This window comes from Sarcophilus harrisii, chromosome 1 (assembly GCF_902635505.1).
Source record: "Sarcophilus harrisii chromosome 1, mSarHar1.11, whole genome shotgun sequence".
Taxonomy (NCBI): Eukaryota; Metazoa; Chordata; class Mammalia; order Dasyuromorphia; family Dasyuridae; genus Sarcophilus; species Sarcophilus harrisii.
Genome location: NC_045426.1, coordinates 429,919,142 through 429,991,230, shown reverse-complemented (window position 1 = coordinate 429,991,230; position 72,089 = coordinate 429,919,142). Strand labels below are relative to the sequence as shown.

Below are 72,089 nucleotides of genomic sequence, written 5' to 3'. Positions count from 1 at the left end.
CTTCTCTAAAAGAAACAGCACACTTTGTCATACAACAAAATGATTCTAGTCCTTACAATTCATGCCTGTGGCTGTCTCACAAAGGGGTGGGAGTGGGGAGGAAGGACTGGTACTTGGGGGATGTTTTCATTAATTTCCAAAAGGGCCTTGTGGATTATTTTGGAGACAACCCAAGAACTCCTACAATAATACCTGACAAGTCAACCTCTGAGTGGTCAAAGACACTGATTCCCCAGCGTTGCCAGAACTGAGGTGAAATCTTCATATTTCACCCCTTCAAGTCTGAACTGGGATAGATACAAATCTATATGAGTGTCCTTTATGTTGCCTAGTCTTCTAACTTCTCATAAGTGATATCGTTTATAACCTATTAGGATAGACTTAAAGATAGATTTAGAAGACAAACTATACACATGGGTTTCATTTAATGACATAATAAAAAAACAATTCTAAAATATTCCAAGGAAACTAGACAAAAGGAGTGCATAACTAAAATAATTTCTCAGATTTTGTTTAGGGAAACATTGCAAAACTGTTCCAGATGCTATCATCTAAGTGAACAATTATTTGCTTAAACAGGGAGATACATTGTTCTGTTTTTTTTTTAAGACTGAATATTTTAATTAATAAGTATTTATTTTCTATCCCTCCCACGTCTGTCCTAATACATAAAAGAAAAAAAAGAAGAAAGTCCTTGTACTTAATATGAATAATCAAGCAAAACAAAATCCCACATTTGCTTTGCCAGAAATGTTTCTTATTTTGCATAGTTAGTCTATCAGTTATCTGGTGGTGGGTGGGTAACTCTGGTCCTCTGAATCCTAGTGAGTGATTGCACTGATCAAAATTCTTATATCTAAGTGGTTTATCTTAACAATGGTACTGTTAGTATAAACATTGTTCTAGTTTTCCAGGTTACTTCATTCAATAGAGTCTTCTTTAGTTTCTTTAAATTTGCTATCGTTTCCCCCATTTTGGTTTGATTTTTTTTTTTTTTGCACGACATGACAAATATGGAAATGTGTTTTAAAGGATTGTACATATGTAAACTATATCAGATTACTTGCTATCTTGGGGAGGGTCAGATAAGGAAGAGGAGAAAAATGTGGGGAGAATAAAATACTATTGAGAAAAAAATAAAATAAAATTTCATCCTTACCTTTTTTTTGTCAGAAAGAATTTATTAAGCATCTACTATGTGCTAAGCACTGTACTAAGCACCACAGATACAATAAACCCTCTTTCAGAGGACAATAATAGTGGTGATATCATGCAATCAACTATGTGCAAAGAAGATGTATATAAATTGAAAATCATAAGAGAGGAAGATTAATATTAAGGACAAGTAAAGTTTCTTTTTTTTTTCTTCCCTCCCCTTCTCCCACCTAGACATGTCTACCATTAGATACAAAAAGGTGTGTGTGTGTGTAAAATTATTCTGTACAAACTTCTATTTATCAGTTTTTTCTCTGGATACAGATTCATTATATGTCCTTTATAATTAATTTGGGTATTTATAATAGTCAAAATGACTTATTCAAAGTCATTCTTAAAACAATATTGCTGTTACTATATAGCATGTTCTCTTGGATTTGCACATATTATTATCATTTCATGCAACTCTTTCCATGTTCTTTTAAGATCATTGAACTCGTCATTTCTCATAGCACAGTAGTATTCCATCACAATCATATACCATAATTTGTTCAGCAATTTCCCAATTGAATGGCATCCCTGTAATTTCCAGTTCTTTCTATCATAAAGAGAACTGCTATTAATATTTTAGAACATGTAGGTTCTTTTTCTTTTTCACTCTTGTCATTTCTTATAGCCCCAGTAGTGATCCATTAAATGAGTATATCACAATTTGTTCTTTCCCCCAATTAATGGACATTTTCTTTCTTTCCAATTCCTTGCTATCAAAAAAAAAAAAAAAAAAAAAAAGAATTGCTACAAATATTTTGTAACATTAATCATTTTCCTCTTCTGTTGATTTTGGAGCATCAGTCTAATAGTGACACTATTAGGCCAAAGTATGAGCACAATTTTAGTGAATTTTGGAGCATAGTTCCAAATTTCTTTCTAGAATTGAAAAGGATGAAGAAAAGGAGAAGAAAAAAGAGAGGGAGAAGGAATAGAAGGAGGTTAAACAAAGTTACAAACACTTTACATAAAGTTAAATCTAAATCATTGAAAAATATTAATTGCTCAGGGTAAGCCAAACTAAAATGATAAAAATGACAAAGCTACCTAAAACAAGTATTTATTCAACATCATAATAAACTACCAAAAATATTTTATAAACCTAGGAAAAATAATAATAAATTCATCTGAAAGAATAAGAGGTCAAGAATGTCAAGGGAGTCAATGAAAAAATGCAAAGGAAGGTGGCCTAACTGTACCAGATCTCTAACTATATTATAAAGCAATAATTATCAAAACAATTTGATACTGACCAAGAAATAGATTGGTAGATCAGTGGAAGAGAATACACAATACACTATAGTAAATGACTGTAGTAATTTAGTATTTTACAAACCCAAAGATCCATACTTTTTTGGGAAAAAATAACCTCATTATTTGGCAAAAACTCAGGGGAAAATTGGAAAACAGTATGGCAGAATTTTATATAGACCAACATTTCATAGCTGTATACCAAAATAAGATCAAAATGTGTACATGATTTAGACGTAAAGAGTGATACTATAGACAAATTAGGAGAGCATAGAATCCTTTTCCTGTCACACCTATTATAAGGGAAGAATTTAGGACAAAACAAGATATAGACAGAAATGTAAAATGGATAATTCTGATTATATAAAATTTAAGAGTTTTTGTACAAATAAAACCAGTGCAACTAAGATTAGAAGGAAAGCAGAAAACTGGGGCAAAAGGGAATTCACAATAAATATCTCAGATAAATGCTTCATTTCTCACATTTATACAGATTGGAGTCAAATTTATATAAATACGAGTCATTCTCCAGTTGACAAGTGATCATAGGATATGAACAGGCAATTTTCAGATGAAAAAATCAAAACTTTCTATAGTCATATAAAAAAATGCTCTAAATCACTATTGATAGAAAAAACAAATTAAAACAACTGTGAGGTACTACCTTACACCTATAATATTAGCTAATATGATAAAAATAGAAAAATGATAAATATTTGAAGGTGTGTGGAAAAAGTGGAATGCTAATGAACTGTTGGTGGAGTTGTGAACTGATTCAACCATTTTGGAGAGCAAGTTGGAACCATGCCCAAAGGGCTCTAAAGTCCCTTTGCCTCAGCAATACCACTAGTAGATCTGATTGAAAAGAGAATAAAAAAGGGGGTGGGGGTAGAAAGAACCTATTTGAACAAAAATATGGCAGCTCTTTTTTGGGGGGGGGGCTAAGATTTAGAAATTTTAGGGATACTCATGAATTAAGAAATGGCTGAACAAATTGTGGCATATGATTATAATGGAATATTATTATGCTATAAGAAATGACAAACAGAATTATTTAAAAACAACTGAAAAGATTTACATGAACTGATGCTAAGTGAAGTGAGCAGAACCAAGAGAATATCGTACACAGTAACAGCAATATTATAAGATGATCAGTTGTGAATGACTTAACTATTCTTAACAATAAAATGATCAAAGACAATTCCAAAAGACTCATGATAAAAATGTTGCATCCAGAAAAAAGAGCTGATGTCATCTGAATACAGACTGAAGCATACTATTTTCTCTCTTTGTTTTTTTCTTCCTTTTTTCTTTCTTTCTTTTTTTTTGACTTTTTTGCTCAAAATGACTAATATGGAAATGTTTTACATGATTGCACATGTATAACCTATATCAGATTACTTACTGTCTCAGAGAATAGGCAGGAGAGGGAGGGAAAAATAGAATTTGGAATTCAAAACAAAACAAAACAAAAAACCCAACAAATGTTTTTAAAATGTTGTTACATGTAATTGGGAGGAAATAAAATATTATTTTAAACTAAAAAAAAAAAGAAAATCTTTCCATTAAGTATCTCTAATAAAAGGTTTCTGGTCAAAATTTATAGAGAATTGTTATAAAACCCAAGATTTAAGAACCATTCTCCAATAGCTAGGTAGTCAAAGAATTTGAACTGTTTTTTGAAATGAGAAATAATTCTCATAACTAATTATCAATAACTAATAATCAGAATTATGAAATGAAAACAATCCTGATACTTGTAAGTTTAGCCTCATTTTTGCTGTTGAATATTATCTGGGTTCTGGCTCATTTCCCATTCTCCATGATTTCAAAAAGATTACTACTCCTTTGGATCCTGTTGATTCATTGTAGGTGAATGTGTGGCCTCCATATACGTATATATCTATATATAGGCACACCCTTTTGGCTATGACCCTTTCAAGACTATATTTAATAATTTGGTCTTTGATTTCAATGCAAGTGATCTTTCAGTAATTTCCACAACTTTTTCCAGTCTCTCCTCCTCCCACACACATAATTTATCTATCTTCCAAACTTCTCTATCTCTGGTGAGGGCACTACCATCCTTCCATTCATTCAGATTTGATACTTGTGTGTCATCCTTGTCTCCTCACTTACTCCATATATCAAATCAGTTGCCAAACCCTGTTATTTCTCCCTTCATAGCATACTTTGCATCCATTCCTTTCTCTCCACCCACACAGTCACCTTCAGTTCAGGCCTTCATCACTTCTTGCCTGGAATATTGCAATAGTTCCTTTAATATCCTCCCTGCTTCAAGTCACTCCCAGCTTCAATTCATCATCCACATAGGGACTAGGTGATTTTCCTAAAGTATAAATCTAACCATGTTGTTCCCTTTCCCAATAAACTTCAATAGCTTCCTATTATATCTAGGAGTTCATATAAACATTTCTGCTAAGTATTTAAAGTCTCTCATAAACTGATCGTTACTTACCTGTATAGGTTTATTTTCTATTCCATCCACACATTCTACAATCTAGTCAAACTAGTCTTCTTACTTTTCCTTAAACATGGCACTGTATTTCCCATTCCTGAGACATTGTCCTAGTTGACTCCCAGCTCTGGAATGTACTTCCTCTTCATCTCTGACTGCAAAAATCCCTAATCTCCTCCAAGATTGAGTTCAAGCACCATTTTCTATATGAGACTTGAGGACCTTCCCTGACTAAATAATAACTTGTATTTTCTCCACCAAAATTGCCTTATATTTATTTTGTAAATAATTATTTTTGTATAGATTTCTCCCCTCATAGAATATAAGTTCTTTAAGGACAGAAACTATTTAACTTTATCTCTCTATCCTTAATACATAGCATAATACCTGGCACACAATGGGTGTTTAATAAGTGATTTTTGGTTGATTAATTGCCCTGGCAGTTTGAATTCATTTAAATTGGCTGGATATTATTATAATATCATTTTAGTTATACTGAGGTATAAGATGTCCAAGAATCTTCTGAAGTTTGCAGAAGAAATTTTGATGGTTTGCAGTGATATTAGAGATGAAAATTGAAAGGAAAAGAAAGCTGATCGTGAAACTAGCTATGTTTTTGAAGGAATAAAAGACAAAAATTGTATGTACACTGTATAAAGATGTAAATATAGCAGCTTGTCAAAGACCAGGTGGTTAAAAATAGCCTGGGTCAGAACCAAAAGGGTTATTTCAGAGGCAAAAGAGTGGGAAGTGTCCCAAACCCATAGTAAAAAAATTTGGCTCAGTAAAACTATACAGTGATCATAGGATCCTGTAAATTGGAAAAAGCTTCAATTTCCTTGTACTAGTTGTTATTTCTCCCTCTATCTTCCATTAAAGGATAGATGTTTAACTCTAATACCTTCTGCCCATTATTTCTGCCTCCTGAGTAGGAAACAGTTGCTTCTGGATAGTTCTAGACAAATAGCTTTTCTGTCTTGAGCTTCAATTTCCTCTAATTTTTATTTTTTTCCCTACCTTTTTAAATTTGATTTTTTTTCTACTTCTTAAACCTCAAAAAAAAAAAAAAAAAAAAAAAAACTGAAGTCTCTTCTAAGATATGTTACTATTGTACTATCTGCTTCAAATAACTATCACTTCATTATTTACTCCTCAAAAGTATTTTTTAAAAATAAATATTCATACATTCTGGAATTTTTCCCTCCTGACACTTTTCTTACAAAGGCATGATATTATTTGGCATTCATTCTTGGTTATGGACTCCTACTCTTACATTTGTATATTCTAACCCAATACATTGACTGTCTGGCCCTGTGTTAGTCATTTAGCTCAGTCCCCACCTTCATCAAATGGGGGCAGTAATAGACCCTACCACCCGGTGTTATTGTGAGTGTAAAATAAAATTTTAAAAGTGCTTCAAAATTTTAAAGTGGTTATATAAAGGCAAACTCTTTAGATTATGATGATGGGAGTGATAATATAATTTAAATTTTGAAGTTATTTGAGAGTTCTTTGTGCATTTGCTTTGGTTTTAGCTATCTTTAGATATTTATTCCCTTTCTGGAACCACTAAAATTTTTATAGTTGTTAGAATTATATTTTTAGATTTTAGAGCCTCATGTCTTTTGGAGGTCTAACAGTCAATCAAACAATCTTATAATAGGTGCAAAGAATAAGCTGGGCCTCTGTTAAGTCATGGGAAAACAAACATAAAAGTGAAATGGTCCCAGATCTCAAGAATTCTTGCTTACATTCTAAAAAGAGAGGCAACATGTACATATACAAGTACATGCAAGATATGAATAGAATAAATGCAATATAATTTTGGAAAGAAAATACTAGACAGCTAGATGGCACAATGGATAGAGCACCAGCCCTGAAGTCAGGAGGACCTGAGTTCAAATCTCGCCTTAGACACTTAACACTTCCTATCTGTGTGACCTTGAACAAATTACTTAACCTTAATTGCCTCAGGAAAAAAAATGCTATCAGCTTGACAGGGCTTTAGGGATAATAAAAATATCATGCGGAAGGTGGCATTTGAATTCAATATTGAAGGAAATTGGGGATTTTACAAGGTAAAATAAGGAGGCAAAGGAGTTAGGCACTGGGGATAGTCAGTGCAATAGTCCAGAGACAGCTATAACATCCTTCCAAATTTTTAATTAATTTTTGAAATCTGTTTTCCCAAAGTTTCAAGTATATGTCTTATTGTGCCTACTAATATCTATTCTTGGATATAATAAATTCTAGTATGCTATCTAAAAGAATTGTGTAAACTAAAATAACTCCATCTTATAAAACTGAGTCTATTTTGATCCCCAAGTTTTATTTTCTTTTAAATTCCACCTCCTTGCTAATCATAGGAACTGAATGAAATCTCATTTCACATCTGGGAAAGTCCATTTGTTTGCTCTTCTTTCTAATTCCCAAAACTCACTCATCCTTCTGGTAACTTGGAAAGTCCCTCATCTTTCCTCCAATTATAAATCAGATTGCCTAATCTTGTATCCTGGTTTATATTCTGTTAATTGTTTTATTTTAATGCCTAAAAATCTGGCTTACCCTGTATTTGGGGTCTTGTGTCAAACTGAGGAGACTTGATCCTGATAGGTTATGTATTGGCATGCGTTGCTTAATAATTGATAAGCTTAGAACCTCAAACCTTTATATTCTCAGTTACTTCAGATTTCACCTATCACTGTTGGAGGGGATGTGGGAAAACAGGGACACTGATACATTGTTGGTGGAATTGTGAACACATCCAGCCATTCTGGAGAGCAATTTGGAACTATGCTCAAAAAGTTATCAAACTGTACATACCCTTTGATCCAGCAGTGTTTCTACTAGGCTTATACCCCAAAGAGATACTAAAGAAGAGAAAGGGACCTGTATGTGCCAAAAAGTTTGTGGCAGCCCTGTTTGTAGTGGCTAAAAACTGGAAAATGAATGGATGCTGCCCATCAATTGGAGAATGGTTGAGAAAACTGTGGTATATGAATGTTATGGAATATTATTGCTCTGTAAGAAATGACCAGCAGGATGACTACAGAGAGGATTGGCGAGACTTACATGAATTAATGCTAAGTGAAATGAGCAGAACCAGGAGATCATTATATACTTCAACAATACTGTATGAGGATGTATTCTTATGAAAGTGGATTTCTTCGACAAAGAGACCTAACTCAGTTTCAATTGATCAAGGATGGACAGAAGCAGCTACATCCAAAGAAAGAACACTGGGAAATGAATGTAAACCGTTTGCATTTTTGTTTTTCTTCCCGGGTTATTTTTACCTTCTAAATCCAATTCTCCCTGTGCAACAAGAGAACTGTTCGGTTCTGCACACATATATTGTATCTAGGATACACTGTGACATATTTAACTTGTATAGGACTGCTTACCATCTGGGGGAGGGGGTGAAGAGAGGGAGGGGAAAAGTCAGAACAGAAGTGAGTGCAAGGGATAATGTTGTGAAAAAAATTACCCAGGTATGGGCTCTGTCAATAAAAAAGTTATAAAAAAAAAAAGATTTCACCTATCACATTAATTTTTTCAAGATTCTCATTGTTTCTTTTATTCAACTAATTTATAAAAATCACAGAATTTTAAAGTATATATAATCCATACCTGAATAAGGTATACATTCTGTAACATACCCAGAAAGTGAGGTCATCTACCCTTTTCTTAAAGACTTCCAGGGATGGTTTTCTTTGAGAAACAATGCAAAACTTAATTTAAGAGTTTTTCATCACTAGCTAGGCTTAAATTGGAAGTTAAAAGATTTCTGAGGAAGTCAGCCCAATCCCTTAAAGAATTGTTGGTTAGATCATTGATACATATAATATATTTTCAAATTGCTGGACGTCCTTTCATATCCATAAAAAACTGGATAATTCCCAATTGTCTTAAAGAATATCATATTAAAAATACACTACTTGATTTATTTCCAAAGATGATTCAGAAAAAGAGAAAAGACTCTACGTATTCCAAAATGATCTTTGTGGTGACAAAGAATTAGAAAATGCAGAGATGCCCACAAAATGGGGAATGGCTGAAGAACTTGTGGTATATGATTGTGATGAAATAATGTGTTTAGAAATGATGAGCTCAATGATCTTAGAAAAACATGGAAAGACTTGCATTAAATAATGAAGAATAAAATGAGGAGAACCAAGAGAAAAATGGTATATAGTATAAACAATATTATTTTTAAAATAATTTTGAGCATATCAGTCATTTTGTCTAGTATAAATATCTAAATTAACTACAAAGGACATATGAAGAAAGGCACTAAAGCATCCAGAGAAATAATTGATAAATATAAGTATGTAAAGAATAAATGCATATATACAAAAATAAACATATACATATGTATATGTGTGTGTGTCTAATGGTAGCCATGGAGGGGAAGGGGAAAAAAAAGGACATGTACATGATAGTTTTTTGGTATATTTGAAAGGAATAGCAAATTGTGTATAATAGATTTGCTGCTTGCTGTACATTTTTTTTATTGTACTATGTTATAGAAATGCTTTTTTAATTCCATTGAAAATAAAATTTTAAAATAAATTTAAAAAAATATCTTTGGATTTCTTGCCTTCCACATTCAGTCTCGACAACCACCTTTTCAAGTCTATATAAAAAAATCCAATTCATTTCTGTTTCTGCCCAAATTGGGCACACACTGCCATTCCACTACTTTCTTAGAATTTCACTCTTTCCTCTAGTGCAATTCTTCTACATTATCCATCCAATAGCTGCAGACTTCTTGGAATGCTCTGGTATTTTAAGTGTTGGTTTTCTATACTTCTCATCTCCTTCTGCATACAGTTGTACTTGCCCAGCTAAGCTCATTCCTCTTTATTCTTTGATGTTGCCCTAGCTTCTTTATCTTTGAAAAAAGAAATTTTTAATGCTTTGAATTTTGGTTATCTAGGAATGAGTTATAATTCCTTACATTGATTCTATGGAATTATCCAGTTTTTTATGGATATGAAAGGATGTCCAGCAATTTGAAAATATACTATATGTACCAATGATCTACCAAAAAGATATGTTCTACTGGCTTCTCTTTTTGGAGAAAAGATCCAGAAGAGTTCAGAAAAACATACAACATTTTTAAAAATCTTGATTCTGATACTTGTTATCAGTCTTTGGCAAGTCTTACTTAGTTCCACTGTCTTCACCGGTAAAATGAGAGTATTACACTAGATGATATCTATGATTCTTTGAAACCCTAGACTTCTTATAGCCATACTATTTTCCTTCTTCTAGGGCTCTATTTGACTTCTGCTCTTAGTTGATTTATTTCCTTTACCATATCATAAAAAGACTGATCTAAAGCTCTTCACCAGCATTGGCTATTAAATGGACTCTGCATACTGAAACTTGCTGACCTCATGCAACTCTGACAGAGATGTAAATGCTTAGGCACACATCCAGCACCAACAGCTATGACTGCTACCCACCCACTTCTATGGATCTGCTGCCTCACCTGTCCCCTGTGTTAATAGTTAAAATATCAAATTCACTTTCTATATTATCCAATCTGTGTACTGTCATATACTTGGTTATTTAACCAAGACCGAGTTTATTGTTTCCAACTCTCTGGTTCCCTCCAGAGAATTATTAGGCATGTAATTTTAAATGATTTTTTATCTGCCTTCATTGTTGCTCACCATCTAATTTCATACCTTTGTGTAGTCAGTTTCTCCTTCCCTTTCAAAAAAAGAAATCAATTCTTATAAAACAGATCAATTGGTCTCCTGCAAGTATTAACTTATTTCTCAGTCATGTTCTATATTCATGACTCCATTTGGGGTTTTCTTGTCAAAAATACTGAGGTGATTGGCCATATCCTTCTCTAGGTTCATTTTACAGATGGAGAAACTGAGACAGACTGGGTTAAGTGACTTGCCTAAGGTCACACAGCTAATAAATGTCTGAGGCCAAATCTGAACTCAGGGACATGAATATTCCTAGTTCTCAGCCTAGTGCTCTAGCTCTACACCACCTAGATGCCCTGTATACTTCCTAGTCTTTAAATTGATTTCACCTTTTTTCCAAAGCCATTGTTATATTTTGTAATGTCCAAAAAAATCAATTCTTATTATTCAGCCCCATTTATGTAAATATGTACATTATGTAAAATGTAAATTTAGTTTAAATTTAAAACTTTAAATCTATTTAAAACATTTTTCTCACTTTCATCATGAAATAAGTGCATGATTTTTAATTAAAGAACACTAGCATATGTACTCAGATGATTCATGAAATTTTTCAACATGACCTTTAGAAAAGCGGTAAATCCCTGCTTTCCATCATCATGATGATCTCATCTAATTAATAAGTGCAATTATAGAAAAAAGAATTTGGTGTATATGTAGCAAGGACAAATAAGATTATTTAGGGGGAAAATCCCCAAATATAGCTCATATCATACAAGATTCTTTAACTTTCCCTACACTACATCCTCCATGCTTGAAAGTCCCAGTTATTGTATGAATGTTAACCAATTTTTTTCTTTTTGACAGATGTTTAATTTCCAAGTGCCTCACTGGCACTCTTTCTAGAGTATACTTAGTAATATACAATTAATGCCACTATTTGTGTCTCAGCTATGTTTGAGCTTTTATTTCTATTAGAGATAGGCAGAAAAGAAATTAAAACCAAATCATTTATCTACCTTTATTTTGAAAAAAATTAGTAGCTCCTGTTGAAATGGAAAAGCTCCCCAAATGGGACCATGAGAAACATAATCTTGAATCTTTGTAGTTAGAAGTTTATTACTAGTTCTGCATGCCCTAATGCAGATGGTATTTTTGCATTCCCAGATGTGCTGTCCTGAAAAATCTAAGATCTTGACAACTTGATAAACTTAAAGAAATACTGTCTTATTGCTCTCTGGGAATGACTTCCTTAGAGTGATAACTTTTTCCTCCTATTTAGAAATTCCTTTTATTATGACAAATGTATCAAGAAACATTTTGATGTCTCTCTCTTCTTTCTATAAATATGTGGCCCTGAGACCACTCATTACTGATCCCTCCCATCTTGGTGTTGGGGGATCAGTCCTGGCCAGTAATAAATGCTCTTAAAACTTTATTATTTTGGCTGCCCTGTGTTTTCTCTTGCCTGGGTACTTCACTGTAAATTTGGTCGAGTGAAGCATCCCAAATGAAAAATAGAGTGTTGCATTGTAAAGTAGTTGACATTAATGTGACAGATAATAATTAATATACTTCTTATAGTGTGTATGCTAAGGGTTTTCCTGTTACAAATCACTGGATCAATAACTTATATGTACAGAATTCTTTAAAGTTTTTGTTAGATTGATTGCATAAGATTTTGACATGAAAGAGACCTTTGAGATCATCTTATCCAGGCCTCCTATTCCACAGATAAAAAAAACCTGAGATAGTGTATTATTTTTCTTATAATCTTTGTTCTATTTATCCCTTCTTTTATTTCAATAATTTATCTTTAAAGCAATACTTTCTTTTTCATTTTTATTCAACTTTTCTTTCTTAATGGGTTCATTTTTTTCCCAAAGAAGAAAGGTAAATTTGGAAAGTTTAAAATTTCACCAAGGATTAAGTATCTTAAGAAGAGGAGGCAAATTATACTGGTGCTGAGAGTACTTGGAAGGAGAAATTTTGTAAAATTGTCCTATTTCCTTTAGTCTCACAGATTTGGATAATAGTATGTGAATACATGAAATTAACATTTTAGAAACCATATTTATTGACACTATTACCAAAGAAATGTACATGTAAGAAAGAAGCAGAATGTAGGAACACTTTTGATGAGACTTTGATTGACTCCTTTATTGAAGAAACAATCTAGTAAATAGAACAGTTAGAATAGATGTTAGAATTTATCTAATCTAGTCCCTTAATCTTTTAGCTAAGAAAACTAGTAGGTGCTTAACAAATGCATGTCACCTTCAGAAAGTTTAAGTATCATACAAGTAGCAAGTGATCACAGCCAGGATTTAAATTCTGCTCCTCTAATTTTAAATCTTTTGCTCAAATGAGTAAAATTTGCTCATTCAAATTTTACAGAATTTACAACATTCTGTAAATGAAATGACAAATTATCTTTATCTCCTCTATGCTTTCATGAATATGAAAGAGAATTAATTCCTTAGGATCTTTCCAAGCTCAGGATCCTACAAGAAAGGAAGATTCATATCTATGACACTATTTCAACTTGCTCCTGGAACATCACCATGACCACCATGTTTTGAATATTACGTATTGATACTGTTCAAACAAAGAACAAAGGAAGATTGATTAATACTAATAAGTTAGATAAGGAAGTCACACATGAAAAACTGCAGGATTCAGGAACCCTCATCTCTTCCATTCTTTGCTGAATTTAAGAGTTTGTATTATTAAATAGTGTTTTAATAAGACTTATAATCAAGAATTACTTTTCCTGCAAAGCTAAGTATAATCCCATAATGGGGGGAAGTTAACCTTTATTGAAACAGGACTTTGAAACACTTTAGATGAAAAAAGACTGGAGCTGAGTAGGAATTCTGAAATGCACACAAGAGTCAAGAGGAACCTAACAGATAAATTTATTCAAGCGATTGTAAGACATTCAAAGATGATGTAGTATTAACATTCTAGTGGAGAAGAAAGAGCAAATGTTCTTTAAGAATCCTAAAAGCTTCAAATAAAGTTAAATAAGAAAAACAAAGGACCCAGGGACAGACTTTCTATTGTGAAGATTTATAATGTCCCTTCAGTGTAAGTCTTAGATCAACTACAAACTACTAGTTATAGAAGAGAGGATGCATAAGTATTTAGTGTGTCCTATGAGCCTAATTTAATAATATGAGTGATTTATATTAATCATTGACTTATTCTACAATAGGATTCTTAGCTATTCTCTCCTTTTCTATCCCAAAGCTCAGAACCATACTCTGTCAGAAATTTTGTACTTTTAAAATGGTAATAAACTTACCTATCTAATCATTACAAAATCTTTTTCTTTCCTAGAAGTAGGAAAAAGAATTAATATTGGCCAAGCTTTGTTTTACTTGGAAAATCATTTTAATATAAAGCAGAGAGTCAATTAAGTTAGATGAAGGCCCAATGTACTCAGGGGTACAGAGCACTTAAAGTCTTTTTAAAAAGACTTTTTTCATATTTCAATGAAAGGGGTACAAAAATCTGCATTTTAATAGGGATACTTGGAAGAAGAAAAGTTAGGAGAAAGAAAGGGTGTTGGCAATAATTAAAAAGACAGGACAATTTTTCTTGGTGAATCTGGAGGCATCTATGAATGGAATAAGGGATTTAATATTAGCAAAAGGCAAAGAAATTTTTAAAAAGGAACAGCATATCAAGTACATATATCTATATCTATATATCTCTACACACACACACACACACACAGAGAGAGAGATATTTATGGCAACTTTTTTTAGTAGTAAAGAATTAGAAACTAAGGAGACAGCTAGATAGTGCAGTGGATAGAATACCAGCCCTGAAGTCAGGAGGACCTGAGTCCAATCAGGCCTCAGACACTTAACACTACCTAGCTGGGTGACCCTGGGCAAGTCACTTAATACCAATTGCCTCAGCAAAAACAAAAAAAAAAAAAATTGGAAATTGAAAGGGTACTGTCAATTTGAACATGTCATGGTATATAAATGTGATGAAATGCTATTTTGCTGTAAGAAATGATGACATGTACAATTTCAGAGAAACTCAGGATGATTTCTATGAACTGATTTAGAATAATGAGAGCAAATGAGAAGATCAGTCTATATGATAACAATATTTAAAAACAGCCCCCCAAAAGTTAGGAATTGTGATCAACGCATCTGTAAACTCTTCTTAACATAGTGACCAAAAATGATTTCTGAGGATTCATGATAAAACATATTAAGCACCTCTGGATAGAGACATGATAGACTTGGACTCAAATTTTGGGGTTTTTTTGGACATATGCAATGTAGAATTTTGTTTTGTATGATGATACAAATTTGTGACGGGTTTTCAGTTCTGTTTTGTTTTATTTTTTCAATAGTGGGAGAGACAAAGGAGGTTGAAAAGAGAGAAGGTAGATTTTTGTTGACTAAAAAAATAAAATTTAAAGAAAAAAATTAACAAAAGTCTTTCTAGGGCACAGAACACAGAAAGTCCTTAATATATAATAAAAAGAAGTTAAAAGTTGAATTTGAAAGATGTTTACCTTCTCTTTATGGATAGTTAATGGTCAGCTGGATTAGTCCACCTCCTCATTCAGCAAAAATATAAAGCATTTAACCTTCTTATAATCCTCTAAAATATTATTTTTCTTTTGTATTGTGTTTGAAAGAAATTACACCAAGAGCTAAGGAATGAGTTATGAAATATACTGATATGGGTCAGCATTTCTATGAACCACATCATCAAAAGCTATGGTAAATATTTGAGTGCCTATTTAGTAATCTTGATTTTGTATCATAACTGTTATTTTATAAGTACAAAATTGTGCTGAATATTTAAACATGAAAAAAAACCAAAACTAAAATGTGTATGTGTATTAAGAAATAACCTGTCTCCACCTCTGCCCTGGCTATCCTGGAATAACATTTAGTCTCTAAAGTTCAATTAGAGCCACCCTGTATCACAGACTAAACATACAGGACTTTCTCTGATTTCCGGGATGGGTCCTGCTGGGTGAGAGGCCACTCTCTGGGAGTGGTAACCGAGAGTAGGGTGTCTCTTTTGAACAAGTATGTTGTGCACACCTTAAGGTGAAGAGGCAGCTTCCCAAACAGCATTAAGATGTGTTTATAATGCTAATTTTGTCTTATGGTTCCTGGCCATAGCTGGTACACACAATATGTTAAGAGCCGGTAAGGGTATAGAAACCATGTAATCCAACTCTCATTTTACCAATAAGGAAAATGTGGTTTGGAAATTGTCCAAAGCTATTTAATTTATGTCTAGCATCGTATTTTCTATTTTATGTCATCTGTGGTTAGTAACATGACCTCTTAGTATGAGAAGTCCATGTTTGTGTGTGTATATGTATATGTCATCATATACATTCAGCAGTGGGCAAAAATAATTTCATTTTTAATCACAATCTAACTTACTTCATTTGACATGAGGCAGCTGGACATGTGCTGGATCAAATGTTGTGCTTGAATTCAGGAAGAACTGAGTTCAAACATTCTCAGTCACTTAGATAGCTAAGTGACCCTCTGTCACTTACCCTTGTTTTCCTCATCTGTAAAATAAGCTGGAGAAGTAAATGGCCAAGAAAACACCAAATGGGATCATGAAGAATTGGACATGAATGAACAAAAACAATAAACTTATTGGAAGATTTTTGTTTGTATTGAATTAAGATCTACCTCTCTGCTAAACTAAAGAGATGTATTTTTAAAAATATGAACCCTTTAAATACTTGATAGTATCATGTCCTGCTAAATATTCTCTTTTTCAAATTAGAAAGGTCTTTAACCATTCTGATTTTCCATCTATGAATGTTTTCTAGTTTATATAAATAAATGAAAATATAAATTCTATAAATGGAGTGCTCAGAACATAAGACAATGGATCTGATGTGTTCTGACCATGATAGAGTACAGAACTTTCACCTCCCTCATGCTGGACCTTCTGCCTCTTTTAATCTAGCATAAAATTCCATTAGTTTTTTTTTTTTTTTTTGCTATAATATCACACAACATTAATAAACAACATTCTGGAGTACTAAAAGACCTGGTAGATAGAATTGCTGTAGTACTGAAAGTAATTTGAAAGATCATGTGCACTAATCAGAATTATGCACATTTGTTACAAGAGTTATATTTTCTCTTTTTTTTTTCTATGGTTAGGGGTATGGGAAGAAGGTAAACTGAAGAGAGAAAAATAAATATCGGTGAATTGGAATTATAGAAAATAGAAGTAACGCAAGAATAGAAATTTGCAGATCTTACTGTTTTCAAAACAGGGAAAGAGGGGAAAAAATGTGCAAACATGCCCGTGAATTTGACTTTGATTCTTAGGAAAATTCTAAAATGGATCATGAAAGGCATGGCCAGTAAGCATCCAGGGAAAAAAATTAAGCCACTCATCTTTCTCTGTACCTACTTCTATGAAAATCTGTCATTTATACCAGATCAAATATGGATCAAGAAGTATAATGAGAAATTATAGCAAGAAGAACTACAGAAATTCTACCAGTAGTCCATATGATATAAGGAAGAGGATCTTTCAGAAAAGCCAGCATCAGTACAACAAAGACTGAAGCCTATTAGCCTGCATATTTCTCTGGCTCTGTCTCTCTCTCTCTCTCTCTACATATACATATATATGCACTTATATATTTGTTTATTTATATCTGTGTATCTCTGTCTCTGTATGTCTCTGTTGCTCTATTTCTCTGTGTGTCTCTTACTCTCTCACAGAAAGTGAACTAAGCTCATAAAAAAGGTTCAGGGTAGTTCTAAATTCACAACAAAGCCCAGAAAAGCCAGAAAAACAACTGTCTGTCAATGAATAGTGCTCTCTCTCTCTCTCTGTTTCTCTGTCTCTCTCTGTGTGTATGTGTGTGTCTGTTTCTCTATCTGTCTCTCTCTCAGCAAGTGAACTAAGCTTATTGAAAAAGGTTCTAAATTCATAATAAAGTCGAAACTGTCTAGCAACAAGTAGTATGAGTGTAGCTCAAACTGGGAATTCCAGTGCTCCAGAGTCCTTACTATTCTTTCCTGAAATATTATAGAGATCTCTGAAGATCTTAAAAAATCAGGGGTTTCTAATTCCTAGAAGGAAAAGGTCAGCCTAGGAACCCAGTGACCAAGGATGAAAACAAGTATTGTAAACCATCTCATGCAATAGAAATCTCAAATTGACCCTAGAACAAAATCCTAATTCAAGAATTAAAGTTAGGGTTGAACAAACAAAAATATTCAGCAATATCAAATATTACTATGCATCTAGAAATTGTCAAAGAGAAATTATACCTCTAAAAGAAGTACATGCAGAAACTCAAAGATTTTCCAGTTAATCAATCAACAAGTATTTAGTAAGCCTTGGCCTGGGACCTATTATTGGACAACCAATGAGAGTCAGAGTAGTTTTGGTTTAAAGCATGGTCCTTATGAAAGAAAACCTGTCAGTAAACTCCAAGATATTTTTGGAAGGTTCAATATTCCCCCCAAAGAAAGTTTTTAAGAAATAAAGATATGATACTCCATGTGGACAGAGGGAAGAAAAGGAAGAAGAGGAGAGAAGGAAGGAAGGAAGGAAGGAAGGAAGGAAGGAAGGAAGGAAGGAAGGAAGGAAGGAAGGAAGGAAGGAAGGAAGGAAGGAAAGAAGAAGAGAGAGAGGGAGGGAGGGAAGAAAGAGAGAAAGAAAGAAAGATTAGATTGTTTCTTCTGTATATAGAGAAACAATAAATGTGTAGGACTCTACTAGGTTATCACTGTGTGAACAGTCTTCTAATTTCTGTAGAAAATACAAAATAATGATGGAAAGAAGGGTCTTGTTCTCATAGAGTTGAAAATCTAATGGAAAAAAGGAAACCACAGAAATGAGAACATTATTAAAAGAAACATAAAGCTTAGACCCAATCACTTATAGGCAGATAGAAACTGTTGCCACGTACCATGTTTCTGGTGATTGAAGCAATAAGAACTAGGTGAAATTGGAACTTTGGACTTGTGAATCTAGTTTCTCTTACCTCAGATCTCCAGAGAGAGAGAGATAGCACAGAGGATTATAGCCCCAGTGTGTGGGGGAAACTTGTCCTGTTTATTCTTGCTCTATCTCTAAAATAAGTATCCTTAAAAATGAAAGTTTATATAATGCTAAGTGTTTAACTGGAACTGGGGCATTATCAATGGGCCTGTAAAAAGTGGGCGATATAATCAGGGGAAATTTGAACCAATGAAAAAAGAGAGCCCATCTCAACCCCTTCAGGGTGCTGGAGAAGAGGGGATGTTACACAATTGGCCCTCAGGAGAAGGATGAAATAATATCTTATGGTATACAATAAAATGTGTAACAAATATAAATGCATAATTATGTTACATAACAAAATTGAGAAGGCAGAGATCATTTTCAGTTCAGGAAATCAAGGAAGGTTTCATGAAAGAAGTGTCATTGTATTTGTCCATAAAGAAAGAGAATTTTAACAGATACAAATATATAGGAATTGTATTTCTGACATATAGTTCAGCTTTTGTAAGTTCTTAGAGGTAGAAAAGAGAGGACAAGAACAAGAATCAAATCAGTTTGACCAGAACAAAATATGTCAAAGGGTATGGTTGAACATGGACGGGAAGACTGGAACTAATAGTATGTTGATTATATCCTATAAGTAATATGGGCCACTAAAGTTTTTTTTTTTTTTTTTTTTTTTTTTTTTTTTTTTTGCTATGAGGTTTTTCATGAGGTTATAGGATTTGTGAATCAAAGGGACCTCAGAAATCATTTGTTTAAGGAGCAGAGGAATATGTTGACTTCTAAATTCCACTCAGATAATAAATACCACAGTTGGGATTATAGCCTAGGCCAATCCTATGATTTTAATTCTACTGCCACATCACATGCACTAACTCTTGCTTATTAGAGAGATAATTTTAGCTATATTTGAGAAATGATTTAGAGCCAAAATTAGAAAGTTACTTTTTAAAATCCAGAGAAGTAACAAGGACTGGAAAGAACAAATATTAGAAAAATTATTGAGGGAAAATCAAGAGGATTTGGCTGGGGAGGAGAAAGAGAAAAGAAAAAGACAATGGTGGCAAGGAAAAGGAAAGACACAAAGCTACTCTGAAGTTTCCTTATTGGATAATGAACAACTATGATGACAACAGGAATAAAGAAGATGAAAAGAAGGGTAGATTTGGGGAATGAAAGTTATAAGTTTGGTTATTGTACATGTTCCATAAAAGGTCTTGAAAGACATCCTGGAGGAGATTCAAAGAGAAAATTAATAATCATAGGAGCATATTTTATCTGTATGAATTTAGATCTCACAAGGACATGAGAGACTATCTAATTCAATCTTCTAATTTAATAAATGAAGAAATGAAGTAATGACTAGGATCATTAAAAATATTTAGGATAAAACTTGAACTGAGGTCTTCTTAATTCTCAGTTCATACTCGACAGACATGGCCTTTCAGTGATGCATGCTTGGAATTGGGAGAGAGATTAGTACTGGGCATATAGGCTTGGGAGTTGTCTTCATAAAGGTAATAATTGAAATATTATATATTGAAATATTCCCTGCCAAGGGAAGCAGTACAGTAAGAGGAAAAAAAAGATGACCAAGAGCAATACTTTTAGGAACATCCACAAATAGGAATGGACAAAACCCATCTACCAAAGTGTTTAAAATTGAGGTGAGAGAAGTAGAAAGCTAAAACCTACTAATCTTAACACTATCAAAGTTTCTTTAAACTCAACAGAGGTCATGAAGAAATAGTATTAATGCCACAGGCCTCAATTCAATCCAAGAAATACCGGGGCAGGGCCAACCCAAGAAAAATTTGTGAGGTAAGAAATGTTTTCCTTAAATATTCATTCAATTTTTCTTTCGAAACTTCTTGCCCTTTTGGGCACCCATTCTCAAACCCCTGGTGCCTTCATACTTCTATTTGGCTAATCAGAGAAAGCAACATTGGGACCACCAGGATCATAGAAACACAAAGTTGGAAGGGATGTCCAGTCACCAAGTGCTCTTGCCATTGGATAAAGATTTACCTCTAAGAAACTTTATATGTAGTCTTCTAATATCTTCTAGACAGCATCTAGCAATTGAGAAACCTACGACCTCTTGAAACAATCCATCTATTTTTGGACAACTATAAAGAAATATTTTTTAAAAAGATTTCCTTTCCATAAAGTGGAATTATGCCTCTCCAAAGGCACTTAGACATATTATTTCTCATTTGAATTTCTATGGCCAGCAAGAATAAATTTCATTCTTCTTAGTAATAATAATTATCAGCATATATACAGCTCATCAAAATTTGCAGTGCACACTTTCAGACATAGGTGCTATTACCATCCCCAGATGAGGAGACTCTGATCTAGGGAAGCTGTCTAAGTGAGCTGCCCATGGTCATACAACTAGTTTTAGGCTGGATTTGAACTCAGGCCCTTCTGAGTGTAGGTCTAACACTGTCCATTACTCTACCTAGCTCTTTCTTCCACATAACCAATATAGAAATATTTAAAGACAGCTGTAATGTGCCTATCCAGCATCCCACACCCCTAAATCTTCTTTCCTACAGGCTAATATTCCCGATCCCTCTTCTAAATTCACTTCATTTTTCATTTCTTATTTAAAATGCGGTACCCAGATCTGAATGCAGCACTTCAGATTTGACCTGACATAGACTGAATATAAGAAAACTATCTGTATCCCTTTTGTTTAATACCACTTTTCTCTTTACAAAGGAGGATTAAATGCTTCATTTGCATGACTTGACACAATAATTTTAAAAATATTTTATTATAACTTTTTCCATATAGATATACTTTATAATTCTAGAAGATATTATCATTTTACTTTTAAAATTTGCATCCTACTAGATCGAATATGAATTAATGTATTGCATTTATTGACACAGATTAGTCCTTCCAATGTAGTTAATGACCACATTAGCTTTTGAGACTGCTATGTCATGTAATTCAAAGTCTAGCCACATATTCTCCAATGTATATTGAGAGGGTGAGTTGTTTTTTTTTTTGTTTTTTTTTTTTTAACCCAAGCATAAAACTTTGGGTAGCAGTGAATGGAGCACTAGATCTGTAGTCAGAAAGACTCATCTTCCTGAATTTAAATCTGGCTTTAGATAATACTAGATATGTGACCTATGTAAGTTTGCCTCAGTTTCCTCATGTGTAAAATGAGCTCAAAAAGGAAAAGACAGCATCTTTGCCAAGAAAATCCCCCAAGGGGTTACAGAATTACTCATGACTGAAAAAAATGATTGAAATCAAACTTTACCTTTATCTTCATTCAATTTCACTATATTGTAGTCAACACTTCTCTCTACATAGTAATGCTTTGTTATGATCGTATATTTTAAGATCAGCACGAGACAGGAATTCAGGTTAGGGGAAAATCGTCAGTCTTTATTCTCAGTGAAGAAGGATCGGAGGTGGAAGAGAATCTGCGAGTAGCAATGTGTGCAGCTGAGTCACAGAAGCTAGCCTCGACCAGCAGCCACACAACCAGCAGCTCGAGTCTCGAACCCAGCCCAATCTCTCCCCAGCTTGTCTTCTTCCTCTCTGCCTCCACCCACCAAAATCGTCATTTCCTATACAACACATCAGGACTTGCAAGGAGAGTGGCAGGGACCATTCTTAATCCAATCATGTATATTAATAGAGTATAGCCCTAATTACTATCTAGCCTCATGTACTTGGGACCTCAGTGCATCAGCTCAAACCTCAGCCCATTACATTTCCCGCTTTCTTTTATTTTAGAACACCGTGGTCATGCCATCCCTGACTCCTCAGGGAGGTCAGAGCCCCTCAAGGGAGTGTGATCACAGCCTCCCTAACTTCTCAGGGAAGGAGGTGAAAGCACCAAAAGGAGGTGATCACAGCCTCCTGACTTCTCAGAAAAGGCGGTGAAAGCACTAAAAGGAAATGATCACGCCCTACCTGACATCTCAGGAAGGGAGATGAAAAGCACCAAAGGGAAATGGAGGTTGCTAGGGGTTTCTGGGCTGAAGGGTCTTATTATGCACAAACCCATCAGCATGGGAGGTATTACACAAGCACATAGCAATAACGCAGAGGTATTAGGGATGACCCTCCCCTCAGTCAGTGCAGGCTCGATGTGGTGTAACAAACATGAATTGTACACACAAGTAGCGGAATAGCAAACAATATAAATCAACATGGTGTTGGAAAAGATCACCAGAAGTCCTAGAAGGAGGTATGTAAACAACAGTCACACATACACCTTCTTCAGCAGCCAAGAGATAGTCCAAAACCAATCTATTGTCCATTGTTTCACATGTCAGGGAATCCAATGATCCCCCTGAGTTTTTGAAGTCCTGAAAAAGTCTTTTTATGTGTTAGGGAATCCAATGATTCCAGCAGATTTTGAAGTGTTGTAACAGTCTTATCATTTCTCAGAGAATCCAATGATTCCTGAGAGTTTTCAAGTCCTATGTCTCAGAGAATCCAATGATTCCTGAGAGTTTTCAAGTCCTATGTCTCAGAGAATCCAATGATTCCTGAGGGTTTTCAAGTCCTATGTCTCAGAGAATCCAATGATTCCTGAGAGTTTTCAAGTCCTATGGCTCAGAGAATCCAATGATTCCTGAGGGTTTTCAAGTCCTATGGCTCAGAGAATCCAATGATTCCTGAGGGTTTTGAAGTCCGACAATCTTTGATGTCCATGAGTCAAACGCCATAACTGCCATGCTCTTTCAATGGTGAGCACAATCAGCAACAGCACCACCCGATATTTCTTGGGTCTTCTCCTTTGTTTCAAAGTGTCTGTTCGCCTCTCATGCATGGACAAGGCGAATATGGCTCGTTGGCACCCATCTGATTCCTTCTCCACCTGTAGAGATACAAGCAAACCCTCTCCCCAAAGCAGTTAGCCTATCTGGTCCTTTCCATTCACCACTTTCTGGGTCTCTCCACATCACCTGGCGATTATCTAAAGATAGTGGAGCTGTCGACTGGACACTGACCTTCCGTGGGTTATAAAACCTGTCAGCGGAGCCAGTGCATCTTTGTCAAAATCAAGAAGTTAATAGTATAAAGAGCTAGATTTAGAAGTTCTCTAGGGTTACCTGTGGCTCCCTTTCTTTTGTTTTGGAGGAGCGCCTTAATATCTCTGTTTCTCCTCTCCACTATTGCCTGTCCTTGAGGATTAAAAGGTATGCCCGTGGTGTGTAAAATCTTATACTGTGCACAAAAGTGTGCAAAATGTTTCAAGTATAAGCAGGACCATTGTCTGTTTTTATTGCTTGTGGCATCACCCATAATGGCAAATGCTTGTATGAGGAATTCAGTGACCACTGGCTGTCTCTTTTGCTGCTGGCATTGCAAAAGTGAATCCTGAAAAGGTGTCTACCACAACATGGATGAAAGACAGACGACCAAAAGATTTATAATGGGTCACATCCATTTGCCAGATTTCATTGGGTCTCAAACCACGAGGGTTCTTCCTGGAGGCAGTGTAGGAGCGTGAGAAGGAAGGCAAGCCGTACAGGCTTTTACTATGCTCCTAGCTTCCTCTTTGTTATTCCAAATTGTAAACGTAAAGTAACCCATGTATTTCTGTCAGCTTAATCATGCTTTCCATAGCACCACTCTTGGGTGGGGTTGGGGGCGGGGATGGAGAGTCTTTAGCTAGCCTTTGTCCCATTTTAGACAAAAAAAAAAAGATTACTGGTTACTTATAACTTGGGAACAGATAGCGAGATTTGTGGGTATATTAAACTGCATCTCCCCTTGGATCATAGAGGAGGAGCAGATCTCTAGAGATAACTGGTCCCGGGTTGGACAAGAGATGTTCATACATTTCAGAGAATATGGTCCTCATTCAATTCCCATGGAGGCATTTTATTTATACAATGTATTTCAGTTAGCACTAAGAATCCCTAGAAGAAAGAAAAAGCCCTTGACTCCTTCCACTCCTCCTCAAATTAGCCATGATATTAAGGAGGAAGACAATGAAGAGATTAATGACCATATCCCCACAGGGCATGGAGACTTAAGTGAGCAAGGGTGTGGTGACCTTTCCCTCAGGAGGCGGCTTCAGCCCCACCCCAGGAGCAAGTGATTGACTCTCCTCCACCAACTCCACCCTCGGGGATGGAGGGAGGAGGGGCAGTGGGGGGGGGCAGTGAGGAGACCAACCTTGAGCAGGCTTCAAGAGGGCTTAATGAAGGCCAAAGAAAGGGTGTGGACATCCGGGAGCTACAACCACTTATGTTTCCTGTAATTTCCCAGTCTAATGCCTCAGGTCAACAAAGTCGAAGATACGCTCCTTTTAATGTAGAAATCATTAAAGATCTTAAAAATGCTTTCTTTAAAAAAAAAAAAAAAAAGTCTTTTTAATTTGAAATATTCACTATCCTACTTAGCTTCATATCAGTTAAAAATTTGAGAAACAAGTCATCTATGACTTTACCCAAATCATTAAAAAATATTGGATAGTGAAGGAGCAGGAAGAAATTGCTAATGGCACTTCACTACAGCATATTGATATTGACCCATTAATGTCTATTCTTTTGGGGTCCAGTCATTCAGCTAATTCCAAATCTGCTTAATTTTATTGTCTGAACCATGTTCTTTCATCTCATGCACAGGAATAGCACTAGAGACTGTTGAAAATTTCTCTTTGCTTTGCAATGTTGTAGTATATTATGTCCAGCAGCTTCCCCTGATCCACTCTATCAAGAAAAGAACTGAGATTAGTCTAGCATAACTCATTCTTATTAAAATTATACTATCTTTAGTGATCCCTAATTCCTACGACCTTTAACAATCAGAAGATACAGACATGCCATGGAGATGAGGGAATGATTCAGCGGGGTTTTCATATAAGTAACTATTGCTGACTTTGGGACACAAATTCATCACATCTTTTGAGGTATCATATTTCTCAGACTTTAGAAAATACAGCAACATCACTTTGCCCACAGGAATTACCAGAAACAGTTCACCCATTGTTACTGGGAGAAAAAGATTCTGGGATACTTGGACCACATGACTAATTCCTTGACCATAAATTGCCCTCCCTATCACTTTCCTTTTCCTAATACTATAAGGTTGTAAAAGTTGTTAAGCTGTTAAATTGTTAAGTTGTTAAGTTGTTAAGAAGACTTATCTGAAATGCCAACAGTAAAGTCCCTCTAGTTTATGCCCCAAAAGGAAAAAAGGTGGTGCTTTCCTCAGAAACATTGATTGCACATGATCTATTGCTTTCCTGGAAAATCTCCTCCTTATGCTAATGGATTTAAAACCCTTTATTTATTTGTAAGTTCCTTGAGTTCACCAACTGCTTGGTTGGTAGCTAGCAAAATAACTTTTTACATTATAAGTGTTTTTTCAAAGGTTTATTGAATTTCTTGAGTATGACTTGGCACTGAACAATGCATTCACTAATCTTTCCTACAGTGAGAGACGGGTTGTCTACTAATCCATCAAGGGTCTTGCTTTATTGAGTGTCAATGATTGTTGATTAATCAGAAAATAACAATCCCCATTAATGTTAACTCTTCCAAGGGCCCTTAAAATACATAGCTCCTTAAAGGACATTTTGAAATTCTGGAATGTGCATGGCTGATGTTTGAGAATGAAAAGATAGTATCTTTTAATACCTCTCAAATAATAAAATATTATATGTGTTTACTTCCACTATAGGGACACTTTTTTCTATAACTAATAATTTTGTGTATCTGTGATTTCTTTGTTTTTTTCTTATCAATAACTGTTGTAAAACTCTGTCATTTCAGTCATATCTGACTCTTTATGGTTCCATTTGGGCAAGGATACTAGAGTGGTTCATCATTTTCATCTCTAGCTCAATTTTACAGATGAGGAAAATGAGAAATATAGGGTTAAGTTCCCCAAAGTCACACAGTAAATGTCTGAGGTTGAATTTGAACTCAGGTCTTCCTAAATTTAGGCTCAAGGCTCTATCCCCTGTACCAACTCGCAGCCACAACAATCATGATTTATGAGGTGAAAACTTGATATAATAGTATATTACATTTAATTAGAAATAAAATCAAACCTTTTCCTACTAATCTTAAATTAGTTTTTGTATAGATGTCTAATTTAAATAAATCTCTGGCTATTATCGTTAATTTAAAAACAACTGCAAAAGTCCATCAATTCTCAATTTTAAAAAATTATTCAATAAACATACCCAATTCTCTTTAAAAATGCTATACTATGCAGATGGATTGTTATCAACGACTGATATTATTAAACCAGATTATGTTTTCTTATCAGAAGTTCTGCTTTTCATTTCCAATGTTTGTATAATTACCCTAGAACCAGAATGAGGAAGTCAATAAAGGGATGATGTCAACATGGAGGAAAGTTTTTGCTTAAGTGATCTCAAGGATGTTCTTTACCCTAAACTGTTTGGTTTATTTTCTCTTAATTACAACCATTATTTTTTTCAATGACTTGAATAAAAATAGTGCATTTATAACATTTGAAGATGATAGAAATCTGTAAGGGATAGTTTATGTATTCAATGTAAAAAGTCTTGACAAGTTAGAATATTAGGCCATATAAAAAATTAAATTTATAGGGATAGAGATTGAGTCTTTTACTTGGGTTCAAAAACTACCTAAATGAGTATAAGATTAGAGAAGCATGGCTAATTTGTTTTAAAATATTCTGTGGATTTTAGTAGAGTTCAAGTATGCTAATGAATCAAAAATGTGTTGAGACATACAAAAATAAACTTAAAACAATCTTAGACTCCTTTGAGGAGAATCATTTCCTAATGACAGAGATGAAAGTTCTGGAATACTCTGCACTGGTCAGTTATATCTATAATGCTGTGTTTAGTTCTGGGCACCTCATGTTAAAAAGGATATTAATGAACTGGTAATTATATATCATGGGATGATAAGAATTTTGAACAATCATGAGTTAAAGCTTTGTAAGAACTATTTGTAAGGACTAGAAATATTTAATCTGGAGAAGAAAAATTATGTCTAGGACATGATAGCTCTCTTCAAGTATCTGAAAGGCTATTGCCTTGTGGAAGGCAGTTTAATTTGCTTAGAGTACAAATGAGCACATATGAATTCAAAGTGAGGGAAAATGTGCTAGTAAAGTCAAGTAAATGTAGAATTAGCTGCCTCAGAAGAAAACTGGCTTTACCTCACCTAGAATTCTTTAAGTAAAAGCTGGTTGGGTACTTGGTAGGGATGTGTACAAAACAATTCTGGATCAGGTTCCAGTTGGATTAGATGGCTTTGGGGACCCCTTCCCAGTGGGACATTTATGATTCTATGAAAATTCAGAAAGCAAGTTTATTCAATGAAATAGGTACCCCTTTCACCCAGTCAAGAGAATCCATTGATTCTTTATTCTGGCAAATGAAACAAAATCTTATGAACTAGAGAATATCTCAAATAAGACATTTTGAAAACATCAATTAGTAATATACCAAATGAAACAAGAGAAATAATAAGATTTAATTAATGAACATGAGTTCTAGGAAAAAAGAAAACAAAAGAATATATACAACTTTAGTCTTCCACGTGTTTCACCTAGTAGAAAGAGACAGATAGCCATCACCTTGAATTTATTTACGTATTGGGATTTCTTTTTGTTCTCATTTTAAAAAAAGAAAAAAGGTAGAATTTTGTAAATTCCAATTTATACTTTAGAACTATGAACTAGAGTAGCTATGTTAAAGAGAATTCTGGCATGATCTCAGATTAGCAAAATAAAAGTTGTCCTTTGGACTTATTTAAAATCTAATGTATTGGCTTCCTAGAATATGATCAAATTAAAATTCCTGTGGTATCTGAAAAGTTAAGGGAAACTGCCTAGAAATTTACTTTGAATATTCCTCTTTTGTCATTATACATAATTTGAGAGACTAGATGGAAGCTGTGCTTAGAGGTAAGGAAAATGGTAGCCATTGGGTTATCAATGAAATGGATGGGTCAGAAAGTGGATTGGGCAGTAGTGAGTCAGTAAGTTTGTGTGCTTGCCAATCATTTTTTAAATTAAGTAATGAAGCCAATATTGGGAGAAAGGTAATATAAAGGAAACACCAGGCCCTTCCATTTGATTATAATTCTATCCACTTATGGTTGTTCACTCATGAAACTCACAATTTAAGCAGAAAGTCATCACAACCACACACACACACACACACACACACACACACACACACACACTCTATCTCCTAGATTTCAAGGGCATAAGACTTTGCCAGCAAATAAAATGATATCATTCTTTCTGATGATAAACAGGAATGGGTGATCAGCTCTAAATAGAGCAGAATCTGGGAGCTGTTTTTCCACAATGACATTTCCCGTGGCAGATGCTGCCTCAGTGCCATCTTCAGTAATGTCTATGTAGGATTTGTGCAACATTTTTGACAAATATAAACGACCTCCTGAGGCAATTCCAGAAAGATCTGCTTTTGATTCATCAAAGGCATATGTCATTCCCAGAGTTTTTAAGTATCTTTTGATTTGATAAGTTTCTTCAATCCTGATGCGAGGGATAAATACTTCCACAGACTGCAACTTCATTCTTTTGGGACTGGTCCAATTCATTAAATTCTGATATGTCAGTTTATTTTCAACCTGGGAAGAGTTAATAGGCCATTTAAATTAGATAGTGTATAATACAATCAATTTTAAGACATATTAACCATTGTGATTTAGAAAACTCAGGTATTTCTAGAGTATTAGAATTCAGGATAGGAAAAAAAAAAAAGACTGGTCATTTTCAAGAAAATTGGTGACCTATGAGACAGAAACTGATATGTAAAACCTCAAAGAATCCATATCTAAAGCAATTCATATGAAGAACTGAATACTAGATTTGAAGTCAGGAAGATTGGTGTAAATCCTGCCTCTGATATTTAATGACAATATCCTTCATAGTTTTGGATAATTCACTTAGCTTCTCTGAGACTTAGTTTCCTCATCAGTAAAATGAGTATACTAATACCTGCCATGACTATATCACAAAGATGGTTGAGAAGTTCAAAAGAGATTTATGTGAAAGTTTTTTTTTTTTGTAGACTTTAAAGTTTATAAAATGTCAGTTATTATTGTTATTATTGCTATTAACCAAAATAAAAGAAAATAGACATCTTTGACTAAGGATCTCTCACCATAGAATGACAATGACTTACTTTGGACTCTTGAAGTTTATTCTAATGAAACATAAGTCCTCTCCATTCCTATCAAGGAATAAGTAGTCTCAGTCTAGTCGGCTGTATACTGGCTTCATTCAGCATAGAGAAGTTTATCACCAAGTTGACTCACAGGTTGATTAAATTTCTTCTTTTGTCCAATCCCTATAAGCATTTATTACTATAAGCCTCCTGCTTTCCTTTCTTTTCTTTCACAAATTGGAGTTAAGTGACCTGCCCAGGGTTATACAGCTAGAAAGTGTTAAGTGTCTGAGGCCAAATTTGAACTCAGGTCCTCCTAACTTCAGGGCTGGTGCTCTATTTACTAAGCTACCTAGCTTCCCCAGAAATAAAATTCTCAAAAACCATAACAGTTAGCATTTATGTAGTACTTTAAGGTTAGCAAAGTGCTTAAGTCTGTTATCTCATTCAAATCTCACAAGCTTGTCCGGCAGGTGCTATCATTAGCATGTTTTTTTAGAGATAAGGAAATGGAACAAAGAGTTTAAGGCACTTTCCCATAGTAAGTTTCTGATTAAGGATCTACTTGACAACTCCACGTTCAGTACTCTTACCTACTGCACCACCTAACTACAATATACTCGAGCACCACCTACACTACAAAAAAAATAAAAAAAAAAAATGAGGATCTATGATCCTCAACAGACTGACATATCCATGTGTGATAATATTTTTGCAAAGCTCTTCATGCTTCAGATGACTTTCACAAATGATATTGTATTTAATACTCTCAATAATTCTGCAGATGTTTCAAAGAAGGAAAAAAAATTAGGAGGAAGTAATATAAGAACATTTTATAAATAGTGTGTCTAGAAGGGGAAGAAAGGAAAAGTGTGTGAGTAAAAGAGTCTCCCCATTCTCCTGCTCCAGAAATTTAATTAGCATTACTAACATACAGTGAAACTGACACAATAATTTTACTTCTTTTTCTTATCCTGTTCCAGTCACAGAAATATAGCCCAAATCTGAGAAGAGGAGGAGAAACAAAAGGCTAAGATAATTTAAAAATAAAAGCTATCATTCTCAGGATAACTGAAAGATACTTATAGTTTATGGCAGAGATAGAGGAGAGAAGATGTCTATGTGAATTTTCCCTATACATTTTAATTAAATATTGCACACATACATTTCTCATTTTTTGTTTCTTAATGGAATTTTATAGTCCTTGTATTTTATTATATTTAAGTCAAAGACTTGCCTAGGACCATACACTTAGTAAGTTTTTTGGACCAGATTTGAATTTAGGAAGGTGAGTTTTCTTAACTTTAGGTCTTATGCTCCATAAGGAAATTTGAAGTCAGGGAGACCTGATTTCAAATCCAGTTTAAGACTTCTAACATTCCATATGTGTGGCAAATCATTTAATCCCCAAATACCTCACCTAAAAAAAATGATAGTATCTCATATTTGTATGGCATTGTAAGATATATAATTTTTCTCACATTTGGGTGAGCTAAATATCTGTATTTTACATATGAAGATAGAGGTTCCAGAAGAGCCTTGTGTCCAAGGCCACATAGCTTGTACACAACAAAAATAGGGCTCAAAACATAATTCAAATCTGTTCTTTTTCCATTATTCTCTTTGGCTTTTGAATTCTTATGTGAATTATGCTATTTGTGAAGGATCCACAACAATTCTGATAGGCAGCATGGAACAGTTGAAAATATATTGATTCTGGTCAGTGTTTCTGGCTTCAGATTGTCCCTCTGATGCTTGCTACCTTTGGAACACTGGTCAAGTCCACTTAACCCCAGTATCTGAGCTGTCAATTCTTCATTTGCATAATAATAGGCTTGGTGATAGTGGCAAGGAACTGGAAAATGAGTGGATGCCCATCAGTTGGGGAATGACTGGATAAGTTATGTTACATGAGTATTAAGGAATATTATTGTTCTATAAGAAACAATCAGCAGGATATTTTCAGACAGATCTGGAGAGCCTTACATGAACTGATGCTAAGTGAAATGAGTAGAACCAAAAGAACATTGTACACAGCACCAAGAAGATTATATGATGATCAACTATAATGGATAGTTATTTTTCAACACAAGGTGATTCAGGCCAATTCCAATAGACTTGTGATGGAGAGAGCCATCTGCAACCAGAGAGAGGACTATGGGGACTAAGCATGGATCACAACATAGTATTTTTACCTCTTTTGTTGTTGTTTGCTTGCTTGTTTTTCTTTAACACTTTTCCCCCTTTTTGATCTGATTTTTCTTGTGCAGTATGAGAAATGTGGAAATATGTATAAAAGAATTGCACATGTTTAACTCTATATTGAATTGCTTGCTGTCTAGGGCAGGGGTTGGGGAAAGGAAGGGAGAAAAATGTGGACAAGATTTTGCAAGGGTGAATGTTGAAAGTTATCTTTGTATGTCTTTTGAAACTAAAAAGCTATTATCAAAATTTTAAAAAATAATAGACTTGAACTGGTAGGCCTCTGAAAGTCCTTCCAATTTTAGATGTATGATCTTACAAGAATTCTACCTTAGATGCTCTCCATTTCTATAACTTCTGTTACACTTAATCACTTAAATAATCTGGGCTCAGTTTCCTCATCTATAAAAAAAGTTTATGGAATTGGACAAATCAGCCTCTTGGGTCCCTTCTCATTCTGGGTCTGTGATTCTGTGATTCTAGGTTTGATTTTCTCATCATTTGACATATTTTAGAGTCACCTCTTCTTCATGAATTTATGCTTTTAAGGGATACAAAATAATCTTAATATCAGGTTTGAGACTAATATTTTATTTAATCATTTAAGTCACTTCTGACTTGTTATGATCTTATTTGGGGTTTTCTTGGCAAAAATATTAAAATGGTTTGCAATTTATTTCTTCAGCTCATTTTACAGATGAGAAAACCGAGGCAAACAGGGTTAAGCGACTTGCCCAGGGTCATACAATTATTAAGTGTCTGAGGCCAAATTTGAACTCAGGTCTTTCTGAATTCGAATTTAATGATTTATACAATCTGCCACCTAGTTGCTCTTAATATTAGGTCCTATAAAATCATATTAATAAAGAAATAGTATTTTAATATTAAATAAATCTGATGCCATTAATGATATTAAATCATTTGATGAATTCAAAACTAAAGGAAAATATTTTTCTGAACTATCTCCTATTCTGGTTTAGCTGCAGTAGTTTCTCGCTCCACAAATGCAAAAAATTGAAATCTGGCTAAATAATATATAAAGTAAAAATTTAAATATATATATATGTATATGGAATTTTTAAAGTATATTATTGAACTTGTCATAATAGTGACAAAATATTTCTCAAATATTTCCATCCCTCCTTAGTTAAGAACTAGAATAGAAAAACTAATTAATTTGGAGCCAGAAGATAGGACAGAGCTGGGTTCAAGCACCAGCTTTGCTACTTACTAGCTACATAGATACTGACAACTTTCTAAATCTTTCTTCTGCTTATATAGAAAAGAAAAGAAAAAATACTTGCATTGTATTATTATGGAAAAATCACTTTTCAAATTGAAAACCACCATAAATATAAACTACTTTTAGTATGACCACAGATTTAGCAATTTCACCTTTACTTACATTTTTTATTCTGCTTGGAATAAAAAATGGAACTGGGTAAAAAATGGACATTTACCAAAACAGTAATTTTTGCATAAATACAATTCCATTCCAATGTTTGAAAGTCAGGGACCTAAATAGGAATCATACTATGGAATAGCAATTCTCAAAGTAATCTGTGAATCACTGGTTGTTCTTTCAAGTAGTCCACAAAGTCAAAAGTTTTTGCAACAATGCTAAGATGTTATAAATTTTAATTTGTTAAATATCAATACTCCTAACCACAACAAAAGTTTGTGGAGGTTTTTTGGAGTCCTCACTGTTGTTCAAGAATATAAACTGGACAGAAAATCAATCTAGCACATTGCTAAAGAGTCAAAGAGTTTGAATTCAAATCCTACCTCTGATACTCCCTGCGCCACCTCAAGCAAGTCACTCAACATTCCTAGAACACAATTTCTTCATCTTTAAAAGGGAAAAATTGGACTCAATTTCCTGAGTTCCCTTCCAACTTTAGACATATGCAATTGTTTCTAAATGAAAACAATACATTCTATCCCCAAAGAAGACATTAGTCATTGATTTTCCTTGTATGTTTCTCATTCAGTATAGCTTACCTCTGATAGACTATTTTCAGGTAGTAGTATGTACATGCTTATTCCACCAACATATTTGAGCTCAAGGACCTGCATATCTGGGTCATTAATGATAGTCATGTTAAACTTGCGTTCTTGATGCATGAGATTAACTGTTTTCCCAGGGCACTGTAAAAAAAACAAATTCCTTCTCATTCTTATTCTCAGCATAGGATAGCTAGTACTATTCCAAAATATTTGTTTAGTTTGTGATTCTTACAGTACTTCTGAAATAATTTTATTTCTTTTATTTCATAATAACTTTATCATATTGTGTCACTATTTATGTGACTCATTTCAATTTGACAAGCATTTATTAAATGTCTATTTGCACCAGGGACTGTGAGAGGTGCAGTAGACATACAAAGATAAAAATGAAATAATCCCAACTGTTTCAACATCAAGATGTTTGTGTTCTACTTGGAAAAAAAAAACATGCAGACAATTAAACAAATACAAATGTATGTGTATGTATATATATTAGAATAAACAGAATATTATATACAGGGAACAAAGATAAACAGGCAGTTTGTCTGGAATGCCAAGTGTGTTAGAAATACTATGAACTTGATATATAGACTAGAATACTAAGTATGAAATGATTGGATTTAGCAATTAAGAAATTGTTGGTGATCTTGGAAAGGACAATTTCATTCAATGGGTAGAATTGGAAGCCACATTTTAAGGAGTTGAGAATTGAGTTGGAAATAAAGAAATAAAAGAAAGGAATGGAGATAGATTTTTTCCCCTATGAATTTGATTATGAAAGAGAAGAAAGACATATGAAGAAAGTTTGAGAGGATGATAGAGTTAAAAGAGGATTGTTTTGTTTTTTTAAGAATGGGGGAGGGTTGTACATGCTTGGAGACAGCAAAGAAGAATGGAGAAAACAAGAAGCAATATGAGAGACAGAGATAGAGAGACAGAAACATATAATCAGAGAGACAAAGAGAGAAGGAGGATGAGGAGGAAGAAAAGGAGGCAAAAAGGAAAAAAATAAAAAAAAAAAGAAAAGGGAAGATGAGGAGGAGAAATGAGAAGAGATGAAAAGAGAGGAGTTGTCCTAGTCAAGAAGAGATACTTCTTCCTCCAACATTGGAACAAAAGAGCAGGGAATGGTTAATGATATAGAAAGCTCGAGACAGGGAAAGTCATTTCTGGGCAATGGTCAGAGAGCTAGTTTCTGAAACAGGAAGATCTGTCTGCATTCATACCCTTCTAATACAAACTGTATGACTCTGGGAAAGACTCTTAACATCTTAGCACTCCAGGTAAGTCTTTTGAAATATAAGTTATAGATTTGGTACCTCATTAAATCTATAGAAAGGAACTCTTTTATTTGGAATTCTCCATGTCAATTTAATCAAAGTATAATCCTCTGGTCAGACTAGAAAGGACCATTTCCCCCAAAGTCTGAAATATCTATTCTCTGTTCCTAAAATTACACATATGTTGTCAACTTGTCCTTTTAACTGCTAACTTTTGGAATAAGTAACAATTTACACATGGTCATATAATATCAAGCTCATTCCAAGTTATCTAAATCAAACACAGATAAATTGTTTTTCCTGAGATTCCATACCTATTTTTTCTCTGTAAATCATGCTCTGTACCCTGGTTTCTCCTCATTCCACTCAGATAATTAATATGCCTGAAGCTGTAACAAGTCTATGTAGTAGATACAAACACATTATCTTAGGAAGATTTCAATGTGAATTGTATTCAGAAGTTAATGAAGAAACAGAAACAATATTTTTTTAAAATTCAGAAATTAGTTTTGATTGATATTTTATTCTAATAGGTACTACATATGTTTCTTAAAAGTTCTAATTTGAAAAAGTGAAGAAATAGTAACCTGGTCTTTTCGTAAGAAAAAATTAAAATGAGACTTCCCTTTTCTGCTTAATTTTCATCAATTCTAATGATATCCATTGTATTTGAGATCCTAGGTAAATAGTTTTCACTGCCTAAAACATTAACAACTATAAATAATACATGATAATCGGTATATCCCATGAGATCTCTTTGAAATAGAGAAAGGTGTGATGGGATATGAAGTTCTGCTGATCTCAACAGAATCCTTTGACTTCTTTCCTTGAGGAGATATGTACCATGGCAATGGAGTATAAGGAAGATGTTTTGATAGAAAAACTTTAGCCCACAAAGTGAATGGTAGTGAATCAAGAGACTGGTTGAGAAACTAGTCACTGAGATGAGTTCTAAAGGAAATTGGTTACTGAGAAACTGGGTATTAATATAGTTGCCATGGAGCTACTGCTAGAACTCTGGGTTCTAGAGCCCTTTTTGCTTTTCAGTGGGAAAGATGGGATAGCCAAAAACACCAATGAGATGCTGCATGACTTAAGATAACTTCTAGATGGAAAAGTAGCTGTCTTCCTTCTCTCCTTATATCTACTGAGACAGTAGACATTTATTACAAAGTTTTCCTGTCTTATAAACTTGGTTCATACTTCCTGCCCTAATTACTATCCTAGGTAATTCAGATAAAAATATAATTGATCTTAATTATCCTTGATTTTATCATCCATTATTTGTTAAGGGATAGGCAGATAATAAGACAAAGAGAAGAAGATATACATTTTCTATGTGAATAGAAAGATAAAATGAGTCCTTTTCCTCCTCTCTACCTCCTGAATGGAGACTTCTGAGACAATTGAGGGAGAATTATATTGACAACGATTTTTTAAAATTTTATTTTATATAAATGCTCCAAAGTAAGACAAGAGTTAAGTCCAGGGATCTCCCAACCCTTAGGTGAAAAGTGAATTAATTGGCATTGCTATCTACTATCTTTTACTATAGAATCTAAAGTATTGTTAGGAAAACATTAATGATTTCCTTATATTAAATTTTCTTTTTGTGAACTTAGACAGTAACAAGTAAAAATTGTATTAGCACTATTTTTTTTTCAAACACGTGCAGGGACAGAGAAATATCTCTGTAGAGGTAGAGGTCAGGATGATGCCTAGAGAGTAGATTCTGCTCAATCTGAAAAAGTCTATTCTCATCCACATTCCAAAAGTGAGGGTCAGCTAAAGGGAACTTTGTTGCACATTATATAAGTTCAATTAGAGAAGAGATATTATTTTAAATCTAAATTTAAATGTCTTTCCTCCCAGAGCCTGATACAGTGGCCAATCCAGAATAAATGATCAATAAATATTTGGGGTCTTAATTTTTGCTTTATTTTTAAGCTTACTATTTTCCAATGAAAAAAAATTCTCATTCCCTACCTGTAATAATAATCTAGTTGAATCTTTTTCCAACTTTGACCAAACCTCCAAATCCTCATAGACACCAAACTACAATGGGAAAATCTTTTCTATTTATACATGTTAAATATCCCATTGTCAAACACAGTACAAGAAACATGCCTAATTATATACAAGGGAGGGGATTTATTAATACGAACTGTATATATTTAGAAGTTTAGAAGCCTTTTTGTTCTTCTTTGAATGGTAAAATAACTATACTTGTTATTAAATTCATAATTAGAAAATTTTGTTTTAAAAATCAGTGTTTCCTATCAATTCATTAGTTCCTTCAGTAAAGTGGTAAAACAGTGAATAGCAAAAGATACTTGTATATAATAATAAACTATAGGCTTCCAGGTAGTATAAAAATTCCCAAATAAAGAATGGACGTTTTCAATTTGCTTCCATATTTGAATTTCTTTTAAATATAATGAAATGCCTGGAAGAACTATAATTTTCATGATTTGCTGCACAGAATATAAGTTCAATTAGAAAAGGCATATTTTTATCTGTTTAAATATTTCTCCTCCTAAACCCCCAAAACCTTGTAGAATGATCAATCCAGAGTGCATAATTGGTAAATATTTGAAGCATTTGTTTTTAAATTTAATATTTTTCAGTGAAAATAAAAGCTATTTTACTTCCTTCTCATCATTTGTCTTTGTCAAATGAATGAACATTATAAGATAGAAAGTTATATAATCTGACATTAAAAACATATGGCTTCCTGATTTTGCTAATATAGATAAAATGTGAATGTTCAATAATTGTCATAACACAGTAATGGTACAATTACAACTTTTCAACAAGGATAAATAACCAAAGGCATCATACATATAACAAAAATTCACATACCTTGGAGGACTTGAAACGGCAAGTTATGGTTTCACTTTTAGTGAATGCCCCATCCCATTTCCCTTTGAAGTACACAGCATTCACTAGCACCATTACTGCCGATGAACTAATGGTACCCACTGGACAGATATCCTTGATTTTGCCTTTTGAAAAACATTGAGGAAAAAAATAGATATATTGCTTTAATAGGATAATAGTACTCAGGACTTTTTCAATAAGATATTATAGCTTTTTCAGTAAGATTCCCTCATCCCATCTTAGTGCTGTTCATAATCATTACAATATCTGGAATTTCAGATACCATTTTGGTTTCACTCAGCTGAAAAAAATGATGAGGAAAAATTTCCTAGGTTATTAGGAGCCTTCTAAAATCTTCACAATTTCAAATTCTAAATTAAGTAGTTTAATAAATGCAATGAGTAAACATATAGTTGTCTATCACTATAGAGATATTTTACAAATCTGATCTCTTTTGAATTTCAGAACCACTTTATGAAGTAGAGAAAAAAATTATTATTATACTCATTTGTTATAGGCTGACCATGCCTGAAAGATACTTGATTGAAGGGTGAAATAGAGCAGGGTTGAGTTCCAAACCAGGAATTAGTCCCTACCAAGTCCCTATTAGGAATTAGTCAATAGAAGAAATATTGTAGGAAGAAATGAAAGATACAAGAAGTTGTGTTCATCAGTTTCAGAATCATGGATAAACAGTAGTAAAAGAGAACAAATGTACCACAAAGAGATTATATATCTAACACACATTAATAAGGCTACTGCCATATGTAAAACACTGTGCCTAGACTGGAGAAAATGAAATCAAGAAGACAAATTTCTTAACCCATAAGGATCTTGAAAAATATTTTTCCAAATGTCTGTGCTAAATTCACATATTTATCAAGATACAAACCAATTTACTAATATCTGTATGAATAGAAGAGAAAAGCAATAAAACAGAATTGAGAATTTAGGCTACACTAAATATGAGAAAGTACAGGGTACTTTAAATGACTCCTGGGTGACTCTTTGAAATAAAAATCGATCTTTTTAATATCAATCATCTTATAGTGATCTTTGTGCTATGAGTCATGGAATACAGCCCTTTCCAAAATTATAGTTATGAATCATCCAAAGGGAAATGGAGAAGTAAACACTGGATCCAATTCATTACCAAAAAAGAATTTCACTGAAGTGTGGAATCATCAAAGAGATATATGATAAGGAAAAAGATATAGGTTGATCATATAGTGAGAGCAAGTAATAAATGCTAGAGAGCTCACATGTTCCACTGTACCCACTCAATATCAAGACATTTAGAGGAAGCTCTCCATTATGTTAGTGAATTTCCTGTGGGGTTTTTACTGCAGTAAATGAACGAGAATTATGGAGAATGAAAAAGCATAGATAGGTTCAGATCTACATTACTAAAGAGAATACCCACATGAATGAGATTATAGATCCATCAAACCACAGAAATACATTGTGAGGTACTGAGAATCTAATACCCTTTTATTTAACTATGAACTCTTGACTTTAGTTAACTGTAAAAAGACAACCAAGTTGTCTTCTCCCAGGAGAAGAACAAGCTTATATTCTGTCTCTCCTTCTATATTTCTTATTTTTGTGGTTAGGGTATATTTAGGCTATACCATGGCTGATGACCAAATTCCAGATAATGTCCAGAAGAGTTAAGAAAATTAATTCATTTCATTTCTCTTTCCAAGGTCAATTTTATATTTGTATCTTTACAAATTTATTTTCAAAAATACATGCAATATTTCTTATTGCAGTTCAGCCACAGAAACACACTTACTTTACTGAGGGCCCAAAATTAAATTGAAATACCTTTTTTAAAAGAATGAATAGCTTTGAGAAGAGAAGAAGATAAGGGTAATGTCTAATTATTAGTCTTCTCCTTCCAAATAAATTGAAAATGTTTGATGTAAAGACAAAATCTGCCAGAGAAAGTAAAATATCTTTTCTGAGATATTTTCCTTGAGGCATCTCTGTCAAGGCTAATGGTTGAATTTTATGTAATATGCCAGATTAAGGCCCTTTTAAAAAACTATACAAAATGATGAGGTTATTATTGTTATCATTGCTTGTATTTTGTTCTTGAAGAGACCATGGCATCAAGGAAATGATGTCATGCCATAAAAGTGAATTGAATTGAAGTGATGAGAGAACTGTGCAAAGTCAACTGCTTTACTTTCTCTTCCAGAGAAATCTGGGTCCAGTGGACAGATAGATGATTAGGAGATAGCAGTTCAGAAGGAGATATGGACAAACAGATCAGCTTTAAAAGCAGAAAGTTAAATTTATGATATACTTATATGTTAGTGCACCCTATCACCCTTTCTCATTGTTTTCTCCATCAGATTGTGTCTTCCTTGAAAATTGACAATGTCTAGATTTCTTTTGTATCTCTTGTACTTAGCATAGTGTCTAGCACCTAAGTGGTTAATAATGCTTATTGACTGGTTAACTAAAAGGAAGCTGTACATAGTCAAATTTGCAATTTCATAGGTAATTATCTTTCACTATTTTAATTTATATGGAAATGTTTTGGGGAGGATATTTGTTAAATGCAAAATTTTTAAATGTGAAGTTTTTTTAAGTTTAAAAAAAAGAAAGTGATTTTAGTCATAGCTGTTTTATGAGAACAGTTTCTCAGTTGATCAGTTAATACATAGGCTCATTACTCTAAGAAATCAAGATCATATGCTCAAACACAAATTAATCCCAGGTTCTTCCATGTGTTAAGCAAGCCACAATGTCGAAGTGGTTAGAGTGCTGAAGTTGGAGTCAGGAGCCCCAGTCTGAACATACCTGTTTTGATATTTATCAATCATGTGGCAAGTCACAATCTCTTGGAGTTTGTGCAACTCTCTTTTTAAAAATCCTCTTTTAAAACTGTCATTGAAATGGCAGTCACTTTCTCTCCTGAGGACTCTTTCCCACATCAGACATATTAAGTAGGTAGAAAAGGAAGTGACAAAAGAATATATCCTTGGTAGAAGTAGTTATGAGAGCCATAGTCAGGTTGTATATCTTCTGGTTATATTCCATATTCTCTCTCTATTCTCATGCTTTGAAAGGCGCCCTATAGAAGTCAGATGAACTTTAATGTTTCCAGTCATCAGGGTTTTGAGAATTCCTCTAGCTCATATTCAACAGCCCATGATCGGGAGGAAGTGAAGGATATGGAGAATAGGAGTAATTCTAGAGCTGAGGTTTGGCTAAGGATGAAGGGTACAGGATAATGAAGAGAGATTCCAAAGCAGAAAACAATGTACAAGTAAAATAGTTAACGCGAGTTGAAATGGAGAAAAAAAGAAAATCAAATGAAGTCAGAATAAGTCTAAATGAAGAAATAACTGGCTATAGAAGGTATTAAAGGTTTCAACAAGAGAAAAGAATAGGTTTAGGAGGAGTAATACAAAGGAAGAGATAGAATATAGGAAGTTTAGGTCTGATAGAGCAATGGTGGACTCCCTAATTAAGGAAATAGAATCTTTATGGGTAATAGTGATATTTGGTTTGTAACTGGAGAGTTAGTCACTTTATATTATTACTTTCTGGCTAAGTTATAGATGAGTAATGATGACATTCATATATTGACATTATTCTAAACCATACTGAAGGTATAGCTAGTCAGTTAAAAGGCATTTATAAGCATCTACTATGTGCAAGACACTGTCCTAAGCCCTGGGGAAACAAAGAAAGGCATATAAAATAATTCAGAGATGCTAAATGATAGCATTAATCACTATGGATAAAGAGGAGGTTTCTCTTCTTGGTTTATTTCAGATTTTAATATACACATATAACTTTGGCAAGTATTGTATTTTTTAAAAAGTTTTACACTTACCATTTGTTTGATTCTCCATCCATTGGTTAATCTCATCCCTGGTTTTTCCTACATCAGCTGTAAAGTCTACACGCTGTATTTTGGCATTATATAAGCTTCCAGCACATTTTAAAAAATTCTAAAATAAAAATATATTAACAGAACAATCATCACCTTATATATAATAGTATAAACACAAGCATATGTGTTCATAGAGGGTTGGGCCTAGCACCACTTGATGAATGAAAGTGGTATTTTATTTCACTTTATATTTGTATTTTTAAGCAAAATTTAATTGCAGTTTTCTCTAAATATTTAGTTAAGTTTTCTTCTTTAGCTTGATGAAAAAAATTGAATGTCCTTTATTACTGAGTATTTAATATCTTCACCTTTAAAAACAAAAAGAGATCTTTTAAAGTATCCCCAGCAAAAATGTGCCATTTACCGTGATACAATAAAGCATAGGAATTAAATATTAAAAAAAAAAACTAATAATTTTAAGATGAATCTATCTTTCAGTCCTTTACCCTCTCTATTTTATTGGAGAAAACAAAACAAATATATTTCTAAATCTAAAAGCAAAATTTGCTATTGTGAATGATCTACAATGGCAATATATATTTAAGGAAGAATCAGATTGCTGTGGTGGGACAAGACTTGGTCTTGAAGTCAGGAAAACCTGAGTTCAAATCCTTCCTCTGAAATATGCTAACTATGTGAACAGGGCAATTCACTTAACCTCTCTGCTAAGACTGTAAGTCCCAGAACAGTTGTAGATCTGCTTTGGTAACAGAACCTCACAGAGGCTGTTATTGTTTGTTTGCCCTTTGTTTCTAAAGAGGACCATGGAAGGTGATCAGGGAAGTGGTGCCATAACATGCAAGTGAATTGGATTTAAGTGAGGGAGGATTACCTATCTCAGTTTCTTACCTATAACAAGGAGAATATTCAAGCAATGGCTCAATATTGTCTATGAGATAAAATATAAGCTCCTCTGTTTAACTTTTAAAATCTTTTACAACTTAACTTTTGAGTTTTTGTTTTTTGTTTTGTTTTGTTTTTATATATTATTCCCCCACCACACTCTGGGATCCGCCCAAGTGACCTTCTCTATGTTTCTTACATACAACACTATACTAATAGATGCTTTATAAGTACTTAATAGTGTATAGCTTTTAGTTTAGATTGATTTTCCAGGGCAATCCCAATTAATAAAAGTAAATATACTTTTAACAAGGTTTTGCCAAAGGAATGTCACTTGTCAGTTTATGTGGCCTGATCTGGGGATTAGAAAATCTGGTCCCTCCACCTATTGGCACAGGAAAGAGAAACTGTGCTGTTACATGATTTCTGGAGATCACCTGATTAAAGAATGCTATATCCCAGCCCTAGATCCTCAGACTCACAGCATTGGAAGTGCTCGATTCAAAGAGGAAAAGATAGAAGAATTTTCTAAAAGTGCCTTTACCATGTTGCATATTCTAGAAAAGGTGTTCACTATTTAACAAGTTCAGTTACCATACAATTCTGGGTACTGAGTTTTGCTATGTGCATTTTTGCTCAATGAAATACCAAGATAATTTCATTCTGTCCTGTTGGATCTAGCTACATTCAAAAAATAAGTATTTTTTTTTACTTATTAAAGTTTCTTCAAACTGCATTCCCAGGATTCTTTCAGAAACAGGTGTTGATATTTGCACTGCACTGCTAAGTCTCCCACCCCATGTTGATCTATTATCAGATCTTGAGATGATTGACTGTGGCAAATTACTATTTTCGTAACCAAGTAAGTTTTTTAAAACCTAAGTCATTACCTCCCATGCCCTCAGGAAAGGTGTGTCTCTTAGACAATAAACTTAGACTTAATCCAAGTGGTTGCTGAAAGGAAGCTTGAAGTTGGCACCTTATTATTATTATTAGCAGGGTGTGAAGTCTAAGTCACTTATCTTCCTCCCCCAACTCATTTCTCCATCAGTCATCAACTCAAACCTGAGAGGAAAAACTATTCTTATGGAGAAAATAGTAAAGCCCTCACCACAGACAAAAACCCTCTTTTAAAACTATCATTTAAATGGCAGTCACTTTCTCTCCTGAGGAATTTTCTCACATCAGACATAATAGGTAGGTAGAAATGGAAGTGACAAAAGAATATACCGTTGGTAGAAGTAGTAATGAGAGCCATAGTCAGGTTGTATATCTCCTCCTGATTATATTTCATATTCTCTCTCTATCCCTCTATATCCTTGGCACCCCATGCATGCTTAAAATACACTTTCCTCACCTCTTATCTCAAATATTTTTAAAGCAAAGCTTAGGCATCACATGTTAAACAAAACTTTTCCTAGTCACTCTTCGTGTTTCTGATTTTTTCCCTCTTGAAGTTCCTTATTTATACACTTGTATATAATTTAATACTCCTTACCTGTGTACATGGTGTACCCATCCCACACCCCCAAATGAAATGTAAGTTCCTTGAAATCAGGAATTGTTTTTCTTTTTTGTTTTTTTTTTCAACCATACCTGAATATCCATCATTAGTATTCCTTTAGAGCACACTAAATTATCTTTGTCCTTCCATATGACTTAGGTGCCTTGCCATATTAATTGCTTAATAAAGGCATGTTGAATTGAATAAATCTGCAAGGCTCCCTTGTTTTGCATGGATAGAATTTGCAGAGAATCAGACAAAGACGAAATAAAAAGCAAATATAAAAACAACAGTTCATTTTAAAGTCAGATTTAATAATTTGAGTATTTTCTATGTCACTGTTCTGCTCTAAAGATATAAACAATTAATTTGGCCAATTAAAAAAGACTATTTTTTTAATGAGTGGATTGAGTAGATGCTATATTTATTAAGAAGTTTGGGAGCAAAGTGTGGTCTTTCTATTTTCTGTCCTTATTAATCAAGTCTGTTCCTTGTGATATTTTTTGTATTTATTCAATTCCTTATTTCAATGGCTTATATTTGGGTCTGTAACTTGGGGCAGAGATGTGGTAGGAAGTGGTTTCTGAAATTTCTTCATGGGCCTCTTTTAGGAGAAGCAGAAGAAGTGGACTAAAGGAAGTGATGCTGAGCCAGAGTACAGAACCTTGAATGCCAAAAGCAGTAATAGTAGTAAATAGTTGGGTGGATTAAAGGCAGTAAAGGGGAAGCAGGCATTTATTAAACACCTAGGATGTACCAGGTATAGACAGCTAGGAGGTGCAATGGATAGAGTGGCAGGCCTGGAGTCAAAAAAATCTGAATTCAAACCCAGACTCAGACATTTACTTGTTATATGTCCCTGGGCAGTTGATTTAAATCTGTTTGCCTCAGTTTCCTCATCTGTAAAATGAGGTAGAGAATGGAATGGAAAACCCCTCTAGTATCTTTGCCAAGAAAATCCCAAAATGGTGTCAATAAAAAACAGATATGACTAAAAACAATTGAACAAAAAATGTGCTAAACATCCTACAAATATATCTCATTTAATTCTCACAATAGTCCTGGGAAATATGTTGTTATTATTATATCCATTTTATAGTGGAAGAAACTTAGGCTGACCAAGATTAAGTACCATGGACAGGGTGATACAGCTAGAAAGTGTCTGAGGCTGGATTTGATTTCAGTTTTTTCTGACTCCAGTCCCAGTGCTTTAGTAGATAGGAAAATAAAGATCAAGATAAGGGAAAGGTAGAATTTTGGAGGTATCTGAAAAATGAACCAGAGAATCTGAAAATGTATTTTAAGGTTCCACAAAGCCTAGTAAACTATAATTGCTGTTTTTAGATATTAATGATTAACTCATTTTTAGCTTTCAAAGAAATAAATGTTATTAAAAGGCTTGTATTACTTGTACCCTGTTATTCCATTCTGTTCTGGACATCATAGCAAGCCAATGTTTCCTTGCCACAAACCTTAGAGATGTGGATTAGCAATCCTTGAGTTAATCAAATCTTCAGCTGTGTTGATAGAAAGACCAACTCTGAGAACCATACCTGAAGTCCAACTTTCAATTTTGTTTTGTTTTTTTTAGACTACACTGTTACATTTACCCATATGGCTTAGAGAGCTAGTAAAATCCTGAGAATTACTCACTAAACCAGAACTTCTTAAACTTTTTCCACTCATGACTTCTGATTACTTGAGAAATTATTACATTACCCCATCTGGAATTTGAGCTGAGGTATTTCTGGCAGCATTCATGCATTCAGAGTGCTAAGAATGCATATTGTGTGTTTAGAAGCAAGACTATAGTAAAGTTCTAGGATGCAACATGGGCAAGCACTGCAGAAACGTCAGTTTCATTATGTGTTTTGTTTTGAATTAAATTTTGATCATTATGTTCAGAAACCATTTACTTTTGCCAAGTTTTTTTGTGACTTCCACAATTAACTAGCCAATGAGACTGCATCCCACAGTTTAAAAAGCTTTGTACTAAATAATAGCAAATCACTTCTATTCAGGGTATCTTGAACCTCTTAGATAATTTTAAGCCTGAAAATCTTAAACTTTAATGTACTATTCAGGGTATTCCAAAAGTCTTAGTGTGGGTTAAAGTCTTGATAGCGGTTAAAGTTTATAAAGTAATTTTTTTTCTCACAATCTCATGAGATATGTAATATGTGTTACCTTTTTTCATTTCCTAAATGAAAAAAGGGAAACTCAGAAAAGTTAAGTGACATATCCAGGTTCAAACAACTCAAATCTACATTTTCTGTCTTCAAAGAGCTAGGTAATGCACGTAGGATTTTTTTCCCATTTTACTGATAGGAAATGCCTGAGGTTCAGAGCACTTAAGTAACTTGCCAATGATCCTAAAGCTCAAAATTACTTCTCTTGACTTAATCTCAAGGGCTCTTTCCATATAAGCTTGCTAGAATTAATTATGAAGAAGTGCCTGAATTATCACACAAATAATCTGTTAGGCAAAATAATAATATTCATAATCTGTTGAAATGAGAACAGCTCAGCTTACCTCTTGAAAATCAAATATCTTTTCTGCAAACAGACCATTGGCAATTTTGAGTTGATAATCATTGCTTGATGTGTTTATTTCTGAGAGAAGTGTTTTCATCTGGGATTGGAGTCCCTGGGTGTTGTCAAATTGTCATTAAAAAGATAAAGACAAGTAGTTAATTCATTCCTGGAATTGGAAGATACATGTATGTAAATAACTACATATATTTATAAGATGCTACTAAAGGGTGGAAACACTTAAACACTTTCATGGAATTATTAGACAATACCACTATATATATATATATGTGTGTGTGTGTGTGTGTGTGTGTGTGTGTGTATAAAACCATTAAGCAATCAATATTGAATTCAAAATGAATATAGTTTAAGTTGTAATCAGTGGTGTGGATCCAATTACTGTGTTCCAATTTACAGATCCTAAATGACTGAAGTAGTTAATTTTTCCTTTACTATGAAGAACTGAGATATGTGTTTATCATTTTGCATAATCTTATTTGATCTTCACTTGTGACAAGTTGGTGATTTTCAAACTTTATTTGAAAGATTAAAAAAAAAACTTGATGAGTTTTCATCATTTAGCTTAGAAAGATGAGAAACAAAAACTTCCTATCCACATAGAACTATAGTTTCTGGTCAGGAGAAGAGGAAGAGGAAGCAGATTTCTTTCAATTTAGTCACCCATTACATAACATTCTTTATTTCTTCTGATGGAAAATTTCAAATGCCCTATAAATATTTACCCCAGAATTCGAAGATCCTTGGTCCGTGTGAAAATGAAGAACCTGCAATTGGAGACACAAAGCTTGAAATGGTACTTTTTAAAAAGAAGCTAATAATGTTTTTGTGAGTGATACATATCACTGCAGACATCCAAGAGGCTTTTAAAAACCAAAAATAAAACCCCCATTTTCCAATTAAACGGTGTAGTAGAATCATAAGATTGTTAGAGCCAGAAGTCCTTCCTAAGGTTAATAGCTTTTCTTAGGGTTCGTTTAGCTTTTAGTTATGTTTTTCAAAGGCATTTTTTGGGAGAAGGCCAGATAATGCAGAGACAGACATTGGGAATTTTTTCTGCTACCACCCATTTTATTAGCAGGATTCAAAAAATTATGTATGGGGATTGTTCTTTGGGACCACATCAGGACTGGTTTTTATCACCAATCCTCCTTTATACAATATCTTTCTGTCAACATCATGTCCTCATGTGAAATATAATGGACTTGGATTAGTTGGCTTCTGAGGAACCGTTTAGCACTAATCTTTAATTCTGTGACCTATGATTCTATGTGATTCTATAATCTGTATTTTATTGACATCACCAGAGAAAGAACAGTCCTAGACAAACCCAAAATAATGTACTAACAATTGGCTCAATTATTTAGCATTTCAAAGCTGCACTGGGCAGGCTCAGTCAGAACAATGCATTTATTTTTGCACCCTTAGCAAAGTTTGAAATATATATTTTCCTGCATTTGACCAGAGTATTATATTTCTGTATACTGTCAGCCAAAGACATCAAGCTTTCATAATAACATATATGAACTAATTCACTACAAATTTAATTTACTTCAGTCTCAGTCTCCTCATCTTTAAAATGGGAAAGCTGAGACTGAAGTAAATTAAAAGGTTTTCTCTTCTGGTAAATGTCTCAGGTAGGATTTAAACTTGGTTCTAGGACTAGCACTAGAAAAGTCATTGTAACTAAAAAATACAAACTTTACTCTAGAGTTCTCAGGTATTGGTGCTAGGGAGGATAGTTTTTAAAAGTTAAGGGAGCTAGATCTGTGAAATTTCAATTCCATCATCTTTATTTTAAGACATTATAGGTTCAAGGTTCAAGATCTAAGACTTCAATATCCAGACATATGGGAGGAATCTGTGTAAAGTTACAGAAATTTCACACAAAGTATAAAGTCACCTCAACCTTCAATAGAGCTCTGAAATTGGACAGCTTTTTGATTTTTAGATGATAAGCTTCTAAAGGAGGGATGGCACTCTCACTCTGAGCCTGACTTAATGCTACGTGTATGTATGTGCCTGTGAAGTAAATAAAATCTCTCAGGTTTATGAGAATGACAGGAGAATAAAATGGGTTAGAATTTTTCTGGAATACATCATGATATGAGTAGCAGCTGTACCATTCATAATATAAAAATCTTCTGATATTTCTTTAAACAAGGACTTTATTGGTTTTAAGATGAGCCACATGTTCTTCTGCCTCCTTGACCTTACTCTTCATAGTCCCTGAATAAAGGAAGAAATCCTGAGATTCTATAAGATTCTATGAAATTTCTTCTATTTTCTTCTTTACTTTACATTGAGCATTTTAAAAGGAGTCCTTTCCCAACATAAGACTATGGGTCTATAGGAAAATATGATTATCTCCCCCTCTGCAGTCAGCTAATTTCCAATTAAATAGTTGCTTGGGCACAGGATTTGGGACAAAATAAACTCCAAAACAACAACAAACAAACCAGAGTTCTGATAAGCTGAAAAAGATCATATCTGAAGGTAGAAATGTTGGTCTATATATATCTATATATACCTTATCAATTTGCTTTGCACAATCACCTCTGGAGCCCATCCGCACCAAGGAGAGAGCAATGAATAGACTTAGGGGAGAAAAGAAGACATTGCCAGTTCCTTGATTTGTATTCATCTCTTTGAACAGATCGAAGCAAAATTCTGCATTTGCTGCAGCAAGAGAGACCATTGTGAAACTGAACACAGCCTAAAAGAGGAAAAAATGAAATTAATATATATATATAATATATAAATTAGCTCATTGACATTTTCTGTGTATTTCTCTGAGTCTTAATTTCCTCACAAGTAAAATGGTTTAGCAAAAACTGTTACTTATTTCACAGAGTTGCCTAAATATATATAACATATATAGTAAAATCCACATACTTCACACACACACACACACACATATATATATATATATATATATACATATATATCTCACTCTGCAAAGCTTAAAGTACCATATAAATGTCCACTATTATTGTTATTCCTATTAAAATAAGAAAGCAACGAAGCAGTGCTATAATAAGAATAAGAGATTGGTTAAGCATGTTGACACTCAGCTATAATAACTGCTACTGAGGAAGCAGAGACAGGCAGATTTCTTGAGCTCCAGAGTTCTGAGCTGCAATGGACTGTGTTGAGCAGATGTCTATGATAAGTTCAGCATTAATATGATGAGCTCCCAGATCTAGATAACCATTAGATGTAAAAGAAAAAAGTGAGTAGGTCAGAAGCAGAGTATTTCAAAATTCTTATCTCTGTCAGAAGTAGTATTGGACTCATGAAGAAGCTCTTCAATTCCAATCTAGGCTAGATAGGGAGACCCAGTCTTTAAAAAAAAATTAAGTAAAATAGATGCACACTCTGAGAGCTACATGAACATCCATTAAAAGCCTAGAGCAAAATCTTTAGTTAAGAAGGTAGAGCCTCCAAGTGGGATTGACAAAAAGATACGCATAACAGTTCAGAAGGGTTAGGACCTATACTGGTAGGCAAAGTACCTATAAGTTATGATGATGATCATCATCCTCATCATCAATCAATCACCATCATCACCCCCTTTGCTAGCCACATTTCCGAATATGATCTACTTCTAGCCTTTTAAACAACCCTGGGACTTAGGTACTATTATTATTCCCATTTTATAAAAGGAAACTGATACATTATTGTCCAGAGGTTGACATACAAATGGACAACCAGTACATATCCAATATAATCTAATAAAATTAGCATTGAGCTAGACACAGAATAGAAGAAAGTGTGAGGATGTGATCACATTTGGGAAACTTCTTTAAATAATCCCAAATTAATCCAAGTGCATAGCATTTCTTGTTTATGTCCTCCTTATCTCTTCTCACATAGCTACCACAGGTCTTGATCACCTTATGCTACATAGTTGTGATAGTCTTCAAGTTGATGATCTCCTTGCCTCTAGTCTCTCCCCATTACCTTTATTCAGCTGCCAAAATGTTTTTCCTAAAATACAGCTCTGGCCATGTTATGACCATTGCCAACTCAATACATTAAAGTGGCTCCCTGTTCCTCCAGAATCAAATATAAAATCTTCTGTTTGGCATATAAAAGCCCATCATAATCTGGTCCCTTCCTACCTTCCCAGTCTTCTTGGATATTATTCCCCTGAATGTAATCAAAGATCTAGAGACAATCGCCTCCTTGCTCTTCTTTTCACATGAGCCTCCATCTCCTGATTCAGTTCCTACTCACTGGCTGTCCTCCATACCTGAATGTTTTCCTCCTCACCTCCTCTTCCTGGCTTCTTTGTCTGCCTTCATGACTCCCCAATACTTTTTCTCTGAAATTAGTTTCCATTTATAGTATATAGAAATATATATGTATGTCTATATAAACAGATATATACTATATATGTAATTATATGTAGCTACATATGCTCACATATACACAATATACAATTTTTTGCATGTTTTCTACACCATTACAATGTGACTTCTATAAGGACAGGGACCATGTTTTTATCTTTCTTTGAATTCACAGTAATTGTATGGCACAAATTAGGTACATAATAAGTGATTATTGATCAATTAACTCTGAAGTTCCATCTTATTTAATACAAATATCCTTGCAGCAGGGTTGTATGCTTGGGAGTCTTACAGCACATCCTCTGATGATTCAAGTTTGTGGGTGACCCCAAGAGTAATGAAGAGATTTATGTAGTAAAAAAGCAGTCTGAAGCAAATTTCCAATGACATAAGAAATGATGTCATGAATATCTTACTCTTTAATGATTTAACTATAGCTCCTCTGCAGAATATCAGTTCTCTGACTTTCTGGTGGGGACTTAGATGGGAATACAAATAGAAATGACAACTCACAGCAGCCAAGGAGAAAAAGACTCATATTGAGGCAAAGATAAAAAAAGAAATCATTGGAGCAATCAAGATATTAAGAGTGTTTCTCTGCATCTGATTAGCCTTTGTTTCTGACCCACCATTCTATTATTAGTGAGATAACTGTGTTAAGAACCAATTAGATGATCCTTCCAGTAGCAATATGCCAAATAGAAAAGTGCTAATCATAGGAACTTGTCTCTTCCTGAATCACTTATATTCAGAGTTTCTAAATTATTCACTAAACAGGAGTTCTTAACTCCTTCTTTTTACATGGACCTCTTTTGATGTCTAGTGAAGCCTATAAATCCTTTCTCAGAATAAAGTTGTAAAATTCATATAATAAAATATCTAGGATTTCAAAGGAAAACAATTATATTTAAATATATATTAATATACATATATAAATACACACATATGCAAATTTATGTGTATATGTATATATATTCAGAAATTTTGGATTAAGCACCCCTGACTTAAAAACTGGTTATCCTGGATTTTTATATATCATATTAGTTATATTTACAATTACTATATTATGTTTATATTAATTACCTTAAAAGTTAGTTGGGCCATATCTGTTTCTTTTATGCTCCTTTGCCTGCTGGCAGGCAGAACAAGGGTTCTGAGCTATGCCTTCTCTAGAACTCCTGGATTTGACAATATGAATGTTTGGGGAAGCCTTGGATATAGAAGGAACAGCAGACATGAAACCTAATAGTGGCTGCTTTGTTATCTCATTATTTCACATTAGGAAAAAGAGTATAGCAAAGAATAATCTAAGAGTGGCTATCTTTGCTTTTGAAACCAATTTCATTATGACAAGGCCAAAAGACTTAGTGAAATACAAAAGATTCAAGGAGGAAGTCCCTTCTCCATCAGATGAAAGTTCAGAGCTTTTCTAAGTGGGAGGATGGCAGCACAGGACACAGGAAAGAGTACTAGTTCAGGAGTTAGTAGAGCATTCTGCGTCTGACACTGTTTGTGTGAATTGGAGAAACTCAATTTCCTTGGGCTTCAGTTTCCTCATCTGAAAATTTAGGAAGTTAATTAGATGTTCACTGAGATTCCTTTTAACTCTGTCTATGATTCTGTAATTAGGTAAATTCTTTCTTATCATGGCCCTTAAATTAAAAATACAATTGGAGGTAGAACTGGGGTATAAAAGGTTTTCCATTCTTTGAGAGCTTCAGAGAATCTGACACACCTTCCAATATTAAGTTCAACAGGCAGAAAGCTCATACTCCAAGTTGAAGATGCATCCAATTGATTCTTATGGTTGAATAGGATAGAGATAGTTATTATCAGTACTCCATGATGACCAGATTATGATTGGAAAAAGAGGTGGATCAGTTATGTGAGAAGGATGGACACCTATAGCTACCTACAAAATGTGAAAAGATCTAAATGAGATATTTCAGCATGTTGGATAGATTGTTGGAGAATGCTTGGGAGACCATGGAACATGAGAAAGCAGAGATGGTCACAATATATACCAATGGAAAGAACAGCTACTTCGGAAAAATCTCAGTCTGATCCATTGAAAGGTTGATGAAATCAACATTTATTTTTTCAGATTCTACAACTGGGATTTTCATATGCCTTCAATCACCAAATCCCTATATCTTTTCCCAGGAAAGAAGGAAATAAGCATTTATTGAAGTGCCTGCTATGTCCTAGGGACACTTTACAAAGCACTTTACAAAGATCTTATTCTATCTTTACAACAATCCTGGGAAGTAGGTGTTATCATCATACCTATTTTAGAGTCAAAGAAAATGAGACAGATAAAAAATAATTTTCCCAGGGTCACAACATCTAGGAAGCATCTAGTAAGTCAATTAAGTAAGTATCTGAAGCCAAATTTGAACTCAGGTCTTTTTGACTCCAGCCAAATCCTCTATCTTATGCACTGTCTTTCATTCTTAAACTTAATACTTTTTAAATTACTCCCCTGTCTCACTCCATTTTCACAGCAATTCCATTCTTCCATGTTGGATTTACTTGTTGGTTACTCCAAATGCAAAGCTATGGTGAAATATGCTAAAGGTATTAAAATGTGTACTACCTTTTGGGGAATATTCACTTAAATAGTTCAATTCTCTGTTTACAAAATAATCCTTTGTTACTCAAGTCCTTTCTCCAATTTCTCACTTGTCTTCTGCTCAACAGTATTTTTAGACTCTGAAGTACAAAATCAGACCTATACATGAATTAAATGACATAGTCTAACATGTTCTAATCAGCATAAGATCATGAAATTATTCCTAATAGTGCTTGCAATTTCTGAACAATAGAAAGACCTCAGTGCCATGATGTAATTCCTCAGGGCACCTCTGAAGAATTTCTTTCAGGCCCACCCCATTCCATCCATAGTTTGGACTCTGGATCAGGAATCCCTGTAATTCCAGTTTGGGCTGTCTTAAACCCACTAACCTTTCAAGACTGTCCTGTTTATTTTCTACAATTTATACCTCTCGAAGGTAATATTAACCAAATGATATTGAAATTAAATTCAACAAAATTTTGTGATTCTTCAGCTGATATCTGAAATATTTTTAAGGCTCAATAGGAATAGGTATTAGACCTACAAATGAGGATCTAGATGCATCCATGTTTTCTACTTTAGGGTTAGATGACTAGAGAACATAATTAAAAAATGATACAAATTTTACAAATATCTTTCTATATTTAAGAAAGTACAGATGAAGGAAGATTCAATCTGTAATTTGCAGAAAGAAATGATAAATAGGAATATGTAATGAATGATTTTATGTGTATATATATATATATATATATATACACACATGTATACATATTTTGTCTAATAGTAGCCATCTCTAGGGTGGGGGAGAAGAAAAAAAGAAAAAATAAATTTACATAATAACATTATTAATATATATAAGATGAATAGCAAGTTGAACATAACAGATTTGAAGTTTCAGCATGCAATCTTTTTATTATAGTATGTTACTGAAATGCTTATTTTATTCTATAAATTAAAAATAAAATAAGTAAAACATTTTAAAAAATTATAAAGGCAGTACCTTTGAAGATCTGCTCTTGTGGACCTCATTTGGGTACAATGTCTTTTTTTTAAGTCAAACAGCCTTAAAGTTTGAAGAAAAATGCCTTATATAACATGTATAAGAAATGGTCATCTAACCTTTACTTCAACAAATCAATGATATGGTTGAATAATTACCTCTTCAAGAAACCCATTCCATTTTTTGATAGCTGAGTTGTTTGGAAGTTATTCCTTATTTCAAACCAAAATTTATTCTAATATAACTTCTACTCACTAGTTCTATCTTTGCATTCTGTTAATAATCAGCAATTAAATGTTTGGAAAGCATTTAAAAATACTATTTCATTTTATCCTTTCAACAATCCTTGGAGTTAGGTGATATTATCCTTATTTTACAGATGAAGAAACTGAAACACAAAGAGCTTAAGTCTGCCCAGGGTTATACTGCTAGTAGTTTTCTGAAGCAAGATTTCAACTCAGGACTTCCTGACTCAAGGTCTAGCACTCTACTTACTGAGCCATTTAGAGTAAATCTAATCTTTCTTTTCTCAACAATATTTACAATATTTGAAGATGGTGATCATGTCCCTATTAAATCTCTTCAGGCTTAATGTTTCCCAGCTTCAACTCATTATCTGTACTATCCAGCTCTTGTTCAGAGAACCACAGTTTTTTGGAGTTAAAAGGGATTTCAGTGAGCATCTACTCATACTTGAAAACAAATCTCACCACATCATGTCCAATAAAAGCTTATCAATACTTTCCTTGAAGACCTCCAAGAAGACACCTACCACTTCCCACAGCAATGCAGTTCAGTTTGGGATATCTTCTTCTAAATGTTTCCTCTTGCCCATTAAAATATAAGTTCCTTGAGGACAGGACTTAGCTATTTTTTGTAATCATGATCCTTGTGCCTATAATAGTGCCTAGAAAATAACAGGTACTTTTCATTTCATTCATTTATTTGGTAAGATGGTACTTCTTCCTTACTTGGACAATTTAATTTGTTAAAAGGAACAGATAAGGGGCAATCATGTGAGAAATACTGCAAAAAAAAAAAAAAAAAGTAACCTCTCATTACTTGGGCAGAGGTATAGACAATTCTGAGGACTTAAATAAAATCATTTCCTCTTAAAAAGAGTGTACCTGAGAAAAAAAAATAGTTATTCACAAAAAAATAAGATAATTGAATTGGCTCTCTTCTAACTCCACTTCACCATGTCTAAATTTATATAAACCTATTATAGAAGTAGCATGTGGAAGAGCTAGAGAAATGACTTTTAATCCAGGAAGTTGAATCAAGTCAGGTAATCAATAATTTATTAAATGTCTACTATATATTAGGTGCTATTATACAATGAAAGAGAGGGCAAAACATGGTTCCTGTGCTCAAGAAGGAAGGGAGACAACAAGTAAAAAATCACACAAAACACAATGTGTGCAAGATAAAACAGAAATAATAACAGAGGAAAAATACTAATGTTAAGGAGTACCAAAAAGATTTTCTTTTCTTTCTAATAGAAGACGAAACTTTAAATGAGATTTAAGGGAAGCTAGGAAAACCAGGAGACTGGGTTGCAGAGGGAGAGCATTCCATATATGGAGATGTCAGTTGACATACATAGTTAAGAGATAGAGTTATGTGTAAGTAAACAGAAAGACCTATGGTCAAGAGTCCTCCTTCTGTGTGACTATGAGCAAGTCCCCTAACTTCTCAGTACACTGGGTGACAATAAGACTAGCATCTGCCTGAATTGGTAGCAATCCCTCATCAAGAATTTTCTGTACTGATGGAATCATTTATCCAGTTCCTATAACTGTCTCATTGAAAACATTTTAATATTGAAAACTAGGAAACCATATCTATAATTTTCTGATGATTATGAGACATATATCATCTATTTATGTTGTGTCTGACAAATGTGTGTTTTCTTTTCTTTCCCTAAGAGACATGAATTACTTCCTATCAAGAAAATTTGATTTGAGTCAGGAATAAGTCAGAAATAATATTCAGAAATGATTAGTGAAGGAGAAAGTAAAAGAGCAGAAGAGAGAAATACAAACCTAACCAAAACTTAATAATCAAAGGAAAAACAAGCTTTGTAGCTTCTACTTGGAGTTAATCTGACTAGAAGAAAATTTTGCTGTTTGAAAAGATTATTTGGAGGAACACTTTTGCCACCAGAAGCTAGCTAATATGCATGAATAGCATGAATAATAGGAAATTAAAAACTAACCTGCTTTCTCTTTTTTCTGTCACTCTCTTCAAAGTTTATCTACCTTCTTATGTTCTGTCACCTATGGTTTGAAGAGATAAAATCTCTCAGAGTCCAGAAAAAAAAAATGACTTTTGCTTCAACATCCTGGTTGGGAAACCTGTATATTGAAAGTTTCTCAGAACATTGCCAAGGAAGTAGAATTAAATGGTTCCACAGATCCAAGAACTCAGGAAGAAAGAGGGAGGAAAAGAGGAAAGGAAGGAGGGAGGGAGGGAGGGAGGGAGGGAGGAAGGAAGGAAGGAAGGAAGGAAGGAGGAAGAAAGGAAGGAAGGAAAAAAACCAGAAAGACAGATGAAGGAAGGGAGGAAAGGAGGGAGAGAGAGATAAAGGGAAGAAAAGAGAGGAGAAAAAAAGAAGAAGAAAAACTTAAAACTGCATCAACAATTCAAGAACGGTAGCCAGCAAGATAACTGGCTTTGCTTAAAAGGTTAGACATGGTAAAACTGTTTCTTGATGAGATATCAGGTCCTATAGTTCTATCCTGTAAGTTGCCTTAGGAACATGGATTTCTCTCTTCATAGACCCACTAGATATTCTGTAAAGTCTTTGTCCACTTTTCTGGATCTGTTTTGCCTTTAAAGCCTTCCATGCCTTGGCCCCTTACTATTTTTCACGGCTTCTAAATCCTTACATTAATCACCATCAGCAATCACCCTTGCCACCTCTACTTTCATCCTCCACCTCTGCCTCCATGTACTTTGTGATGCAGTGATACTGGCTTCCTTGATGTTCCTCTCACAAAACTCTCCTAATTCTGGCTGTTTTCACTTTCATTCTTTCATGCCTAGAACATTCTCCTTCATCATCTTCACTTCTTAAATTCCCTGATTTCCTTCAAGTCTCAGCTAAAATTCTACCTTTGTGAAAAGCCCTTTTTTTTCAATCTCTCTTAAAACTAGTGCCTGCCCTGGATTGATTATTATCCCATTTACCTTGTATACATTTTGTTTGTATAAAGTTATTTGCATATTGTCTCCCCATTGGCCTGTAAGCTATTTGAGAACAGGAACTTTTACCTTCACATCTCCAGCACTTGGAACAAAGTAGGCACTCAATAAATGCTTGCTAGCTTGACTTGACTCTCCCCTCCTATGCTTGATCACTGGTAGTAGAATGTGATCCAAGTTTAGAGAGAGATTGTTATATCATTATTATTATTACCTTTATGTTTACTTTTACCTTCTTGTTTAGTAAATGTTTTGTGATTAAGTTAATGGTGATATACTGGCTGATTTTTTTTTTAAATGAAAAGTGCACTGGTAGAGGAAACAAGAGTTACAGCTATGAGTAGAAAATATATTGTGTCTATTATCCACCCTAGGGTTATCCATAGGATCCCAGAGGAAGTTGTTACCACATGGCCACCACTTGAGGGGACTAATCCAACTTATCTGTATGGGTACAGTAAGGTGGATAATCCATCTGCTTGACAGACGTTCTGGAATGAGGATCAATTCCAAGCCCAAACCACAAAATAAGACTCTAATTGTTAGGAATTTTTTTCTTATGTAAAGCCTAAATTGTTATATTATAACTTCCATTCTTCCTTCCTTATCTAGATCCTAGAACTTCCTATATTTGCCCTTTTGGGAGAAGTCATACACAATAACTCTAATCTCTCACTCGAGAATATCTTATATCCTTGAAGAGTTGTTATAGTTCCCTTAAGTTTTTTCTTTCCCATACTAACCATGTTTTCTCAACTAATTTTAATCCTGGTTTTCTCAACTAATCCTTTGATAGCATGAATATAAGGCCATTCCCAATGCCTAACTCTGGATGTTCAACAATTTATCTATTTCCTACTTGAACTGTAATGTCTAGATCTAAATACAATACTCTCTGGATGTTCTCTGGCCAATGCAAAATACAGTGGAAACTTCTGGTTCCTGAAAGCTTGGCCCCTCAGAATAAAACTCAAGATTACATTAGTCTTATTGGTTGTTGTATAAAAGTATTCATGAGTACCTTTCTTAAAATTTGGCACAAAGAATTTAATTCAACAAACTTTTATTTATCACTTACTATATCCAAAATACTATAACTAGGTTCTAAGGGGGAAAGAAAGTTTAGATAAGCCACATCTTCTGTCCTTAGGAAGGTTATTATTATTATAGACTATAAATGGGTTACAAAACATAAACAGATAATTCTACTACATAAGTAAAGACTTCACAAAATGCTATATGAGATTTGAAGAGAAAAAAGTTATTAGACCTTTCTGGAAGAGGAAGAATTTGAAGTAAAGGTTAAGAAACATTGGAATTAAAAAGACACAGAGTAGAAGCAAATTACATTCAAGAAAAAGGAAATACTTTAAGCAGAGACACATTAATAGAAAAGCATAACAAGGGATATTAGAAAGATGAAAATTAATCCATTTGATTAATTTATAGGATCACAGATCCTATGAATAAAAGCAATTTGACTTAATCCTGGAAAAGTAAAATGATGCTAAATTGTGAATTACCTTGAAGGTCAAGAAAAGGAGCTTAACTTGGTAGGTATCAGTAAATCTTTTTGAGCAAAGGAGTATATAAACAGATCTATATAGAAAAAGATTAACCTGCTCATATTATATAAAATGAATAATAGTCTGCCAGGCTGAAAAGATTACTCTTATCTGTCAGTAGTCAGAAGACTCTTTCTTATGAATCTATGTGACAGTGGATTGAGTAACTTAACTTTCTCTTGCTCATTCCTTATTTATAATTTGTGGGGTTTGGATTCTAAGAACCATTTCAATTCTAAATTAACTCTAATGATAACTCCTATGGCAATAGGAGGTGGGAAGCCCATTAGAATAGGAACCTTTTAGGAGGCGATATACAAGAAAATGGAAATTCAAAGGTTACTATAGATGACAGAAAATGATGAATATGACAGATAGTGCAGACATAGATTTGGGCATGATATTCCAAATTTGCTCTGAATTATGAAAATATAAAGTATAAAAGAAACATTACCTCTTAACCTTGACATGATAGGATTCACATTTTTCTGGTCCACACATTCCTTTTCCTCCAAGAAGGAATATATTTTAAGCACAAGACACACAAACACACACACACACACACACACACACACACAAACAAACACACTGTTTTAGTTCTGCAGAGCACAGTATATATCAACTTCTATAAAATTCTTCAACATATAAGAGCCCTCACTCTTAGCAGTTTCTTATATTAAATCTAAATTCTTTAAGTTAATATTTAAGCCCATTTTCTATCATTTTTTTCATGAAGGTAATAGATTAAAAACTAATAATTATCTGCTAAACCTCATTCTTGAAGACTAATTTTTAATCATAATTTGGCCCTTTGTCCAATAAAACAATCACAATTCCTTTGACCTTATGAATCTAATTTCTCAGGCTGTCATTCATCCTTGCAACATTCCAGGAAATTTTTCTGATCATGATGAAATGAGCTACATTAGATCCAGAACCATGACTGGTTACAAATTTCAAACAACAACAAAAAGAGTATAATTTAAGTATGAGTAAAAAGGACAGAGAAGGTAATGGTGGAACCACACTGTCATACATTATCATAACATAAGATTAAATACTCAACATTAGAAGAGTGTCATTCAATATTCAATATTATATACTAGATTATAGTACCAAATTCTACTACCACAATTATTATTAATAATAATCACTAGCATTTATATAGAACCTTAATATTTGCAAAGTGCTTTATAAATATTATCTCATTTTCTCTTCAAAACTGTGGAAAGTAAGTGTGATTATGATTATCTTCTTTTTACATATGAGGACACTAACTGTTGATTATTGGGATCCATTATTTCATTGATATGAATACTACCTCAACCAACACAAGGAGGCAGCATGAAACAGCAGGAGTGTTGTCAGAAGGCAGTTCTACGTCTTATTACCTAGATAACTATGGGGAGTTCTAAGTCTATTTGGTACTCAATTTCCTCATCAGCAAGTAGGCATTTGGGTGGAGGACTAGGTGCTCTCTCTTCCCACCTTAGTAGACATGATGGTATGAAAAAAAATTGTCACAAAGTCAATTTTCTGATGATGAGGCTTTCCAAACAGTCATTGTTCAGTTTTTCAATAGACATGAGTTGATCACCATTTTGTCCTCAGTCCATTGCTAGGACCAGAAATCCTCTGGGTCATTGGGAAATATTTAACAAAGTATAAATAAGGGAAAATATAAATAATATTACATTTTAGACCTAAATGGTCCTGCAGACCATTTCTACATGAATTTGTCTCCATTCAGCATTACCATGTCTGGCTTTCCAGATTAGTAGTCAGTGCCAAATCTTGAGTTTCATTGGTACAGCCTTTAAGAATCCAGGCAAGATCTACACCACAAGGTGGCTTTGGAAAAAAATTTTGTAGAGGTTAGTAAACTCTTTGGGGAAAGAAAAAAGTGACTGTTTCCAAGGCTGAGTTATTCATACACAAATCCTTCATGATCCTTCCCAATAGGTAACTTTAGGAGTAAGGAGAAATGTCATGGCTTCAAGATTCTGATATTTCCACCTCTTCATTAGAATGATTAAAGAAAGAAAAATGGTTCTTTAAATGAGTTCTTGAAAGAGTTTGAGGAAATAGGGATAGAATGGTTAGCGAGGTAAGGGTAGAGTGCTGGGCCTAATGTAAGGAAGACTCTTTCTGAGTTCAAATCTGGCCTGATACGTAATAGCAGTGTGACCCTAGGAAAGTCGTTTAACCTTGTTTATCTCAGTCCCTCATCTATAAAATGAGCTGCAGAAGAAAATGGCAAACCATTCCAGTATCTTTGCCAAGGAAAAAACCCAAATTAGGTCATGAAGTATCAGACAAAACCGAACAATAACAATAGAAAGGGAAAATATTGTAGCCAGCAGAGACAAAGATGCTGTAGTCATCTCAAAATATGACAATCATAAGGAAGCAAAAAAGCAAAATGTTGCTTTTATATCTTAATTTTATATTTCTTTTCATAATATTATAGTATTTCAAATATACATGAAATCAATTGAATCTGACCATCACAGATTTGGAGAAGCCAAGGTCTATAAACAAGGTTTATAAACAGTAAAGCTTACTGGGTCAACAATTGAAGTATTTACTATACCTCTTTCTACATATAGTTTGCTCATGCAATACTGCTTGAAAACAACAACAAAAAAAGTAATCTCCTGACAAAGGACATTAAAAAAAATTTCTCAAAAAATTCCAAACTATTAACAAGTATATGAAAGATTGCTCTAGATCACAAATAATAAGAAAAATCAATATTTCAAAGTGACAAGAATTTACCTTACCCACAGTAAATTACAAAGATCACAAATGATGAAGATAATTTTGGATCACAGAAAATAGGCATAGAGAGCTATAAAGTTGGTACGACCATTCTAGAAAGTAATTTAGAATTATGCTTTTTTTAAGTGACTAAAAGTTTATTTCTTATGACCCAGTTATCCTACCTTAGGTATTTATGCTAAAGAGAAAGGAAGGAAAAAAGGAAAGTGGGAAGGGAAGATGAAGGATACAGAGAAACAAAGGAAAATACAAAGAAAAGTATGAAGAAAAGAAGGGAAAAAAGAAAAGAAGCAAGTGAGGAAGAGAAAGATGAAGAAAGAAAAGATTCTTCCATATTAAAACATCCTTAACAAAAAGCAAAATAAATAAATAATGGTAACAAAAAAAATGCCCATTGATTAGGCAATGAACAAATTATGGTGCATAAAGATGCTAGAATATTACACTTTAAGAAATTATGTATATTAAGCATTTAAAGTATACAAAGAATTCTGTGAACTGATAGATATAGTGACATAAGCATAACTTAGAAAGTAATATGCATACAGCAATGAAAATGGAAAGAAGACAACAAAACTGAATGCTGTTGAAGATACGAACAGACATAACTCCCGAGAAAAGATGGGAAACTCCTTTCCTTCCATACAGAAGTAGAAAGACAGTTTAGAATATCACATATATTGTCAAACTCAGTTGGTGTATTAATTAGTTGTGAATGACCTGTTCTTTTTTTTTTTTTTTGCTTTTTCTTTTTTATTTTCTTGTCAGATAATAGATTTTTTTAAATCTCTTGATCATGACTACCTAAAAAGTAAAAAAACTTTCTTTAAAACCAAAGACAGCTCATGTCCAAATGTTAAAACATAAGAATTTAGGCAAAATGTAAATGAAAAAGAATATTAAGTTGAAATCTTTCCCCTGAAACACCACTTTAATAGAATATGAGTCCTTAAAAATTGCTAAAAAAAAAAAAAAAAAAAAAGGTCAATTTTAGTATATATTTTTTTCATTTTCTATTCTTATTTCTCTTAAGTAATAAAAACTACCAAGGGATTTAATGAGCTAAAGGTCAAAAGATCATTAAGTACACTTTGAAATCTTATTTGTAAACATCTTGAACTTGAAAGTGATGAATGTAACCAATAAAATACTCATTTCCACCATAAGTAACTGTTTTGGTGGGGGTTTTTCCATTTCTTTTTCCAAGTTGGTTTAACTTCAGACAAGTATTTAGTCAGCTGAGTTTTTAACAATATCATTAATTGAAATTCTAATCTAGTCACCAAATAAAATTATGTATTAACTTCATCATGATGCAATTCAAACAGTCACAAAATAAAGCTACTAAATAATGCTAAATATTAATAATACTAATGATAATTATTAATACTAAATATTTATAAACTAACAATACTAAACTTCATAGAGACTTTCTTCTACCAAATATTGTTTATACATTCAAGAATACAAATTATATTTATCATTTTAACAATTGATTGGACTCTAATGCCCTCTACCCCACACTTCTTTCCATCTCTTACACATACAGCTTTCTTACTGGTTCCAGGTATAACTACTCATAGAAAAATTACCCAGTAAGAAGGGGCTGAAAACTGGGCATTACAGCATTAATATTCCAAAAAGAGAATGGAGAGCAAGATATATAGACCCAAAATCATGAGGATCCCTTTCACCACTATTCACATAGCTAATGATCACAAGGAACTCTAACTGCTTGGCTTTTGCTATAAGGGAGGGGGGAGCAACAAAATTCTAGGCAAGACAGGTTATAGACTTCAAAAATATTTACCTTATTGTCTTCATAGAGGAAGTTAACAGCTGGCTGGGTGAGTCTGAAAGTGTTCTTTGCGTTACCCTGGAATATAAAGCCTCTGACTCAGACACTCACTTTTCCAGTTTCTGATTATAGGATAATATAGAGTAACATAATTAAAATGAAATTATTTCCATGTTCTTTGTATGGTAAATTGAAAGACATTTGCTAGAGTATTAGTTAGATCTACAATTCCAGGCTAGTTATAGTTTATAATTTAAAAAACAGCTTTTTAAAGAGAACAATTTCTATTTTCCTCTCTACTCCACTGATGTTGACTTCTGGATGTTAATGTCCCTTCCAAAAACCTGGACTCCCAATTCTGCAACCTCCTCAAATCCCATGACCTACATCTCCACTCTACCTCAGCCACCCACAAGGAAGGTTACACCTCATGATCCACCTTGAACTCTGAAATTCCCTTCTCTGATCATAATCTCTTTTCCTTTTTTCTCTCCCTCTGTCTCACTCCTAAAATGATTCTTGATCCTCTCTGCAACCTCTTTTATCTCCATTCTTCTTGTTCTCCCAGTTTATCACTCCTGATCTGGCCTTGCTCTCTGTATCATAATCTTGACCTAATCTTTTATCATCTAAGCTAAGCACTGTCCTCCATCCTTAAAATCTTTAGCCCCCTTGTCACTGATGCTCTCTCTGCTAATCCTCAACCATGAGTCATCTCAAAATTCTCCTTTGCTTTTACTCCTAAATTGCTGAACATGACTGGAGAAAGTCACAGAGCCATGCTGACCAGATCCATGACCAATTCATGTTATTTTTCCACATCTGGAAAACACATACACACACATGTGTGTAAACACATATATATAATACACACATGCCTATTTGTGTTATATGTTATATATAAATAACATATTTGTTATATATAGAAATATATACTATATATACATATATGTATTATAGCGATAACTTTAGTAGTAAAAAAAATTTTTTAAAAGAGCTATTACATGTACTTTATTGTTGCATCTAAAGACCACAGGACCTTTTCCTCTCACATAACTGAAACCTCCATATATAATTTATTTGAGATAATGGATTGTCACCACTTTTGCATTTGTATCCTCAGGACTTAGCACAGCACTTTGCACAAAGTGAGTTATTTACACTTTTTCTTTTTTTATTCATTCTTTCATCTGGAAAGAACTTCACTGATATATACAGTCATTACTTTTCTTTTTTGATCCTCTATCATGAAGCCTACAAAACTGTTTAGATCATTCTCATTTCTCTAGTCTTCCATGTCATTTCATTTCTTCTTTCTCTTATCATAATTGATAAGAAAATTAAATCCATAAATCATTAACTCCTTTTTCTCCCCCTGCAAGATAGTAAAAATCCTTTCTTTGTGTTTATTTACCATTTTCTATGTGGCTTCATGTTTTGAGAAAAAAATTGCTACCTCTTTCTAACCATAAATTCCCCCTAACTTTCATTCACTCACTCTTCATGCTTCATTCTTCCTAAATCTTTATCCTCCCTATATCCTTCTATCCCCAGTTGTGCTCTCATCCCATCAGTCCTAGTTTTGGCCATATTTCTTCACTTTAAAGGTTTGATCCTGAGGTCGATCGCTTCAAACACATACTATTAGATTTCCTTGAATCCTTTATCCTCTAATCCAATAACCAGTAATACCTACCCAAACCCTAACTCTGTGCTGTTCTCACCTTCTGTCTTGTTTATTCCTACTTCCATGCTACTGAAATATACTGGAGAAAGTCACACAACCATATGGACTGAATTCACTACAAATTTATGATATGTAATTTCAAGTGAGCTCTCAATATTCAATGGCAATCTGCTTAGTCTTCCCTGACCAAATCTATTGTGATTATTTCCCATCTATTCTGAATATTTGTCCATAGATACTTGCACATTGTCTCTCCCATTTGATTATAAACTCCTCAAGGGCAAGGGCTGTCTTTAACGTGTTTTAAATTCCCAGTGTTTAGAGCAGTGCTTGGCACATAGTAGTTGCTTATTTATTGACTGATTTTCTATTGTTCTCCTTCATACATGAGATATCCAGTCAAATTGGCCTTGTAGTTGTTCTCTGTAGGTAATATTTTTATCAGGTAGTCTCCTGTGTCTGAAAAGCATCCTGTCCTTACATCTGCATTTTGGAAACCACAGCTATCTTCAAAGCACAGTTTATTTGTGGTTTTTTACATGATACTTTTCCACATCTCAAGTTGTTAGTGCCTTTTTCCTCTTCAAATTATTTTTTTGCTTTGTATGTGTAGTGAGGATCTTTGTGGTGCTCACTATTCCAGAGCCAGGTTGATATATCTCCTTATGGTGCTAGTTGTACACCTGAATAGTTTAAATTGTTTGATTTCCCACCATTTATGTTCCCTTCATCTTTGGTGCCAGTATCAAAGTTCTATTTTACTAATTACATAAATTAGATTTTTTAAAAAATTTTAAGGACTGGATCCCCTTCTCTTGCTCAAATTTGAAGGTTCTAATCCTATTTCTGGTTAAAAATCCAAAAACTGACATTCATCCTGTGGTTAACAGATTATAACCATTTACAGAATGTGTAGGAATGATTCAAGCCTTCATTATCTTAATTGAATCCTCATGACTTTCCTAAAAGAAGGCCACTTAGCCTCCTGTATATGGAGGTTAGCATCAGAGCCATGTGTCATTCCCCTGTTACGCATATACTCTTGTATTTATTTGTGTCCATGTATTTCCCAGTTGAATGTAACCTTCTTGAAGACAGGAGTTACTTCATTGTTGTATTCATAAACACAGTGCTTTGAATATATTGGTTCCTTGATAAATGGGTTGAATTGAACTCTCATATTCTTCATCTAATTCCCATTTCTCTTTCACTTTCAGTCTTTTTTTTAAACTTATTGGTTCCTTACCGTTTGACAATAATTCACTTCCCCTATCTTTAAAATCTTTCACTGAACCTTACTACCCCTCCAAGCTATTAACCTCATTCTTTCCTTCCTTTGCACCTTTAGAAAGAATCTTTCCATCTACTTTCTCACTACCTACTCATAATTCTTTGTTATATGGCTTCCAGTCCTACTATAGAAAGACTCCACCTAGTCCCTCAGGTGACAGTGACTTCCTGAGAAGTTCAATGGCCTTTTCTCTGTCCTCACACATCTTCTTGGACCTTTTTCAGCATTTAACACGTTCAACATCCTTATAGATACTTTTTTCCTCCTCTGCTTTTCATAACACTTTTCTCCTGGTTTCTTATCTGTTTTTTCTGAGATTCTTTTATTAGGTCACCATTCTTTTTCTACTCCCTAAATGGCATGACCTCCACTACCCTAATCTGGGTCAAAATATCTTCTTGTTTTATATTTGTCATAATGGGTAAAGAGCTGACTGGAGGGCACAGGTTTATTTGAATCTTGATTCAGATAGTTTCTAGATGAATGATATTGGGATGTCACTTAAACTCTCACAATCTCAATTTCATCTATTGTTAAATGAGGAGGGTGGAATGATAATCTAAAATCCTATCCATCTAAATCTATGATTCTATGATCTATGGCAACAATCTTGTTGACCTCATTCATCTGTGTAAATGATTTCTAAATCCATATTACAATCCTTAATATTTTTATAAATAGATGTCTTTCATTGATAACTGCTTACTAGACATCTACATCTAAATGGCCTCTTGATATTTTTAATTCAGTATACCCAAAATGAAACTCATCCTTCTACCCCCTGTCACAAGACCAAAAAAAAAGTTATAAAAGTTAATAATGTTATAATGTTATTATAAATGTTATAAAGACAAATACTATTCTTAAGTACTCCAAGGAAGTAAATTAATTATTTTGCTTCCTATTTGATAAATACATGAATGCATATATATTTATGCATAGCTTTATTAATAATTAAGGCCTTGTTAGGAGTTTTTAATTGTTTTGTTTGAGCCAGAAACCCTAAGGGTCTTCCTTTCCCAGATTGGAATGGAGGGGGGGTGCGGTTCACTAGGTAAAAGAGGTCATTATTTGCCTCAATTCTTGCCTAATTTCAAACACTGAATGGACATTGCATTTGTCAAACTGAAACCTGTTGAAGATCTTAAAAAGGCAAAATTCTCCCACTGCATCCCACATGCACTCCCATCTCCAGTCATTCTAATCTATATCTTACCACTGGACCCAGATGACTCTGGAGGAGAAAGTGAGGCTAATGACTTTGCATAGCCCTCCCTCACTCAAATCCAATACATTTGGTTATCATGGCATCGCCTCCCTGATGCTATGGTCCTCTTCAAAAATATGTTTTGGTATTTTATTTTATGCTTTTCCTACAAAATCTGAGCTAGCATTTCTATTTATAATCCAAACAAAGTTTAGGGAAGGGAGAAGGAAAGCAAGTAAGGATAGGACTTATTACCCATAACCAATCAGCTGCCAAGCCCTATTTTCTTTCCAAACCAATTCTTAAATCTGTTCCCTTTTTTCCTCTCACATCATTTCTCCTAATTCAGGCCCATGTCACTTCTAATACCTGATCAGTCTCTGAGCCTTCAGAAGTTTCTTCTTTCTCCAATACTTCCTTTGTAGAACTACAAACATAAACTTTTGAAGACACATATCTAACCCAATCATTCTCCTGATCAAAATCCTTCAGTGACTCTATAATTGCCTCTAAGATTGCAAACACCTTAGTTTGGCATACATAAACTTCTTAACATTCTGATTCTAATCTATCTTCCTAGCATTGTTTCATACTTTCTACTTCATATAATCTCTCTATGTTCCATCTTACTCCAGCTTCTGGATGTTTCCCAAACTTATCTTTTTCATCAATGTAAGGTTATACACTAGGCCTGTATAACCAGAATGCATTGACTCCACATCTTGATATGTTAAGATTCTTATACTTAAAGTTCAGCTTGGCTTTGCTATGTTCATTAAGTCTTTCTTGAACTATAGGATGTAGCAAGATATTTTGGAAAGATCATTGGCTCTGGATTAAGATATAACCTATATGAACTTGGGCAACTCATTTAACTTTCTTATTATAAACTGCTTCTTTATTGTAAACTGATGGAGCTGAACAATGTGGCTTCTGAGACTCCTTCTAGATTTTGATCTATATTTCCTCCTGAACATGCTCCCTCCCTCCTCAAATTTTGTTAATTTGAATTTTTCTCTTTCCTTTACCACAATCTACTTCTTACTCTACTTATGTGAGTAAATGTTACATCCTCTCTTATTCACTTATAATTTTGGGGGGAATCATCACTAGTTATCTTGACTTATGTCTTGTCAATGAACTCCAATGATTCTGGAGGAGAGAATGAAACTGATGACTTTGCACAGCTCTGTCTCATTTAAATTCAATTCAATTGCAAGTCAATACATCATTCTCATGATGTTATTTGTCTTCATCAAGAATAAAGAACAAACAACAATTGATGACAAGCTTGTGGAAGGATAGGAATTATGTCATTTCTCATCTCATTCCCAGCATCTAAAACAATACTTTAATGAGAGCAGATATTTTGAAAATGTTGAATAATCCTTTATTATCATAATGTGTATACAACTATGATAAAGAGGAAAAACATTCAAGGCATAGGGAGGAGCCAGTGCAAAGATTTAGAGACATATAGAGTGAAAAGGAGTAATGAGGAGTGTAGAAAGATAAGAACACTTGAATCTGTGAAGACTTTTAAGTACAAGACAGAAGAGTTTCTATTAGATCCTAGAGTTAATTCAGAAACTGCTGGCATTTATTGAAGGGAGCTCTGATATGGCCAAATCAGGAAAATGACTTTGGTGGCTATGTGGAGACGTACTAGAGTAGTGAGGACCTCAACTTGGGTGGTAGTTCTGTGGATGGAGAGAAAGAGATATGTGTGAGAGATGTTAGGCATAGAAATGAAAAACTAATTTGGTAATTGATTGATCTGTGGGGTGGATGAGAATAAGGAACAGAGGATGATACCAATGTTGTGAGACTGGACAAAAAGAAATTTAATGATGCCCTGGACATAATGGGGAAATTCAGGAGATGGGTTCGTTTGGAAAGAAAGATATTGAGTTTTGTTTTAGAGATGTTAAATTTGATATACCTAGAGATCTTTTAAAAATGGAATAATTTCAAATTCTATAAAATAGTTCCCAGGTAAGTTTTTGTAAAATGAAATACTGAATATCTCATATTGATTTATCTTTTGGTGTTCACTTAGTTTACACTTTAGTGTACTTACCTTAAAATAAACTGTATGATATGTTCAAGAAAGAATAATCCCTCTGGTAAAAGGGCTTGTGGAGCTCTTTTCAGGGCTGCTCATCCATCTTTATTGGCAGCTGGGTGGCTTAGTGGATAGTCTATCAGGTTTTAAGTCAAGAAGACTCATCTTCCTGAGTTCAAATCTGGCCTCAGGCACTAACTGTGTTGACCGTGGTCACGTGCTTGTCTCGGTTTCCTCAAATGTAAAATGATCTGGAGAGAGAGAAGGCAAAGTACTCCAGTGTCTTTGCCAAGAAAACCCCAGATGGAATCATGAAGAGTCAGCCATGATAGAAAATCATTGAACAAGAACATACACCTTTCATGTCCATCTGACACTGAAATCTCACCTGTGGCTCCAATGGTAAAAATGCACAGCAACTACACCTCAGTAACTATCTTGGCAGATGGGCTAAACTTATTTGAGGGTAACTAACAGGTCTCAAAACTGTTGGTGAATTAGGGGATGTCTACCCCAAAAATGTGAATGCTTCCCAAAGTGGAATGGATGGATAAGAACAATTTGTGAGGAGAGCTGGCTCTGTACAGCTCCCCTGCCCCCTTCTCCCAGCATCATCATTGAGATCTGCCTTCATGGTGAAGGCATGGTTGAGGAGTACAGTGACTACATCAGTATCAATAGAGGTACAAAAATAAAGGATAAGAAAACTTATTTTATAAAAATGACTCTTCAATAAAGTGTAATACTTTGTTGCTTGTTGGCATCTAAACCCTTTGTATTTCCACTATGCTAGCAGTGACTGTAGATCAGGGGTCCTCAAACTTTTTAAATAGAGAGCCCTCAGACTGTTGGAGGGCTGGACTATAGTAAAAACAAAACTTTGTTTTGTGGCCCTTTAAATAAAGAAACTTCATAGCCCTGGGTGAGGGGGGATAAATGTCCTCAGCTGCTGCATCTGGCCCGCAGCCATAGTTTGAGGACCCCTGCTGTGGATCATAGCCAACTTGCAACCTAAATGATTAGATGAAGAAACTTACATGGAAGTACAATTATGTTGCCACGGACACACACTTCTGGATGTGGTTTTAAGACCTATTAGGGAATTCAGAAATTATGCTATCAGTACTAACTATTGAGATATAATGTGGACTTGCAAAAGATATTTTAGTTTGAATTGACATTTATGGAAGAGGATTCTGGGAAGATTTTGGAATAGGTCAGAAAATTCCAAACTCTCCAGATTCCCCCCATAAACAAAATAAAATTGTGCCTCAAGACAAACATAAACTGGTGAAAAGTAAATAAGACTTGAGGTATAACAGAGGTCTTCTTGGGACAATCTAAGAATATCTGGGGAAAGACCCTAAGATGGAAATTTGGCTGGTATAAAGAACAAATGCCTCCAGGCTAGCACCACTGAAACATCAGAGAGAGACCTAGGACTTGGGTTCAGAAGTAACCCCAACCTCAACCCAGGAACTTTCATCTTCTGAACAGGGTTGAGAGTTGAGGGTCTGAGTCCAGGAAGATTGAGGGACCATCTGCTAATAAGGAACACAAGCCCACCTGTGCTATTGAGATACTGCCCTAGGGGAGAAGGAACCAGCACAGACCT

The 72,089-nt window shown here is 34.0% G+C and overlaps 1 protein-coding gene across 2 annotated transcripts; it reads right to left on the bottom strand.

Moving 5' to 3' along the window:
- Positions 1 to 27,921: 27,921 nt before the first annotated feature.
- Positions 27,922 to 64,536, bottom strand: SERPINB7 (serpin family B member 7). Of its 2 annotated transcripts, XM_031946184.1 has the most exons (9): positions 64,237 to 64,536; positions 57,092 to 57,152; positions 49,477 to 49,662; positions 47,672 to 47,713; positions 46,930 to 47,043; positions 41,990 to 42,107; positions 38,119 to 38,261; positions 33,971 to 34,117; positions 27,922 to 29,228 (listed from the first exon to the last, which is right to left on the bottom strand). In XM_031946184.1, the coding sequence occupies exons 3-9, from the start codon at positions 49,642 to 49,644 to the stop codon at positions 28,830 to 28,832; spliced, it is 1,131 nt and encodes a 376-aa protein (XP_031802044.1). In that variant the 5' UTR covers positions 49,645 to 49,662; positions 57,092 to 57,152; positions 64,237 to 64,536; the 3' UTR covers positions 27,922 to 28,829. The 2 variants fall into 2 exon arrangements, with proteins under 2 accessions (XP_031802044.1, XP_031802043.1); XM_031946183.1 differs by lacking the exon at positions 57,092 to 57,152.
- Positions 64,537 to 72,089: the final 7,553 nt, after the last annotated feature.

Coding starts and splice junctions, on each gene's coding strand:
- SERPINB7 (XM_031946184.1), bottom strand. CDS start 49,644: ATGGTCTCTCTTGCTGCAGCAAATGCAGAATTTTGCTTCGATCTGTTC. Junction 38,262..41,989: donor GATGGAGAATCAAACAAATG/GTAAGTGTAAAA, acceptor GTTTTTCAAAAG/GCAAAATCAAGGATATCTGT. Junction 29,229..33,970: donor CTGAAAATAGTCTATCAGAG/GTAAGCTATACT, acceptor AACTCTTCCCAG/GTTGAAAATAAACTGACATA.